Source organism: Perissodus microlepis, chromosome 11 (genome assembly GCF_051167445.1).
Source record: "Perissodus microlepis isolate ML-2025 ecotype Zambia chromosome 11, ASM5116744v1, whole genome shotgun sequence".
In the NCBI taxonomy this organism is placed as follows: Eukaryota; Metazoa; Chordata; class Actinopteri; order Cichliformes; family Cichlidae; genus Perissodus; species Perissodus microlepis.
Genome location: NC_140471.1, coordinates 34,504,436 through 34,575,895, shown reverse-complemented (window position 1 = coordinate 34,575,895; position 71,460 = coordinate 34,504,436). Strand labels below are relative to the sequence as shown.

Sequence of the window (71,460 nt, the reverse complement as noted above, 5' to 3'; positions counted from 1 at the left end):
GGCTTAGCTTAGACTGTTAGTTAGATGAACCTAACCCTCGATGTGAAAGGATGTTTGGGTCCAGAATTTCATTTTAATTTCATGCATTCTGTTCTGTCTTTCAGTCTACAGACAGGATGTCTGTCACTGTGTCTAAGGCTGATGGGGTCACTGTATTCACCTTGACCTTCATATTGCTGTCACTCATCATGCATGTAATCGCTTCAGGTGTTTATTTAGAAAAGCAACAAGGCAAAGTGGTCCACTGTACAGCATCACTGGACCACAGATGTTTATCACCAATACTGTCCTTCCTTTTTCACAGACTCTGCAGATTATGATTGGACTGCGCTGTTGGAAAGGTACTATGCAAGTAATCCCAGCGGAAGGGGTTACATAAAAAGGATGAGGGACCTGTGGAATCTTCAATATCAGGGATCCAGACTGACGGCAAAACAAGTAGTGGGGATGTACATCAGCTGAGAATGGGCCTGAAACATTTCTTATAAGACTAACAGAGTTGTAGCTGCCGAAAAATTACAAAGTCAGTTTTGTTGTGACAGAATGTGAAAAGGTAAAGTTGTATTGTATGTAGGTTATATTCAGAGATATTTTTTTCGGTTGTACATCAAGTGATATGTTTCCTATTTCAGGTCATCCTCACTGTGACTCTAAATGTTGCTGGAGTTGCTTTTGCGATCACAGCCATTGTGCTCTACAGCATCCATTTAGCAAACATATACCTGTGGTGGGGATCGTAGTGTGATAATGACTACAATCCATACTGGTAACGGATGCGTACAACAACCGCAGTTACTCCATCTCCTGAGGAGATGATCATTAAGGAAAGATGCTTAGAGGGACAAGCAGTGGTGAAGGTAAGTTTGAAAAAGACCAACAGTTAAATTAAAAGTTTTTTTTCCAACTGTTGGTTGGACAAAACAAGCAGGGAGACATTCGTTATAGCAAAGAAGATGAATTTGAATCTAATAACCAAATGAACCATTTGGTTGAACCAAATAAGCAAACAGAAAACGTGTAAATATGACATCTAAGAAGACAATTTAAATCATGAAGAACAAATTCTTCATTAAATCGATACAAAGATAAACTATTTTCAGAAGTTTTGAGGTAACATTGTTGTTTTGAAATGCAGCATTAATGTTTGTCCCACCAGATGCTCTTGAGAAGCATCAGTGTTGTGCTGATTGTCCTGTCAGTCCTCGAGCTCTGCATCACCATCAGCTCTTCCATCCTGGGGATCAAATCTCTGAGGAGGAAGGACAAGGGAAAAAATGAGGTACAAGATATACAGTATGAATAAACATCTTAATTAATCTGTAAATGTTGAGTAGACAGTAGTTTTATATGAGTTCTTAAAAGATTACTTTTAGGAATATGTCATAGTTTTGATTCTGTCTTCATGTAATGAGTAGTGGTGTCCAAACATTTGTCTGGTACCATAAAGGTTTTCTTTTCTTTTCTTTTTTTTCTTCTCAAATCGTCAATTTAAATCGCTCTCTCTTTTTTTTTCTTCAAAATGTTGTGTTTCCCCTTTGTGCTATATACATCCTACTGGATGTTCATATTAGACATGGTTTTAAAACAAATCTCATAATTTCAAACAGAGATTCATATAATGTTTGCTGTTGTTAAAGTAATCCCTGTTGGTCAATAGGTCTGCAAACGGCTCTAAACCTTTTGTTTCATACAGTTTATTTTTCAACTCTTGGCTATTTGTGATGTCATGGAGAGGATACCTTTAGTGACCTAAGTTGTCCCAGGAAAACAGCTTAGTCTAAGAACACTGGACCCACCCACATGCTGTTCAAATCATCTGCTTATAACAGGCATTCAATTGAATTTAACTTAACTGAGTTCAATTCACTCAATCAGATTCAATTAAATCAAATTAAATTTGTCTTTAATGATAAGAGGCTAAAACAGCCGGCTCAGACAGGGAATGAACTGAGGGACTGCACCGTGGCTCAGTATAACAGAAAGAAGGATTCTTTTGAACTTTTGTTGATGCAAAGTCTGACAGTGTTGAGGCTCATTATTTACCCGAAAAGAAAAGAGTGGTTACTGAAGCGCAGACTAAAACTCTCCGCACGAAGCACAAAAGCACAGTTCATTCAGTTTTGTGTAATCGTCAGCACATTTCACGTACTTTCCCATTTCTTTCTTCTTCTTGTAGAGCACTGATGACTCAGAGTTGACCAAACCACTGCTGGAGGAAGTCACTGCACAGGCTGTAGCCTAAATGTCTTTGTTCTATCAGTTACCAGGAATCATGTTCCTTTATGACCTACAACTAACTTGATGTATTGATGATTTATACTAATTAAGACTTTGTCTTCCTAAGTGCTTCTTGAAAGGAAGACATTATACCAAATTGAATCGATTGATAATTTCATTGTTGTGCTAATGATTAAAATTTAAGTTGAGAAAAGCGCCTTAAACTCAATTATGTTTGTTGGTAAAAATGTGTTTATTCTTGTGAAATATGGGGTTATTTTCTTTGCCATTCCACAATGTATGATGACAATATTAAAAAAGTTAGAAAAGAATATAAATAAAAATAAATACTGACACATACAGTTAAAACCAGATATTACACTTAAAAACAACAACAAAAAATTCTTACCATTAAACATCAAATCAGAGTAAACCTTTCTTTTAGATCAATAAATATTAACATATTTTTTGTAGGCTATTTGTGAAATGTCAGAATAAAGAGAGAACTGTTATGTATTTTTTATTGCTTTCATTAAAGTCAGAAGCATACATACACTTCCTTAGTATTTGGTAGAATTGCCCTGACACTGTTTCACTTGGGCCAAATGTTTCAGGTATCCTTCCACCAGCTTTCTACAATAGTTGATGGGCATCTTGGACCAGTCCTCTTGACAGAACTGGTGTACCTGGGTCAGGCTTGCAGGCCTTCTTGCTCCCACTCACCTTTTAGTGCCACCCACATGTTTTCTATGAGATTGAGATCAGGCCTTTGTGATTGAGATCACTCCAATACCTTGACTTTGTTGTATTTAAGCCACTTTGTAAATAATTTGGAGGAATGCTTGGGTCATTGTTCATTTGGAAGACCCATTTGGGCCCAAGCTTCAACTTCCTGGCTGATGCCTTCAGATGCTGCTTCAATATATCCACATAATTTTCTTTTCTCATGATGTCATCTATTTTGTGAAGTGCATCAGTCCCTCCTGCAGTAAAACAGCCCCACAACATGATGCTGCCACCCCCATACTTCACAGTTGGGATGGTGTTCTGAGGCTTCAAAGCTTCCACCTTTTTCCTCCAAATATACAGTTTATCATGGCCCAACAGTTCAGTTGTTTCGTCAGTCCACACGACATGTCTCCAGAAATAGAGATTTTTGTCCCCATGTGCAGTTGTAAACTGTAGTCCAGCTTTTTTTTTATTGTGGTTTTAAAGTAATGGCTTTCTCCTCCAGAGTACCCTGTGAGCTCATGGTGCTACAGGACTCATTTTTACTGTGAATAGTCACACTGTCTTACCAGTTTCAGCCAGCATCTTCACAAGATCTTATGCTGTTGTCCTCGTTGGTTGATTTACACATTTTACACCAAAAAACATTCCTCTCTGGGAACCCGTCTCCTTCCTGAGCGATATGATGGTTGCACATTCCCATGTTTTTTATACTTGCATATTGTTGTCTGAATGTGGGACCTTTAGGCATCTGGAAATTGCACCTAAGGATGAGCCACAGTTGTGTAGGTCCACAATTCTTTTCCTGATGCCTTCATTGATTTCTTTTGATTTTCTCATGATGTCAAAGAAAGAGGCCCTTCTTCTCCTTCTTCTTCTTTATATTGTTTATTGGCAGTTGGCAAACAACAAATTGGTGCATTACCGCCACCAACTAATGTGGAGTGTAGAAAGAGGCTCTGTGTTTGGGGTGTGCCTTTATTAGCATTCACAGGTGTGCCACCAATTAACTCAAATGGACTCAATTAACCTATCAGAAGCTTCTTAAGCTCAGAATAAAATCGTATGAAGGTTTCTTTTTGTTTAAAGACACAATAAACTTTCACAAATACAAAAAATATGTTAATATTTATTGATCTAAAACCAAAAAGTTTACTCTGATTTGATGTTTGACGGAAAAGAGAAAAAAAAGGTATTTGTGTCTTTTTGTATGTAAATATCTGGTTTTAACTGTATGTGTTTTATCGCACGTGTGTCTTCTTATGTATCTGTGTAGGCTACTTTAAATGTAGTTTATAACACTGAAACTCAGTTATGCTGATTTCAAAGCTAAAGATTTATTCACTGACCAAACACATTATAATAACATCTTAGTTGATGACTCAGTCTACTTTGTCTCCTCCCTGTTTTGGAACAGCCCAGGAGCGGCTGCACTTCCTCCAAGTCCTGAGGAAGAATAAACTGGACCAGAAGCTGCTGCTCCCACACCTCCAGACTCACAAACAGCTTCTTCCCCTGGGCCGTTCAGACAGCTCTGACGGTGGTGATGGCTGTAGCTCAGGAGGCAGAGCAGGTCGCTTACTTATCAGAAAGTTGGTGGTTCAATCTCTGGCTTTCACAGTCTGCATGCTAAATTTTCTTGGGCAAGTTGCATCCATCAGAGAATCAATTTGTGTGAATGTTTAAATAGAAAGCACTTAAGCAGCATAGAAGAAAATGAATGTAGTATGTTGTCTTAAGTGCCTTGAGTGCTTCAGGAGAGTAGAGAAGCACTATATAAGAATCAGTCCATTTGCTAATAAACACCATTTGTTTGTTTTGTATAAATTTCTCATTTTCTATATTTCCCTCTTGATTGTATAAACTTGTCCTGTTTGTCATTTATTCCTGCTGTCTACTGTTTATATTTTATTCCGGCAAGGTTGGTCATTGTACATGGAAAATGATAATAAATGGCTATTCTATTCTATTCAGTGATAACAGCAGATAATCAAAGATCCCAATCAGCCATTGATTACTGATTAGAGTTCTGGACAGCTGCATGTTACAAAGTGTTCTGCAGTGAATTAGCCCCACACTTTTTCCACAGATTTTACCACACAATTTTTAGTTCTCATTTACCTTTGAAAACATTTTTTAAAGGAACTCAAATGCTGATGAAATGTGCAACAGATTTCTTTATTTTTATGTATCATGGCCCAATATTGTCAAAAAAAAAAAAGAAAAAGAAAGAAAGAAAAGCAACAACAAAGCATACAAAGCATGTGGCATACTATCTGGAAGAAGGCACACTGAAGAGAAAAAGTAGAGATTTAGAAATATATTCAATTTGCAGTATATAAAAGTGCAAGAGAAGTGCATGATAATGTTGCAGTACAGGGTGAAAGCTATAAAGGCACATGGTTACAATGCCTCACAGCACAATTACATTCAGACTGCAGGCTTAGTGGTCCTCTAGAAGTGGTGTGTACAGCTCTGGGTCATCAGTGCTCTAAAAAAGAAAATATTGGTAAAGTAAAATGACGCTGAATAAATCTGTTTGGCTTTTGAGCAAGTCAGAAATATTCATAAACTTCCACATAAGAACTCACACAAAACAAAAACAAAAGAAAAAAACCCTAAACATATTCGGCCAACATTTTCTGCTTAAATAACAGTTTCACCTTGAAGCGATGCTAGTCTATTACCTTGGTTTGTCCCTTTTCTTTGCTCTTCAGACTCTTGATCCCCAAGACGACTGAGCTGATGGTGACGCAGAGCTCCAGGACTGACAGCACAATTAGCACAGCAATGATGCTTCTGTAGAGCATCTGTTGGGATACAAACAACAGTGCTCAATTTAATTGCAGTAATACCCCTAGGATCAGAGGCTCAGACCCTTTGACCGGAGAGTGGGCGGAGACTTCTGTACAGACGTGACTGTGATCGCAAGATCAAAAACCTATATACAGTGGTCCCTCGTTTATCATGGGAGTAACGTTCTAAAAGTGCTCTCAAAGTTCAAACCTTCGTAGAAAAATAATTTCAGCATTATAGAATGAAGCCAAAGATCAAACCCTGTTTTCAGGTCCAGAACATGAGAATAGAGAAGCTGCCAGAGAATCCAACATCAATGAATCAATGGTGTAGAAATAAAGGAAGCAAGAAGAAGTTGAGTAAAGTTTGACTTATCTGACTTTTTCTGTAAATTCTATGGTAGTGGTACCACCGTAGTGGTAATTAACTACGTTAACATCTACCTTCCCTTAGCATGTCCAGAAGTCTAAGTTTTTGTGCGATGGTTAGCATCTTCCTCTGCCTTTTGGGTGCTAGCGCAGGCGCCTTTGATGGTGCCAAACGTTTCATTGACATTGTTGTGTCAGTTGGGGAGAAAACTTACAAACCTACAGTACAGCACTTCAGAGTTACACTGCTAGCGATCAAAGATTTATGTAAATTTGACGTTCTGTACAGGAGTCAAAATTTTTTTCTAAAGAGCATGCGAAATTGCACAAAAAAAAAAAAATCTGCGGAAAAGTGAGACCACGAAAGGTGAACCGCATTTTAGCGAGGGACCACTGTACACTATTATCTGATCACCAGCTGCAAATCCATAGATTTCAGAAGCAAAAACCTGTGATTATATCTACAAAACAATTTAATAATTATTCGATTATAAACAATTATTTTCCACTTGTCAGTTAGGTAATTTAACTTGTATGTAAACTGCTGAACTAACGCTTACCTTAATTAAAGCTTTGGCCTCCAAGCATCTCTTCTGTAGTATCATCTGTTCAGGAGACGGACTTGGTGTTGTATGACGGCCATACCAGTAGTCGGGCTCCCCACAAATGTTCCACAAATATAGATTAGATACACTGATGCTATACAGCACAATGGCTGCAATGGCAAAAGCAACGCCAGTCAGATTCAGAATCACATTGACAATAACCTGAAATACAAGATGGGTCAGTTAATGTAAAATCAAATTTTCAACATTAGAAGGCTGGTTGGTTAACAGTTTTACAGTCAATCAATGCAGGAAAGCTTGCAATGGTTGGCATTAATCTTACATCTACATAGATGTGCATACATGAGACCTGGCACAAGTGTGTATATTGAAATATTATACGTCTACTTTTATATCTTCAACTTAGACAACAAAATTCAAGTCGTCCTTCTAGGATATATCTGGACTACTCACCAGACATGGACTTGGATACTTGTCAGACAAAATGCTGACGATTCCAAACATGATGAACTACACAAGACAAAAAAAAACCAAAGACAATAAAATTTAATTCCTTCCCATGTGTAATTTAACTGAATGAGGAGACACATGTGTTTAAGGTGACAATAAGAAACAGCAGCTTATCAATAAAACCACAGAAGTAAGGGATTAAGATTTCAATTGATAAAACACATTTGATTTCATAAGATTCTCCAGCTTTGTCTTAAGCACCAACTCTGATACTCTACATACTCTGAACTACAGGCTCAATTCTGAAGAGTTGAAATGTGTTTAAAATGTAAATGAAAACAGAATGCGATGATTGGTAAACTTCATATGCCCTTATGTATTTATTTATTTATTTTACAGTAAAACTGAGAAAATTTGCAATTACAAAAAAGAAAAGGAGAATTTTTTATCTGATGTTGACTACTGTGTAGCTCCCCTCTTTTAACAACAGCCCAAAACATTTGGGAACTGTAGAGAGCAGCCGATGGACTTTTGGAAGAGGGATGTTGTCCCTTTCTTTTCCGACTCAGAGGATTCTAGTTGAGGAAAAAGCTGCTTCGCTTGCTTACCAACCCTCCCATCCAAAAAGGGTAGCCGGTTTCACGTATGGTCCATAATCCAACATGTTGGCTTACAAGGATTGTTCCGAGTCCAACACTGAGAAGCCCAATCATAATCTGCAGAGTCTGAAAAAGAAGAAGCACAGAATTAACAACTTGTGATGTAGATGTTTAACACCAGTCATAGGATATGCTGTATACTGGAGCACTTTCTCTCAGGCTTTTTCTGTAGTGTGATAAGAAAACTCGTAAACCATCCATCCATTCTCTTCTGCTTATTTAAGGTCGCGGGGCCCTGGAGCCTATCCCAGCTGTCTTAGGGCGAGAGGCAGGTTACTCCCTAGACAGATCGCCAGTCTGTCACAGGGCTAACACATCGAGACAGACAAACATTCACAACCACATACACACCTTAGAGCGATTTTAGAGTTACCAATTAACCTGACCTAACCTAACCCCACTAACCGCATGCCTTTGGACTGTGGGAGGAAGCCGGAGAATCTGAAGAGGACATCGCTAACCATTGTGCTGCCCTGTTTTAAACCACAGTGGATAACTTTTTACTTTTCTTCACTTTTAAGTCCAATAAATTTGTCAGTGAGAGAGTTAGACTCACGTGAGAGTTAGACTCACGTGGGGTAAGGAAACATGACACTGATACAAAGCCGGTGGCATCCCTGACACATAAAATTTACCTTTACTCTGTCTTCTTGGAAGGCTTTCTGACATTAATAGGAGGCAACAATAGTTCTGACAGTGTTTTATCTCCTGAATGTTTAAAATGATTTGAATTACTCGACACACACACACGCGCACGCACGCACACACACACACACAACACGCGCGTAAAGGGGAGTACACAAACTATATTCTGTGTTATAAAAGCTATATATAACTATATATATTCAATTCGACTTATATAGCGCCAAATCACAACAACAGTCGCCTCAAGGCGCTTCATAATGTACAGTAGATCGTACAATAATAGATACAGAGAAAAGCCCAACAATCATATGACACCCTATGAGCAAGCACTTTGGCGACAGTGGGAAGGAAAAACTCCCTTTTAACAGGAAGAAACCTCCAGCAGAACCAGGCTCAGGGAGGGGCGGGGCCATCTGCTGCGACCGGTTGGGGTGAGAGAAGGAAGACAGGATAAAGACATGCTGTGGAAGAGAGAAAGAGATCAATAACAGGTATGATTCGATGCAGAGAGGTCTATTAACACATAGTGAGTGAGAAAGGTGAGAAAATGCTTTAGCAAAAAGGAAGGTTTTAAGCCTAATCTTAAAAGTAGTGATAGTGTCCGTCTCCCGAATCCAAACTGGAAGCTGGTTCCACAGAAAAGGGGACTGAAGACTGAAGGCTCTCCCTCCCATTCTACTTTTAAATACTCTAGGAACAACAAGTTTTCGAGACCGTCAAAGCGCTTTACAATTCCACTATTAATTCACACACTGGTGGAGGCAAGCTACAGTTGTAGCCACAGCTGCCCTGGGGCAGACTGACAGAAGCGAGGTATTTGAATCCTTAAAGGTTGTAGCTCACCCCCAGCACTGTCTGAGAAGTTCTGTTGAGGCTCCTCAGGTGCTGAGACACGGTGCAGCACACTGGGCTGTAGCAAAGGTTCTTGAGGATCTGGCACAGAGGAGGCCAAGAGCTATCAGGGTCAGAGGTCAAGGTGAACACAGTGACCCCATCAGCCTTGGACACAGTGACAGACATCCTGCCTGTAGATCCTGGAGACTGAAAGAGAGAAGAGTACATAAAAATGAACATAGTCTGAATCACATTAAGGCCCCAGCTGTGGAGAAATGCCTGAACTCATCGAAGTATTGAAACAAAATATTTATTTAACTTCTGCAACTAACAAAATTAGAAATACAAATCACTCGATACCTATTATCTTATATTAACTCTTACAACTCACCTTATAATGATGTCGAGCTCCATTAACAGTGACTTACACTGTCTGTTAATTACAATGAAATAAAAAAAAAAACTTGTATATAAATGAATAACTACATTAAGTGATGCAGTTGTGTTTGCAGTTATAACAAGATGCTATACATTTCAATATTAGATAAAGATGATGAGTAACTGAATAACAGTACTGAAGATAAACACTCACAGTCACTTTATTAACCATTAAACTACTTGTTAGTGGAAATATCTAATGAAAGCACTTTAAAGTATTTAAGCATGTAGACATTGAAAAGATAAAGTGAAGAACGGTGATTTAAATGACTCTGAATGGGGCGTGGTCTTTGGTGACAGATGGGCTGGTCTGAATATTACAGAAACTGATGATCTACTTAGAGAACTATCTCTAAGGTTTACAGAAAAATGTAATAAAAAATTCTGTGACCTGCAGAAAATGCCTTGTTGATTATAGAGGTCAGAGGAAAATGGCCAGACTGCTTTGACAATAAATGAAGCAAGACTAACTCCCATAATCACTCACCGCGACCAACGTATGCAGAGAATCGTCTCTGAACGCTCAACATGTCGAAGCTTCGTTGCAAATTTTGGACGCAGGTTAGAATTTAGTGTAAACAAAAGCCTGGCTGGACCCAATAAAGTGGCTTTGGATAGTTTTTCTGAAACCGAAACTGAGAAATCATGAAACGAATATAAACGAAGTAACAGAGTAAAGGTGGTGTATGAAAAATTCAGAACTTAACTCTCTTAGCTTTGTTGACATTTTTGCAATCCTCTAAACTTTTTTTGGGGTCCTCCGCATATTAGGAAAGTGCTGTAACCTACCAGAGAGAAAACTCGACGTACATGTGCTGCAAAGCGGACGAAATTCGACTTTACTCCTGTGAGTGAAAGTCCAAAAAAAATAAAGTGACGGCGCCACTACCAGCAGCAGGGAGCGAAACTGCGCCGACTGTTTCGGGAAATCGAGCCACGACCACAAAAACAAACATGTATGTAAAAAAGTCTTTGATCAAAGTCTTTGTTCTCGACAGTAATACGACGTAATTTAACAATTACAGTAATACAGCTCCACCCGTGACTGGCACCACGGAGGGCATTGCAGCTTTCCAAGTTAGTCCTACAGGCCCGCTTTGATCTGAGACCCCTGTTTACCAATGATTACGTCACATTAACCTGAATTACAATACAAAATCAATAAAACAAACAAACTTACTTGTCAGAGGAGAAGAAAAGCAACCAAAAGCCAAATTAATATCTGGTTGTGTGTTTGTTGCGCAGGTATTGCTGGATGAGATTTTCCTGTTGTTCCTCCGCCCATAAGGACGATATATAAAAATTAACCCTTTGCTCAACATCCAGTTACACACAAAGATAATTGAAAAAATCAAATGTGGAAGAATTACCCTCACTAGCAAAACGGAACAATACAGTGAAAAACGTTGGTGGACTAATTTAACTAAACTAATTCAGGACTAATAACCAGATTATAATAATAAACGCACTGATTTTGATCTATTTATTTAGGCATTAAGTGAATCAGCAAATTGTTGTAGAAATCCAGGTTAATGAATTTTGGATTTTGGTTGTTTCCTAAGTGGACAGTTTGCTTTCACTGGAAGTGTGATTGACTTGGGATTACTGTGTTAAGTCAGGGGTGGGGGAACTCCAGGCCTCGAGAGCTATGGCGTTATTTTTGTGCCACTATTCTGAGCGCACTTAAAAAGAATTTGAGCGCACATAAAAAAAGTTTGCAGGTGCAAGTGTTGCATTTTGAGGAGAAATTTATTTTGAGCGAAGAAAAGCTGAATTTGAGAGAACAAAATTCATTCCTGCGTGCAAAAAATGTATTTCAGTGTTTGCTATTATCCACACACACACACACCAGCAGCCCCTCCCGCTCAGTTTTTGCATTTGCGCTCGCTCGCAATGTGTTGCTCGCGCTCTCAACATTTCTGCCTGTGCGCGCTCAACTCTTTCTCTACACCGTTATATTTGTGCCACAAAACCAGCCAATCACAGACTTGGATGCAAAAAAATCTGATTGGCTGTTCTGGTCTCTAATCAGCTCGAAATGACGAAATGCAATATCCCAGAATCCATTTCGTCCAAAACTCAAAGGAGGCATCGGCGTAGGAACACAGAGTGGCAGAGTTTGAAATATTACTCTTTCTGGGTCACAAAATAAAATTTAAAGATATTTTCATGCGAGAATGGTGCTGTGTAAACTTCAAATACCTGCTCGATTTATCAAGACATCACATATTTGCAAAAGTGCTCTAACGTTTTCGGAGATGCCTGTTGTCAAAGGCTTTATGGCCGTTCCTATAAGACCTGGTGGGCCGGTCTCCAGCCAAAATGCCGGGTCGATTTTTTTTGTCCCAGTCCAGCACTGGTTCAGCCCTTAGCGCTTTTTTTTCTTGTTTTCAGTGGTAATGCCTATGATTGTGCCAGAGCACATTTCAATCAACCATGGGCATTTCACAGGGCTGGACAGGGACAAAAGAAATCGGCCCGGGCATAGACCGGCCCACCAGGTATTGAAGCCATAAAGCCTTTGAATGAAAACAAACGCTGCTGTGACAGTGACGTACACTGTCTTGTTGGTATATGTTGTGGATAGGCGTAGCTTTGGGTCACGTGGTGTCAGTAATAGTAATAGTGATTGCTATATCACCTGTTCACGGCCTGAGGGAATTTTTGTGAATGAGTGGGTGATGGGGGAAGTCGACTTTTGCTGACCGCTCAAGCTTAGAATGTTTTTGATCACTTTTTTCCTATGGATTCTAAGGATTTGATAACAAATAACGGAGTTTTTAACCTGGAACTTTGATTTACGTTTTGAACAGCGGGCCCGTCAACATTATTCCCATATTCAGCTGCTCGGAGACTCAAAGGCTTGACAGTCGCCAATAGTATATGTATGATTTCTATACATTTTACGTCAGATAAAAGCTTTGTTCGTAAGATTCAGATAATTATTTTTTAAAAGCAAGACATTTTAAATGAGAATAAGAAAGAAAAGTATTTCTTTGTGTCCCCCTTTCCCTGTTAATGCCCTACCTGGCCCCCTGGCAAAAGCTTTGCTAGATCCGCCCCTGCACAGTTACCAGCTGTCAGCTACATAGAAAAGGATCCTGGTGTTATTTGTCTCTCAGAAACAGTTCATAACTTCCCTTCAACTCATTCATGTCACCTAAAAGGTAAACCTGTTTCTCCATCACCTGTTCAGCTCTGATGATTAAGGATATCTCCTGGTTTCATCTTCATGTTTCCCTCTCACCACATATCCAAACTGACAGGCTCCAGCAAACATCAGCTGATACTAGAAATTACAATTAAATAAATTCTAACAACAGCTGATCAAGCTTAAACATGCTGCTGTTGTTTAACACGACATCCGCTGGTTTCCTCTTTGTGGCGCAAAGTGGGAGATAAACAAACAAGAGAGAAAAGCCGATCAGCTGATCATTGATCAGTTTCATGATTGAAGTAGGACAGGAAGGGGGGGGGGGGGGGGACGCAGAGAATAACAGAAGATGCAGCTGTGCAGCAAAGACACAGAATAACTCCAGCTTTGTGTCTTTTTTCCATTCTAGCTGAAGTCCGGGACAAACTGCGTCCCTTCTCAGCTCAATACGAAACACATAAAAGTAACCATTCCATTTTTTAAGGAGCCGTTGGCAACTCTATTAACTAACCTTATGAATAAAATAAAGTTCACTATCAGTAACATCATAGCACCCACCCAGCTGTATAGAAACTCATGCTAGCTAGTTATTGTAACTGATTATAAAAAGTTAGCACAACGAAAATAAACTCCACCTAAACTTGGTTTATATCTGACCCAGATAGACTGCAGGTCATAACTTCTTACCTGAAGTTCAGTTCACCTGACAGTCGGACCGGCGGCCGCCTCGGGTCTCTCCTCCTCCTGCCTCCCTTTCCCTCATCCACCTGCTGGCCTCTGTGGAAGCTCCGCCACAGCCACCACCAAACAACTGAGTTATTTTTACACATCGGCCAGCATCTGGCCAATCCACCACCTCTCATTGTTCATGCGTTACAAAAAAATAAATAAGTCATCCCCACCGGGCAAATGCCTGGTATGCCCGATGGCCAGTCCAGCTATGGCATTTCAGATTTCAACAGGTTGTTGGTCTCTGGAAATGAAATGTCTTGTAGCGGACAAATATGTTTTTTAATGGCACAAATAATTTGTGGGGCATCTTATTGTGACACCTGATTGTTCTTTCATTTTAGTTATAGTAGTGTTTTTAAATGGTTGCACAAAATGAAAAAAAAAACCAAAAACCCTCCAATGTAATGCCTGCATTTTTAAATATATATTTGTATATGTTTACAGAATTTGTGCATACGTTTTCAAAATTTACAGTTTATATTTGCATTTCAAGTTATGAAGTTTTTTTGTAAAAAAACCAAAAGAAAAAACCAAAAGAAAAAACTACTACTAGGATTTTGTGTTTTGTGTAATTTCAGATCAGTTGTGTTAATATGTCAATGAAAAAACAACCAAATTCAGACACGTGAGGTTAAGCTGAAAAAAATAAGTCCAAAATAGCCAATTATACTTTGGACTTTAGAGGGTTAACCCTCATGAAAACATGGGTTTAAATTTGTATTCACTGCAGGGCAGATTTCTGACATTTAGTTTTAACTTTAAGCAACAATTAGATTTTTTTTCTAACAGAAAAACAGTGTGAAACTTACGTTAGACTTGTGTTTGTAAATGAACCATTCATGTTATTTTCTGGATTTTGTATTTATTGAGCTACATATTTATTTATTTTATAGGCTATACAGTACAAAAAATCCAATTGTGCTTGTTTTATGTAACTGAAATGTTTAATTTTGTGGGCTACAGAAAATAATTAAGTTATAGACTATATGTATATGACAAGTGTGTAAACATACATAGAGTTAAAAGGATTCAAATGCAGTAACCACCTGCATGTGTTTGGAAAAAAGAAAAAGCTTTGATTTTCTTCCATTTGATTTTCATGCCACCCCAAGAATATTTCTCTAGATTCGCTCCTGGTTTGTCCTTGATGTGTGTGTGCTCATGTAAACTGTATTGAGAAAAAAAAGAGTTAATTTTGTAAATTATGGTTATTATAAAAGTGTTAAGTAGGATGATCCAAGGAATAATAATTGGCTAACAACCAGGCTTTCCTAGTGAGGGTGCAGTGTCACTTTACTGCTTTCATGTTCTATGGGCTAATAAAATGTATCAACTTCCACATTATCACTTCATGTGGATAGCCCCTTTGGTGCCAGCGGCGGTCTCAAGGCTAGAGCTGAACAACAACACCCTGATAACGACTGTGTTTATTCTGTTCCTTCCCATTCCATGCAAGGCCACCTGGGTTGGCTGGAAGACTGTTTACTTAGCCTGGCAGGGCGAAGGACACTGTCTCAGCTGAAGTCTGGACACGCACACACATACATATACACTGATATACACACACTTATCCCCCCTCCCTTTCCAAACGCCTTCGACGCTTATTCCCTTCCGATGCTGCACCCTTTACCCACCCCTGTTGCTTGTCATGTGTTTCTTTGGTGTATTAAGAGTTTTTCATGTGCAGAGGTGTTTTTTTCTGTTCTCAAACTGATCTCCCTGTTGGAGCTCAGTCTGGGGGGAGTTATTTTTTCTCCTTATCTTTCCTCATGTGGTGCATTTTCCATTGTTATACCTCTCTGACCTGTCTTCCCCATGTGATGTTTTGTGTAATGTATGTATGGTCGGAGGGTAAGATGGCGCCGCCATTGCGTGCAATAGGTCGGCAGCCTTATGAAATTTTCCCTTGTGGGACTAATAAAGGTATATCAAATCAATTTCATGTATCCTTGTATGATAACTGTTGAGAGTATCTTCTCCAGTGAAATTCTTTGGATTTTCCAGGACAGGTGTTGGGTCACAGGTTTTAAAGCCAACATGATAACTTTATCTAGCCAATGGTTTGGAGATCCAACTTTTTAAATCCAATGAAAATCAAATTACTCAAAAAAAAATCCTCTGGAAAGAAGTAGCAGGCATTCTTGAAACACAATTTAATAAGCAGACTCATATGAACAGCAAGATAGTACATTAAGACAGAATAGAAAAACAACAGATAGAAAAGAAGCAAAGCAAACCCTGGGGTGTAGAGCCATAAGCACAGACTGCAGAGTCTCACCAAGAGAGACAGAAAAGAGCCTGGTGGACCGCTGACCCATCTTTTATAGGGGTCAGGAATCACTCCTGCTACTGGGTAACTTTCCACTCGTCCTCCAGCCAAAAACAGCAGATGCAGGATCAGGTGCAGGTCAGGGGTGTGGCCAGGAGCCATCTTCAGATGGATCACGTTTAATGAATACATTTGAATGCTAACCAATAAATAAAAAAAAGAAACCATTGTTGTGCTTTGTCACAATAGGCCATAACATGTCAAATGTTACACATTAATCCTGATTATTAAATCTCAAAACAAGCAGTATGCATAAACTTATGATGTGGATAATACTTGGCCTAAATATATTGGTTACATACAATTTATATATATAGGTTAAATGCTTAAAATGCTAATTCTAATATATATAAACACTTCAGTGTAGGTAAAGTGTGCATATATATGATTATATAGTACTGTTATGATCCTTAAGGTGATTTAATTGTGATCTGTTCACTATTTTTGCTGCACTCGTTCTGTTTTTTTAAGAGACATGTTTTGGTTGTAATGCATTAGAGCAAAACGTCTGGTGACGTTCAGTGCAGATATATAGGTATCCATTCATCCATCCATCCATCCATCCATCCATTTTCTTACGCTTATCCAGGGCTGAGTCGCGGGGGCAGCAGCCCAAGCAGAGAAGCCAGACCTCCCTCTTCCCAGCCACCTCCTCTAGCTTGTCCGGGGGAACACCCAGGCCAGCAGAGAGATATAATCTCTCCAGCGTGTCCTGGGTCTGCCCTGGAGCCTCCTCCCGGTGGGACATGCCCGGGACACTTCATCCAGGAGGCAGCCCCTGCCGAATGGCCGAACGTCTCACCTTATCTCTAAGGGAGAGGCCAGCCACCCTACGGAGGAAGCCCATTTCTGCTGCTTGTATCCGCGATCTCGTTCTTTCGGTCACTACCCACAGCTCTTGACCATAGGTGAGGGTAAGGACATAGGTCGAACGGTAAATTGAGAGCTTTGCTTTTACACTCAGCTCTCTCTTCACCACAACAGACCAGTACTGCGGCCGCTTCACCAATCCGTCTGTCGATCTCCCGCTCCCTTCTTCCGTCACTTGTGAACAAGACCCTGAGATACTTAAACTCCTCCACTTGGGGTATAGATATACATGTCATCCAAAAATCCACAGCACGGGAAGTTGTCAAAACCATTCAAAAAGGTTCTAGTATCTGTCCAAACTGCCCTGCAGAGCGTCCTCAGTCCAGTCATACTAGCACTAATAAAGGAGACGAAATTTGAAAACTCTCGAGTCATTTCAAAACACTACGATGACGAAAACACTCAGCCCACAGCTTCACAAAAAGACTTCATAACCCATCTCTTGACATCATGGATCTATATACAATATATGCATGATCTCATAAGCTTAGAGATGGCTTCAAATTAGATATCATTACAAAATTTTAAATAAGTTTATTCTAATAATAACTATGCTTAAAAATGTGATAACCTTTTTAAGCATAGTTATAATGTTAGAAGTGATTGCTTTCGCCACTAAAACACATTGCATCCATGATGGTCACAACTAAAATAATAACATCACTGCCAAAAGTATATAGACAGTGTTGCCTCAGTGCCTCAGCTTCAATGACTAAAGACCTACAGCCCTCACGTCTGTAGTCAAATGCTGATGAAATGTGCAACAGATTCCGTTATTTTTATGTAACATGGACCAATATAGTCGTAGTACAGAGTCAAAGCTATGAAGGCACATGCTTACAATTCCTCACAGCACAATTACATTCAGACTGTAGGCTTAGTGGTAACTTCCTCGAAAAGTGGTTTGTAGAGCTCTGGGTCATCAGTGCTCTAAAAAAGAAAATATTGGTGAAGTAAAATGACACTAAATCTTTTTGGCTTTTGAGCAAGTCACCAAATATTCACAAACTTCCACACAAGAACTCAAAACAAAGACAAAAGAAAAAAAAACCCTCCACATTTTCAGCCAACATTTTCTGCGATGCTAGTCTATTACCCTGGTTTGTCCCTTTTCTTTGCTCTTCAGACTCTTGATCCCCAAGACGACTGAGCTGATGGTGACGCAGAGCTCCAGGACTGACAGCACAATTAGCACAGCAATGATGCTTCTGTAGAGCATCTGTTGGGATACAAACAACAGTGCTCAATTTTATTGCAGTAATACCCCTAGGATCAGAGGCTCAGACCCTTTGAACGGAGAGTGGGCGGAGACTTCTGTACAGACGTGACTGTGATCGCAACATCCTCCTACAGTCAAAAACCTACATATACTATTATCTGATTACCAGCTGCAAATCCACAGATTTCGGAAGCAGAAACCTGTGATTATATCTACAAAACAATTAAAACCGTATATTTTCCACTTGTCAGTTAGGTATTTGAACCTGAACTAACCTTAACTACACTTACCATAATTACTGTTTTGCCGCCGTAGCATTCTTAACACATTTCCGGCCAATATAGATTAGATACACTGATGCTATACAGCACAATAGCTGCAATGGCAAAAGCAACGCCAGTCAGATTCAGAATCACATTGACGATAACCTGAAATACAAGATGGGTCAGTTAGTGTAAAATAAAATTTTAGACATTAGAAGGCTGGTCGGTTAAAAGTTTTACAGTCAGTCAGTGCAGGAAAGCTTGCAGTGGTTGGTATTAAAGCTCTGCAGCTCCATCCTACATAAATACATATACATAGATGTGCATACATGAGACCTGGCGTAAACTTGTATATTGAAATAGAATATTATACTTCTACTTTCATATCTTCAACTTAAACAGGAAAAAGAAGAGACAACGAAATTCAAGTTGTCCTTCTAAGGTACATCTGAACTACTCACCAGACATGGACTTGGATACTTGTCAGACAAAATGCTGACGATTCCAAACATGATGAACTACACAAGACAAAAAAGCAAAGACATTAAAGTTACATTCCTCCAACTGAACGAGGAGACACATCATGTGTCTAAGGTGACAACAAGAAACTGCAATATATCAATAAAACCACAGAAGTAAGGGATTAAGATTTCCAGTAATAAAACACATTTGATTTCATAAGATCCTCCTGATTTGTCTTAAGTACCAAGTCTGATACTCTACATACTCTGAACCCCGGTTTCTCAACCACTGTGCCGTGGCACACAGATGTGCTGTGAGAAATGGTCAGGTGTGCCGTGGGAGATAATCTGGTTCCACCTAATTCGTACTCTAAGGAATTGGCATGAGTAACGGGCAGAACAATTACATTCTCTTCCACTAGAAGACAATACAACTACCTGCTCTAATTAAATGGGTTGCCAACTGCCAGTAAAATAGAAGAAGACGAAGGAGATATTACATAATAGTCATGCAGTGAGACGATGCAGCAAGTAATACCAATAGATAAATATTTGAAAAGAACCTGACCTGGGTTCTGGAGAAAATTCCTACCCAGGAAGTAGCATGAGTAGTGGTCATGATCTCTGTCATTCCAGGAAAGGAGCAGATACTGAGGAACAAAGTTGTAATTGACTTTGTTTTGTTTGATAAACAATTAGATGTTTCTGAGGATAAATATTAAATTGACATTTATTTTTGTTTGGCAATCACTTAACAGCTATAGCATTAACTGGTATTTGTTTTTGCAGTTTGACCTTTCAATTCCAGTCAAAGTAAACTTTATTGTCACCTCTGCTATATACAGTTCAGTATATAGAGAGATGAGACGAAGAGGCTCCAGTTCTATACAGTGCAAAAGAACAACAATAAATACAGGAAGAGTGAGAATGAGAAGAATAAATATATGTACAATTTGAGACCGAGGTAAGAGGAGTAAAATATACACTTTGAGGTAAAAATGGTTAATAACAGTCTAAAAATTTACAATTGAAATTTTGAACTGACTTTGAAGCGGTTTAAAATGACCAACGTAGCAGCTTTACAGTTTACAGTGTGAAACACTTGATCTGTCATTAGTTGTTATCAGTAAACTGCTGTAGAGTTAACTGCTATTTGTTTTTGCATCTGAACTTTGTATCTTCATCATTTAATTGAGTTATCAGTTAACACTCTTAGAGTAACTGCTGTTTGTTTCTGATCCTTGCATTTGATCTTGGGATTAATTTCTGTCATCAGTTGATGACAAGTAAATAGTCTTGGGGCCATTTGTTTTGTTTTTGCATTTGATCTTATAATGGATTTTTGTCAGGTATGATTTTCTTTGATTGATTCATATATACAGTTAATTGCGTGAGTCAATTTCTAAATTAATTTTCATTTTTGTTTGTTTTGATTCTGAAGACAATTACTCTTAAGTCGATTGCTAAATTGACTTTTATTTTTGTTTGATTAATTTCTAATCAAGTATTGATACAGATTCTTTTTTAGTTAATTCTTACATTGATTTTTGACATTGTTGATTTCATCTTTTATTAGTTTAGTACAGTGTGTTTGTTTTTGAATTTTTTACCAGCTGGGTTGCACTGCTCTGATTTTCCTTGCGTTAAATTAGAATGATTGCATTTGCAGTTTTATTTCAGTATTACTTTCTTTACAGTTGAAGTTTGCAGTTTTGTGAAAAGAGAAAAACATTGCATTGTCATCATTTTCAAATAGAGGACTAATTCTTAGCAATTGATGAAGAAATTTCAAAGAATAACGGAGAAAAAACATAACAGAAAAGTAAAGGAAATAAATAATAATTAGACCTGCAAGTAAGCGAGTCCTTATTCCTAGATATAGCATCTTGTCTTGGGTGGGGGCAATAGCCAGGAGTGCAACCATATTCTAAATAGAGAAGCAAGCTAATGAAGAATATGAGCAGGCAGAATGGACGAAAAAAGGGATACAATCAGGAGGAAGGAAACCAAGAGGAAGGAAATGGACAAGAAGCGAGAGCACGTGATGACAACCTTAGATATGTGCTAAAGTGGTGTGTCAATCGTGAACGAAACGGCTCTTAGAGACGGATCTTTGAAGTGAACGGGTGTTTTTTTCTTTCTTTCTCTCACCCTCTCTCTCGCACTTTTTTCCGCTTCACTCCGCAGGTGAGCCTTGTGCTTTGCGCTGGGCAGAGGGGGGAGGGGCGGTAGTTACACTCGCTGTAGCACAAGAACAGAGCGGGAGGGAGAGAGAGAGAAAGAGAGCCAGGGACAACAACGTCACATTAGAAAGGTATAGTAATCATCCACAACTACTTTCAGTTGCGAATGATAAAGGATTCATAAAGTTTATTCATGCAGGCCCATATGACAGAGAATATGCATGTTCTTTTTGTTTTCATATTATAATTTATATTTAATTTTGTTGTGGTTTGCAGTGTTTGTGTTGTTTCACTTTAAATTTGTTTAAAAGGAAAAAGCTGAAAATTTAAATAGTTAAAAGTTGAAATGTAAAAAGTTGGTTTTTGTATTATATGATTTATTTATTACATTTTATGTGGAGTGAATAAATAAAAGTATATTTACGGTGGCCCCTAGAGACAAAGCACGTACAAAATCCAAAACACGTACAAGAGACAACAGAAGTGCTCCAGGATGCTGGGCGCAGTGTTGAGCTTTTGTTACCTAGTGGCTACACAAGCCTGGAAGTACCAACGACCGGATTTGGTGTGTGGTAGTAACAGGTAAATGAACTTTTTTTTAAAAAATTATTTGAATATACATGAGTGCTTGTGTATAAATACACAAACAATACACATATGCTTTCAATTGTGTAATTTAAATGATCTAGGTAGTTCTGTTTTGGAAGTTCAGTTAACGCTAGAAATGTGTTTTGGAGTTTGTACGTGCTTTGTCTCTAGGGACCACCGTATATATTTAGATATAAATATATATAAATAAAACCATTTTTTACATTAGTAATTCCTTTGTGCATAATTTTATATTGTTGTTAATAATAATTAAATTAATTAAAGCAACAAAACAACCTGAAGAGCCGGCTGGGAGCCGAAAAAGCCGGCTCTTTTTAGTGAGCCGAGCCGAAAGAGCCGGTTCGCTAAAAAGAGCCAGAAATCCCATCACTAATGTGCTATTGGATGCTAAGAGGAAAAGAAAGACAAGTAAGAATCCAAGATCCAGACCACAAATTACAAGTTGAAGCCCAAAAATTACAAACGTCATCACAAAGAACCGGGGCATAAACTACAACACCTGGAGCTTCTACCTGACTTTTTGAGTTTGCCTAGATCTGACAGCACACCTGGGAACACCGGTTATCCAGTGAAGTGAAAGGTGCTAACCGCTAGGCTAACTGGCAACAAGATGCCTCCCTTCTCCACAGATGACTACCACAGCCTCCTGCAGAAGATTGCAGTACTGGAGACAAAAATTCATCGCTTAGAAGTAAACGTGGAGGTAAATGCACTGTGTAGAAATGAAACAACCTTGCCATTGATTCAAAACAATGGCAATGAGCAAGCTAGTATACAGCTAAGGAGCACAGATAATGTGACCCAGAAATAAAACTCTGACATAAACATGACATAAACATGTCTCCTGGAAGGGGGAGGACATATCACAAGCAGGGCACGGCCAGCTGAAATCTCTGAAACCGACTTGCCTTCACTTCAGCTGAACTTCATTCAACCATGGCCTGCAAAGACTCCGCCAAATTCTTCACAGACAAAATCCAAAAGATTAGACAAGCAATTGGAACATCAACAGCAGATTCAGGATATGTACCTTGTCCATGGAAAAACAGTTTAAACACCATGAAACAGTTTCACCCTATTAACAGCAAGGACCTGGAGGACATCTTAGGTCAACTGAACTCCTCCTCTTGCTGTTTAGATGTCCTGCCAACAAGTTTTTTCAAAAAGGTCTCAAAGACTTTAGAGTCAGACCTGTTACAGATCGTCAACTTTTCTTATCAGGCGAGTTTCCAGAACCACTAAAAACTGCTGTAATTAAACCTATACTGAAAAAGGACAATCTTGACAAGACACAAAGAACAACTAAAATGATTAAATAAAGCTGTTTTTTGATATTTTTATATACATATCACATGTACTCATAAACTTGTTGGCGCTCTGTGTTTTTGAGGGTCGGGAGCCTCTGTCAGAGCCATGTCTGGACTGAAATATTGAGAATTGGCATAAAGCGCAGAGGGTCTTTGTTGCTAGATGCTCACACATCACACCAAATAACAGTCAGGATGATATTTTCTGGGCCAAGGGAGTCCGAACAGAATGTCCCAAACTTAGATAATAAATTAGAATCGGTATCAGGATAATATCAAAGCAAGGCAGGGAGGATTTTTTTTTGTCTGCGTCATTCCAGGAAAGGAGCAGATAATGAGGGATGTGAACAGACGTGAGCGGGGGAAGGAGACTCAAAGGGTGACAACAGGACTGCCACGTCAGTTCCAGAAGAAGAAAGTCATAATAATAATGTGTTATTGTTGGGATATAAAACTGTATTGCCCGATTCAGGGTCATGCTTTTTGTCGAGTCACATGGCTGCTTTCACAGAGAGGTCCAACGCTGCCGAAGCAAATGAAATCTTTTCAAAAGACAGATATTTCTCCTGTACTTCCTTCGAAGAAATTGAAAATGACAGATGTCCATGTTTTGGGATATTATTTCCACATTTTGATTCGTCTGACCACAGTTATACACTTTGCTTCTGTTACCAGTGAACCTAATACGCTGCAAAAAGTTTCTCCGGCAGCTCCTTTGAGTAGTATTTACTTATGTGGATCCAATCTTAGTTCAAAAAAATGAGGAAAAAGCTGCTTAGCTTGCTTACCAACCCTCCCATCCAACAAGGATAGCCGATATAACTCATGGTCCATGATCCATCATGTTGGCTTATAAGGATTGATCCGAGGACAACATTGAGAAGCCCAATCATAATCTGCAGAGTCTGAGAAAGAAGTCGCACAGAATGAACAACATGTGATGATGTGGTGTTCAACGCCAGTCATAGGATATGCTGTATACTGGAGCACTTTCTCTCAGGCTTTTTCTGTAGTGTGATGAGGAAACTCTTAAACCATCCATCCATTCTCTTCTGCTTATCCTTTTACAAGGTCGCGGGAGGCCTGGAGCCTATCCCAGCTGTCTTAGGACGAGAGGCAGAGTACACCCTGGACAGACTCGACACGGAAAGACCCCAGCCTGATGGTGGAAGTGAAGTCAGGAGGAGGCAACATCGCTAACCATCGTGCTGCCCTCTTTTAAACCACAGTGGATAAAAGCTTCTCACTTTTAAGTCCAATAAATTTGTCAGTGAGAGAGTTAGACTCACGTGGAGTAAGGAAACATGACACTGATACAAAGCCGGTGGCATCCCTGACACATATAAAATTTACCTTTACTCTGTCTTCTTGGAAGGCTTTCTGACATTAATAGGAGGCAACAATAGTTCTGACAGTGTTTTATCTCCTGAATGTTTAAATGTAAGCCTTTAAAGGAGTATGTGGTGGAAGCAAAGAAGAAGCTCATTAAAAGAATATTAACTAAACGTGTATCAGACTAAGTTAGCAGTTCATTTGCATTTTTAATACATAGGCTAACTGGCATGTATTAATCTGGAGGCTTATCTGAAGCTTTAAAGGTTGTAGCTCACCCCCAGCACTATCTCAGAAGGTCTTTTGAGGCGCCTCAGGTGTTGAGACACTTTGCAGCACACTGGACTGCTGCAAAGGGTCTTGAGGATCTGGCACAGAGGTGGCCAAGGGCTATTAGGGTCAGAGGTCAAGGTGAGTATAGTGACTCCATCAGCCTTGGACACAGTGACAGACATCCTGCCTGTAGATCCTGGAGACTGAAAGAGAGAAGAGTAGAAAAAAATGAACATAGTCTGAATCACATTAAGGCCCCAGCTGTGGAGAAATGGCTGAACTCATTGAAGTGTTAAGACAAAACATTTATTTAACTTGTGCAAATAACAAAATAAAAAATAAAGTAACCCAACGGATTTGACACAACGGTGGCACTTCGTTCATCTTGCAATACTTCACACAGAACCACATAGACCTAACTATGGGGCTACACCAAGCATTGTGCGACTCTTCTACTATTCCCAGCTTTAACATTTCTGCCAATTCCTTGTGCACAATTTGTCTTTCGTGCTCAGGTAACATGTAGTGGTGCGAACACACCATCACACCAGCCTGCGTTTCAAAGTGATGCTTCATGAGATTTGTATGGCAGAACATAACTGCAAAACACTCTCAAAACAGTGCTGCAGCGCCATGCAGCCTCCTGAACGCCAAGGGCCAGTCCTCCCATCCCATCTGGAAGGGGCGCCGATGGTCCTCAGGGCCCCAGTCAGTCCACGATGGCTCTCCTAACGCCAGAAAGGACACGTACACTGTTGTGAGAAGGCTCAGCGCCGCCACCTGGGCTTCCACTAGTATGTGACCGTGGTTGCCTGGAACACCTCCAGAATTGCTTGGGGGTCATCTGGGGAGCTTGGGTTTCAGCACCACTGTAACCCAAAGGACCCGACATGATGCAGAAACGTGCGTTTTGCCTTTGTTTATTTGCTACAATATCACTTTTTGCACTTTCCAGCGCACACTTCTTCGGCTCCAGATCTGCACCAGTGCTCTGCTCCAGCAGCTCTTCTCCTCTCCGGCCCGGCCACTACTGAAATAGGGAAGGCATGATTAGATGATGCTTGTCGACTGTAAACACCAGCCTTCCCTGACACCACACCCTGAACCCACTGCTTCACTCCTCCTCTGCAGCTGAGCTACCAACCACACCCTGTCACACTATTGTCTTATATTAATTCTTATAAAATCACCTTATAATGAAGGTGAGCTCCATTAACAGTAACTTATACTGAATGGCTGTTAATTATAATTAAATAAAATAACTTGTATATAAATAAATTACTACATAAAGTGATGCAGTTATGTTTACATTTGCTGTCCATGTGCTATACATTTAAATATTAGATAAAGATGATGATTAACTGAATAACAGTACTAAAGAAAAACACTCACAGTCACTTTATTAACCATTAAACTGCTTGTTAGTGAAATATCTAATGAAAGCACTTTAAAGTATTTAAACATGCAGATATTGGAAAGATGACCTGCTGAGGTTAAAGTGAAGAAAGGTGATTTAAGTGGTCTTCGGTAAGAGATGAGCTGGTCTGAATATTACAGAAACTGATGATCTACTTAGACAATGATCTCTAAGGTTTACAGAAAAATGTCCATAATGACAAATTCAGTGAGGTCTATGAGAGAAAAATACCTTGTTTATTATAGAGGTCAGAGAAGAATGGCCAGACTGCTTTGAGCTTTAACAAAGGTGTTTGGAATAAAATGATTAAATAAGTTGTTTTTATGTGTTTTTTTATACACATTCCAGTTGTGCTCATTAAGAGTTGGCACTCTGTATAATAAAGGTCAAAAGCATCAATTCAGTGCTATGATTGAATTGAATTATTGAGGCTGACGTGCTGAGTTGCAGAAGGATTTGCAAACATGCTTACACATCATAACTAATTAAAATCAGGGTGACATTTCTCTGGGGCAAGGCAGTCTGAATAGAACGTCTGAATAAGTAGAAGCAACAGGTTGATCAGCGTATCTGTGCCAGGCAGAATTAAACCAGCTCTGAAGGCAAAAGGGCTCCTATTAGCAGCATGCACGCAATAAAGTGGCATTGGAGAGTATTTCTGAAACCGAGACTGAGAAATCATGAAACAAATATCAGACAGATTGTACTGTAATTCCATCTTCCTCTGAAATTAAGTAACAGCGTAAAGCTGCATGAAAAATTCAGAACTTAATTCTCTTTTAATTAGCTTTGTTGATATTTTTGAAATCGTCTGGACTTTTTTTTTTTTTATCCTCCTCATATTAGGAAAGTGCTGTTACCTACCAGAGAGAAAACTCGACGTTGATCTGCTGTAAAGCGGAGGAAGCTCGACTTTACTCCTGTAAATGTTTGAAAGTCCAAAGTGACTGCGCTGCTACCAGCGGCAGGGAGCGAAACTGCGTCGACTGTTCCGGAAAATCGAGCTATGATTTTGGTCAGCCTTTTTTCTGGACACTATAATATGACGCAGTATGACGTAATTCAACTATTACAGTAATACAGCTCCACCCGTGACTGGCACCACGGAGCGCATTGCAGCTTTCCAAGTTAGTCCTACAGGCCCCGCTTTGATCTCCAGCCCCTGTTTACCAATAATTACGTCACATTAACCTAAATTACAATACAAAATAAAACAAAAACCAATTTACTTGTCAGAGCAGAAGAAAAGCAAGCAAGATCCAAATTAATATCTGCTTGTATGTTTGTTGCGCAGCTATTGTTGGGTGCGAAATTTTGCCCGTTGTTCTTCCGCCCACAAGGAAGATATAAACAAATTAACCCTTAACTCAACGTCCAGTTAAACACACTGATAATTGAAAATAATCCAATATAGAAGAATGACCCTCACTAGCAAAAAGGAACAACACAGTGAAAAACGTTGGTGGACTAATTTAGCAATATTTTAAATGAACTCCGGTTATAACTATATATTATAAATATTTATATAAACATCTGCAAACCCTTTTTATATTACTTTGACATTGTGTTGTTTTTTTTCAATTTTTATAAAAAGTTTAGCTAAAATGATGATAATTTATGACAAAAATTTAGCAAATAAACTTTTTTATGAGGCTTCATCAAATTTGGGACTATTGAAAAGAATTACGGTGCTCTCTGGTGGACACATATGAAAGCAGACGTGTCACTACATTAACCTAAGGATAAGGAAACATTATAATAATCAAAGCGCCGATTTTTATCTATTTATTTAGGCATTAAGTGAAACAGCAAATTGTTGTAGAAATAATGACTGTTCGTAGGATTTTAGTGGACGCACAGAAAACCTCCAAGAAGTGTGTTATATTATAACATAATTATAATTAATTTTGGATGGCATTTACGTATTAAATAACTACTATTGTTATTAAGCTTGAAACAGCGTTATTGCTAAAATTTTAAGAAACAGGTGAACGTGACAGAAAATCGCAACTGCGCCAATCCTCCAAAAGTTTACAAGAAAATGAATCACTGACGGGATTTGTGCTGCGTGTTTTGGTGGTGATTGCAGAGGTGGGAAGTAACGAAGTACACATACTTTGTCGCTGTACTTAAGTAGAATTTTCAGGTATCTGAAGTTTACTTGAGTGTTTCTTTATTTATTTATTTTTAGTGGGGGGCGGGCGGGGGGTTGTTATTGTTCTTTTGGTCTGTAGGCTACATGTGACATTATATTTCTTCAGATTGTGAAAGGTGCTGCAAATCAAACTGAGTCAGACTACCTGTGTCATTTATAGGCTGCTTAAAAATGCTCTGCAGGTTACTGCAGGATGAACAGGTTAGTTTGCTGTACTGTGATGGATTTAGATCAAAAAGCCTGTACTACTACTCAGTCTACTGGAACTGTTAAAAAACATGTACAAAACTCCACACTGTTAGAATGATTAGAATGATTTCAGGTAGAACTGCTACATTTTATTAAACAGAAGCTGTCAACTCTGCTCTCTTGAGGAACCATGAGGAAACAGTTCCTTTTAAGTTGTAGATTCAACCTGCTTCATATTTTTGGCCACCAGATGCTACCAAAGAAGGTTATGTTGAAAGACTTTGAGTAATGAACCCTTTATGGATACAAGTTTCGATGCTTCAGAAAGCTTCATTTGTCTGTCACTACCACTAAGCTGACACATTGACGACGATGTAACAAAGAGCAGTGGCAGAAACAGACAATATATACACAATAGGAAAGTAACACATGCACACTGAGACTCAGACATGTAAGCTTGACACTGGGAGCGAAGAAAAACAGAAAGACTGGAAAAACAAAAAGATGAAACACAGAGAGGAGAATGTGGGACCAGGAAAGGGAGAAACACAGGATGCAGGACTACAGATATAATAACAACACAAGAGAGGGAACACAGAGAAACCAGACAAACACAAGGACACAACCAGGGAGACAGGAATCACAAAAGGAAACTAACAGCTAAGGAACATATACATAATCCAAGTAACCATGACAACATTCAAGTTATCTTTTTTATTAGCTGCAACAGAAGAAATGTCACATTTTGACCTTTTCCCCATGTCCCACTTGAAGCCACCATTACATCATACAGCACTTAATAATATATACATATCACAGGTGAATGGAAGATTAAAAAAGCAGATGTATTTAATAAAAATATGTATTATTAAAGAATAAGACAGAAAAGACAGAAACACAACATGCTTTACTTTGTCCTCTGTTGCATATTTTACAGTTACTAAATAAATAATGGCAGGCAAAGGACACAAGCATTATCTCACTGCCTTAGAGCACACCCACAGCTTTAATACACCTGCATGTTTGGATTTGATAGGTTTGTTGACTGATAATTGTAACTCTGTTTGCTTTAAGCATTGAGAATTTGGCACATTCAAATGTGGGTCCTCTGCAAATACCCACCCCTCACATGCACACATGAACCAAAAATGAGAGACCAACTGCGTGAGCTCCAACCACTAGTCAGTAGCAAGACGACACATGTCTTAGGTGGGAGGCACATTCCCACTGCTGAACAAAAGGACAGAAACGTCTTTCAAGTTTTAGGTGTCGGTCCATCATCAAAAAAAGGAAGCTGACAAATAGCGAGAAGATGCTTCCATCAGTGTGTCACATCCTGAAGTTTCTTTGCTGCAGTCCAAAGATTTGCTGCTGTTTGCATCTGCTGCAGGTCTTTGATGCTGCAGCTATTGGGGTGAGAATGTAAAAGAAATGTATCATCCAGCTGTTAAAAGATCATTTTAAGCTTTTACAGTAATCGTTCTGAATCCTTTACAGACTATACAGATCTTAGTGGGCCTGTTTAACATTGGACTTGGGCCGGGACGAACAAGCACACATCCTGGGGACCTCACCAGCCTGGGAGCTGCTTACTGGCTGGGTGCTGTGGTAAAATAATCTTCTTTTTCCTCTTATTGTTGCGTATTTAGCATTTTTTTGTGGTAGAAGAGTTTTGTATTTTGACCTGCAGGAAAAAAGGCCTTTTTTTAAATTAACGTGTCTTTTATGCACATGTTAGTTATCCTATCACTTGTAGGTCCAAATATTTAATGTTGGGAGTCATTCTTCAACCTACAACTGTACACTTCGTGGCAGCTGTCAATCGGACTTCACAATAGTTCAGATCAATTACCTCATAACTCATGCTGGGCTTGGTGTTGTAGCTCCTCTCCCTATGTGTCAACTTTCTGCTGGTTGATTTTACAGCAGTGAGGTGGGGCTGTTTGCCTGACATGACCAAAGCTGTCCCTTTGTCACAAGGGTCATCAAAGCAGGTAGCTCTGGTGGAGTTTTACACCAGATCTCCTTCCTGATACAATGAAAAGAATTTATGTTTCCAGCTGGAACTCACCTGCTAAGCAAAGGTGTAAAATCACCCGAAACTAAAGTCTATAACTTTTCGATAAATACATTAACAATTTGTTAAATGGTCTATTACCTTTAAAAAAAAAAAAAATTTTCTTGAATTTATGATCACCTCTAACATCACGTCTACTGACCTCTCACCAGTTCATTGTTAGTGGAATTGTGTCCATTTTGGCTGGACAACTCCGTTCATCCTGTTTGGTAAGAAAACTCATGAAGGACTTAAGACTGTGCTGTAAATAAGATTGTCCATAAAAAATGTGTTAAACAACTTGTTTCTAAGTTTTAATTTTCTAAATGTCTCCTCTCAGATGGGCTTCTCTGTTTTCATGAATATTGCTGGTGGGATCTTTGCCATTACTGCCATTGTGCTGTATGGCAGAGACCTGAGAGACACCTCTCTCCTCTGGATTTGTGACCGCAGCAGCGATGATGCTGTTCTTGATGAAGACAACTGCAGAAATGTAGCGCTTTTTGCCCAAGTAATCCAGCCTAAACACACATTTACAGTGTACAATAACTGCAGCAAAGTTGTCATGTGAGTTGCTCTGTACAGTGCTATATGACAATTTTTGAGGTAAATTGTGTTTTTTCTTTATTTTACTGTGTTCTAAAATCATCAGAAATTACTGAAATCCTTGGACATCACACTGATCACCCTGGCTCTTCTTCAGCTGGCTGTCAATATTCGTTATGCTATTTGGGGCATCAGAGCTCTGTGTCCACAGGGTGACAAAGATGTCGAGGAACAGTTGCCACAAGTCATGGAAGAGATCATCCCGATCCATCCCAGAAATGAAAACTGACCTCGTGAACACATGAATGCATGAGCTGCACATTTACTTCTGTTTCTCTGAACTCCAGCAGAAAGTATTGACAATAATCCCGCCCAGTATCTCTCTGTAAATCCTCATCTGCTTGTAGATGATTTCTTTGATGCTTGAATAAAAAAAAAGTAGTAAAACTATTTGTTTTGTTCTTCAGTTTCATAGGATTTCTGGCTTTTTCCACCATTGGGAAGTACTTGAAATATTTCTTTATGCTAATTTTCTGATGTCATTGTGTAAACAAATGAGAAGACTCCTCTGTTCTATACGTACAATAAATGATAAGAATGCACCTGCGCAGATATAAAATTGACAACTCACAGAACAAAAATAACTCATCAGTAAATCATGATGTAATGTTCTTGAAGTGCACTGTGTTTTGTGTCTGCAGGGTGGCAAAGATACTGAGATTTCCCAGCCAATTTTGAAGGAAGTCCTCATGATGAGTCCCGGTGCTGAAAAAGGATTCACTCTAATGTTTGGATCCTTGAAATAAATCCTCAAGATCTACTAGCAGAATCAAATCAAAACTGCATCACAACAGTAATAATGTTTAATGACTGCAACTGGAAAGCTGTTTCTTAACTCAATTAATTCATTCTAATCATTTTCTAACATGCAGATTTTCTATTCTACAAACATATAATAGTAATTAAATGACACGGTTGCACATTAGCAAAGCACATCAATGCACAGTATGGAAGTACTAGTTTGTCTGTTCTTTCTCGTATTTTTAGCTCTTTTAATAAACTGTAACTTCCCTGAGTGAATGGAGCAAACTGCAAAATGATAATTTCAATTGATAAATATTTTCACTTATTTTCCCCATTTTTGTTTGTTTGTTTTGAAAAAGGGCCAAATGTTGTTTTAGCTTTTGGCTGCATATGACAACAGAAAGAATACACAGTGAATTAGAAATGAAACTGTAAAATGAACCAACCTATTAAAAAAATCAAATAATGAGCTTTATGTATTGTTCTTACTCTTTTAATTAAAAAGCATAATGAAAACAATGATGACTCTTCAGTTACAGCACTTATCATTTTTATTTTTATAATTATGATAAATTTGTGTATGTGTAGATTTTACATTTAATATTAAAACGATAGAAGAAGAGGAAAACAAAACACTAGAACATATTTTTTTCTGGAATACCTTCATCAGGTGACAATTTTATTATTTAAAAAAATCTAAAAACCTTAGTCACATGTATTTTTATTCATAGACCATATTATATATATATATATATTTTAGATGTGTCACTGCTCTTTTGTTAACTAATGTTAAGAGTTCTGCACATAATATTTTTCATGTGCAGAAAATCGTCCCCTTATATAAAAGACAAAGAATTGTCTCTGTGTTAAACAAACTTTACTTTACCATTGTGTATCGAATCAGCAGGATCAAAATAAAGAGAGCTGGGAATAATTACTTACAGAGTACCAGGTGGCATCACTGTATTATGTTCCAGAAATGCTGAACTTTAACCTGGTCATAGATTTTGCACATTCAGTTTTAAATGGCTTTTATTTTGAAGAAAAGTGTGACACAGGAAGTTCCACTTTTGTTTTTACCTGAGTTTGTCACCGGCGCACGAAACTGTTGGCGTTACAGGGATTGAGGCAGCTCGCCAGGTAAGTCATCTGCACGAAACTCACACTTGCAGTCATTTACAATACTTAACGTGAAGCCGCAGACTGTATGATACGGATTTTTCTCAATGTTTTCACTGCTTGCAAAAGAAATGAATAGACAAGGAATAATTTAAACTTAAACTTTGAATACATTAATTTATTTATTGTGTAGCGTATTCATTTTGTTCTATTTTGTTTTATTTTAGCTGTTTTGGGTTAATAATTGATTTTCAAGGTCACTTTCAATTACCCTGATTTCTTATTTGAGTACATATCTTTGCTATAATATAAGAGGCTGAAGGAAGTGCAAAGTTTTCTGAGAACTTCATCTGCTGAGAGACAAAACCCGTTCGTAAGCATTCAATCTCAGTTACTCTTTCAAATACCAAGCAGCGCTTCCTGTTTTGAAATTACGCATGTCAATCACATTAAATTCCAGCGTTTGTAGCTGTGAGGTGTAATATGATAGTGAAAAGGACCACTAACACTTCCCACGGAGCAAACTGACGTCTTCTTCTCTTCAACCAACAATCCAAGCGTTCCTACACTCACCGTGCCATAAACAAAGGAAACAAGTTATAATTTGACAGTTCGGGGACTTTGAGTAGTTATGATAACAACCGACAATCAAAAGAAAAACCTACATTAAGGCGATCCAGTGCTTATTATTTTGTTAAAAGAAAAAAAAAAAAGATTTTAAAAAATACACATATTTGGTCATTTAAAAATGTGATATTCCAATATGTCGACTAATATATATATTTTTTTTCTTTAGAAAAATGAGAACAATTTTCCCTTTATTCCCGTTTATTTATTTGTTTGTGCTCTAAGGTTGCTGGTTATTCACTTTGTGGCATTCCAACAGCAGCAAACAGCGAAGTTGCAGAGCGCCCTCTGGTGGACAGTCATAGCATGATTGAAGAGTGTTTTTTCCCATCTCTTCTTTACTTTTTAAATTTTTACTTATAGAGAAGCAATAAAATTGATGATGACATCCATGCATTTTCTTTTTTAATTTTATTTTGAGAACAGTTATTTAAAAACAACAATAACAAACAAAAACAAAAAACAAACTACCTTTACCAATGCATCCACCTTCTCTCAGATGCACTTCTGTCCATAATCATGTTATCAGCCAACCTTTTGCCAATGAATCTAATTAGCAGGGTTTCAGTGATTTAGAAATCATTATATGTTTATTGTTATTATTTACATCTCTTCTCAATTTCTTTGGAAACAGGTGTTTATAACATAGTTATATATTCCTTTAAAGCGCTTTGGGGTCCTTAGGGACTAGTAAAGAACTATACAAATACAGGCCATTTACCATTTATATGTCACACGTGCAAATGCTTAAGTGTATAGAGACAAGTTATCTGTGAAATATCATTATGTAAAATTATATGACACAGCAGGATTACATTATGCAGCATGTCACTACACACTCTCACTGCATATATTTGAGTTATAGTGACATGTCAGTCTTGTGTTGTTTGAGTTGCGATTTACTGTTTTGGCTTCATAATGGGATTTATAATTTCAGTGTGTCTGTTGAACCATGCCTCCTAAAATCTCTTTTCCACTTTGCAGATGTGAGAGTTATCCATAGTCACTGTGATGACCACAAAAAAGATTTCCACCACTGCATCAAACCCTCAAGACTTTCTCCAGCTGTCCAGTGTTCAGGGGGGCGATGCCTAATGGGGCATTTGCAGTTCTTGGGGTGAGGGGAACTCAAACTCATTTAAAAAAATCATTTTCATTGGTATGACTGTGTGATTTATTCTTTTACAGACCATACAGATCATGGTGGGGCTGTTTAACATTGGGCTTGGTCCCGGACGCACAAGCACACATCCTGGAGATTTGACCAGCTTGGGAGCTCCTTACTGGCTGGGTGCAGTGGTAAAAAAAATAAAACTGTTGATTTAAGAATAAAAACAAAATAAGAAATGATGCATTTAGTATTTCTGACTTTAATGAGTTGTTTAATGAGTCGTTGATCCCCGTTCAGTGCATCGCAGCTGGAATCCTTTCCGTTATCATCGGCCAGTGCCCCTGCTTATGCTTTGTAAGTAAAGACTAAAGTTAAAAGGAAACCTACATTGTTATGGAGCACAGTGAGGTAAATGATTGAATCTCTCCTCACAGACATGGTATGCTGTGTTTATGAACATAGCTGGCTGCATCTTTGCCATCACTGGTATTGTGCTGTATGCTATAGACCTGGCAGAAGCCTCTGTTGTCTGGATGTGTGACTTGAACTGGTCCACTGCTCAATACAACGATAACTGCAAATATGTGGCGTTCTTTGCTCAGGTAAATATGCTTTTAAAACATACAGAATAGCATATTTTTGTCATTAATCGTGCACATTGATTGCATTTTGTTAATTATTCCTTTATTTCAGAGTTTGCTGACAGCCATGGACATTACTTTGATCGTGCTCACTGTTCTCCAGCTGTGCGTCTGCATTAGTGCCACGGTTCTGGGAATCAGGGCTCTGGGTAACAGGATGAAGAAAAAAGTATGAACTAAGACAAGCGCGCGCGCACGCACACACACACACACACACACACACACACACACACACACACACACACACACACACACACACACACACACACACACACACTCTTTATGGTATAATGCATGGAATTAGCTTGTGTTGATGGTGTATTTGTAAGACTGTAATTGGCTAAAGTAACGACCTATCAGGTATCAGTTGCTCTGGGCTGCTGGATGTGCTGATATAGCTTGACTAAAAACTACATGAAGAAAAATAGATACGGCCTGTACAATTATCTGTAATTGACTTTTTACTCTGCTTTGTCTCAGCAGGATCTCAGACATGCTGAGATTTACAAGCCAGTGTTGAAGGAAGTCCTCATGACGTGTCCTGGTGCCTGAAATATGACTTCTTCTTTGCATAATAGACCATTAATCTGCATTTATGGAGGTCATTGTGAGTTGTGTCCACAGACAGTGATTTGTGAAAGTGTTTCTGAGCCCATGCACGGATTCCATCAAAAATGATGCCTGTTTTTATTGGCTCTTGAGGAAGATCACAGGCATCTGGTGTTGATTTTTGGCCTTGTCGGTCGTGCAGAGTTTTTTTTGTTTTATTGCTGCCATCAAATTCAAAATAAGCTACTATTTTAAGTGAAACAGTAAAAATCTCTGAGTTTAAACATGTTTTTTGTTCTACTCGGAATAAAATGTGGGTTTATGAGATTTGCAAATCGTTGCATTCACTTTATTCACATTTAACACAGTGTCCCCATGTGTAACTATCATGTAATAGTTACACAATAAAGACAGTATTTACTCTGATACCCGTTTCAGTATATTTCAAAATGTTAAGTGTGTTTTCTGGCTGCAAATAATCTTTTACATTTATTGAATAAAACCTAAATAAATTGCAAAAGATGTGATATTACGCTGTGGGGTTTTTTCAGTAATAATATTCAGTCAGCTTTTCTGCAGGCGTCTCAGCGTGCATGCTGGACACGCTTTGTAAGAAATAAAATGTGAACCAGAGCTATCAGGTTAGCTCAAAGTGGAGCTGATCCTGAACAATTTGGTGAGAACACAGCTGTTATATCGCAAAGTCTTAACTCAGCAAAATGTCAGGAATGTTTGAATATGATTTGTGGAAAGCTGTGACACTGAAAAATGCCTTTAAATTTATTTTTTTTACAAGCAAGTATGCACAGCTGCTTGCTGTTTGACTTGTGATTAGCATTTACACATCTATTTTCTTCTGCTTATCTGGGGCCAGGCCACAGGTGTCAGCAGCCTAAACATACAAGCCCAGCTCTCCCTCTTCCCAGCCACCTACTATTTGAGGGAAGCATTCCCAGGCCAGCTAAGAGACACACCAAGGCCTCATACTGGTAGGATATGCCTGGTACACCTTACCCAGGAGGCCTCCTGGTCAGATATCCAAACGCTGCTTAACACTTGACTGCAACTGCTCGAGTGCGAGCTGGACTCTACCACCTGATGAAGACAGCAGAACCACATCATCCACAAAAAAAAGCAGAGATGGGATTCTGAGGCTACCAAAGTAAAAGCCTTCTGCACCTAGGCTCTGTCTAGAAGGGCGGGCCATTTTCTCCTGTCACTTACCATCACTAGAGGGCTACTGAAAGCCCATTTGAATAATCAGAATACGTATTCTCTGAATTGATTGATTGATTTACACTGTTCTCACATTTTAGATTATATGTCGTGTGCTGTGATGCCACCCACCAGGTGGCATCAGTGCATCGCTTTGGTTTGTAAATTCTGTGAAGACGCCTAATCCTCTCTAATCTTCCTCCGGACGCTAAGACCTCGATTTCTAAATTAAATGCAAAATTTGCTTTAATCTGAAAATCAGAACTCGTAGCAAAAAGCAGCAGTTCAGTTCTCTTACTCCTTAGCCCAGAAAAAAACTATTTCTATACTGGATTTCCGATTTTTGTGAGCCTTAATCATCGAAATGAAATGAAATACATGAAACGTTTCACTTTACAGGTAATGAATATTCAAAGATTCAAAGCGTTTATTGTCATGTGTACTAAGAAAAAGCATTTCTCTGTACAATGAAATTCTTTCTCTGCTGTCCATACACAGATGCCGGTTAATACGTACTAATTGATAAAATACAAATAGTATGAACAAATAAATGGAGACAAAAAAATTGAAGTATTAAATAGACTTAGTAGTGCTGCCGTACCGTGCAGTGATGCAGCTGGTCTGGGTGCTCTCCACAGTGTAGCTGCAGAACCTGCTGAGGATCTTGGCCAACATACCAAATTTCCTCACCCGCCTCAGGAAATACAGCTGCTGCTGAGCCTTCTTGGCCAACTGTATGGTGTTCAGTGTCCAGGTGAGGTCCTCAGACATGTAGACGTTCAGGTATCTAAAGCGGCTCACCCTCTCCCCTTCAAGGCCCCAGATAAACAGCGGCTGGTGAGGCCTCCTCTTCTTCCCAAATGACTAGTTGTTTTTTAATTAACTTTAATTAAAAATATATATATTTTTGAAGTACACAGTTTAAAAGTTGGACACTTGCTGTCTTTCTCATCAGGTTTAATCCACTTAAGTGATTAAATATAGAAGCTGGCCTTTTAGAAGTCTCCTGGCAGCCATAAGCATTCGTAGTACTAATACACAATCAAACTGTCACAAAAATGAAAAGAAAGAATTATTCTCTGCTATGATTCCTGCTACAATACTCTTAAACGTATTATTATCATTAAATCACATGTAGATTAAATTAACATACTATCTAGTGCACAGATGCAACTGTATAAAACAAAGGTAGTAATTTACACAGGCTTTCATCACAGGGTCAAATTTGCTTCAGAAGGTTTCTTAACTGACTAACGTCACATTGAAGTATCTGTATAGCAGTCATAATATGAGCTACTCAAATTTTCTGAGTAAGGACAAACAGTGTCTTTTCCAGTCCAAGCCATAACCTGCTGATATAGTTGGAAATTTTATAAACAACCCACAGCTGAATCACGAGTTACTGCTATGAACTATGACTGTTTAATTTGGCGTCATTCACAGAAGGCTTTAAGAAACGCAGGAGTTACGCTGGATCATCTTTACAGCTGGAAGATACATGTGATATATGTGATATATGACATTAGGTAGATATATGCACATATAATCTTGCTATAAGTTATCCCCGCCTACTTATGCTAACTGTAAGAATACTTGAAGCACAGGCAGAGGAGAACTGCCAATAACAACCTTTCCCTGAAGCTTAATAGTTGACCAGAGACATAATTTATAATTTCTTTAAAAGATGTAGTCTGAGCCTTTTACACTCAAGCTGGGGGAACATTTATTTGTCTGAGTTCTTATTTGATTTCTCAGACTTTTTAAATGTTAAGTGAGTGTTCAGGTCAGATAAAAATAATTATAGTGGTGCTTTTAACTTTAATGCAAAAGCCTAAAAAAGCAAAGTCAGTGCAGCATTTACTTTATTATTAGACACATTTGGTTTCTCTCAAATTGTAAATGAGTGGCAATGATGTTTAAGCAAATACCTTACAATATGACAAGGTGTTCTGTGGCTTGTCACCAGTCTGTTCAGTCATTGATTCGAGCAGGACTTCACCGATGGAGCATCTAAAATAGGACGTTTTCTGGTCCAGTTTAACTTTTACTTTGAAAGCCCGGCCCAGACGACAGCATGGGCCCTTTTTTCTCTGCTGACATGCGCTGAACTGTTGTTCTTGCTGTTGCTAACTTAGCCATTTAAATTTTTCTAAACTAACCTCAGATGTGCTGCTGGCACAGTACCGTAAGTATGACAGGTGATTTAATTCACTTCTAAAACATTTACTTCTAAATAATCAAAATTATACGGTCACCCAGTGACTAAAAACACTTAAAAGCATATCTAAGGCTGTCTTACTCGGCTGCACACACATCACTCAAATCCGCAAACACTTTACTCTTTATGTCCAACCTTTTTTAAGCAAGAACTAGAAAGTAATTATGAAAATTGTACAAAACTTAAATTACACTGTCTTCTTGCATTGTGGAGCTTACACTTGGCTTATCTTGAAGATCTCATAGTACCAAATCACCCCAAAGGAGCACGTCACTCTGAGGCTGCTGCTACTTGTCGTTCCTGGCGTATTTAAAAGTAGAATGGGAGGCAGAGCCTTCAGTTTTCAGGTCCCTCTTCTGTGGAACCAGCTTCCAGTTTGGATTCAGGGGACAGACACTATCTCTACTTTTAAGATTAGGCTTCAAATTTTCCTTTTAGGTAAAGCATATAGTTAGGGCTGGACCAGGTGACCCTGAACACACCCTCTGTTACATCTAGGCTGCTGGGGTTTTCCCATGATGCATTGGATGTTTATTCTTTACTCACCTCTTCTCACTCTGTGTTTATACAACACTCTGTATTTAATCATTAATTACTGTCTCTCATCCATAGTGTCTTTTGTCCTGCCTCCCTCCCTGAGTCTGGTTCAGCTATAGAGGTTTCTTTCGGTTAAAAATGAGGTTTTCTTTCCTACTGTCACAAAGTTCTTGCTTGTCAGGGGTTGCCTGATTGTTGGGATTTCTCTCTTATATTGTAGGGCATTTACCTTATAATAAAAAGCACCTTCAGGTAACTATATTTGAAATTGAATAAAACTGAATTGAATTGGTGTGCTGTATTAAAGGGCTTTTAAGTGTGTTTGCTTACAGAGCACATGGACGTGAGCTTGAAAGGAAGAAGCAGAGCAGGGCTCACCTCTGAGTGTTTAACAGTGCAGTTATCATCCCTATCGAGGTGTCTTTAGGAACAGAGAAAGAACAAGGTGCAGCTGAGGTTTTGAGGTGGAGTGGGAATTGGTGAAACTAGTGTCAGTTTACACACGCAGGGCGTGCATGTTACTTGAGAGTAAAAGTTCAGTTTACAGTACACACATGAATGAAGTCACTGTGGTCTTGTATATTATAGCCAACTGGCAAAACAATTGGAGTGCCTCAGGCTCTTGTGCTGGAGCTGTATGGACTGGAGCAGATTGATGGACAGACTATTTTGCCATCTGCAGTGATGCAGACACTGTATCTGACACTGTTTTAGTGAAGGAGAGCAGAATGTGACAGTAAAGCTGTCAATTTACCAGCTGACCTATGTTCCTACCCATTTTTATGAATACAAGGTGTAGGTAGTGACTGAAAGAATTAAATCATCGATGCAAGCAGCAGAAATGAGCTTTCTCCAAAGGATGTCTGGGCTCAGCCTTGATGATCGGGTGTGGAGTCTCAGTCACCTTTTGTTCTGTTTGTTAGCAGAGTTGGCACTCTGTGCTGGCTTGTTTAGCTGTTGTACCTGGTGATGTTGCTAATTTTAACCTTTTCACTTGGTGGGCATCCAGCTATTCAGGAATCTTCTGTAGGCTCCAATTAGAAGACTACTGATCGTCAGCAGGCCTCACCACTGAGAGTTTAACTGTGTACTTAATATACAAAGTAACTTTGGGGAGAGAGTGAGAAAAATGGGCAGCTGAAGTTTGGCTGAACTATAAATGGGGCGGGAGCTCCAGCTGACTAACAGTCCAACAGGGAGTATTTGTCATTGGTGGGTGGGCGCGAAACACAGAATTTACTTGAGGGAAGAGAAGGAAAAGGGCAAAATAAGTATAGGTAGTTGGAGTATGTGAAGACCAGCGTGATGGAGGAGCCAACAGAGTGCTGTGAACTAAACCTGTTGAAGGAACTGTTCAGATCATTTACCCTCTCCACACGGCCCACATTTCCACAGGTTCACAGTTAGGTCATGATGTACTCATGTTAGTTCTTCACAAGACCTCAAGGCTTTTTTTAAATTATTATTTAACAGTTCTTTCAGGTTACAATCGTTTCATAGAATTTGATATATTCTGCCATGCAGCTAAGTGTTAATGACCTTTACATGTGCTTCGTGAAGGAAGATTCAGTCTGTAGACCTAAAGAAGTTTTCTCGGCTTGCGGGGCGAGCCGTGTAGAAGGACCCAAGATGTAAATATTGCAGTGAAGTGAGAGGGCTTTATTGAGACTGAGTGATAATAAACCGAAGGTGAGGGCGGTGAGAAACAGAACTTAGAAATAATATGTACTGGAAAAACTAAAACCTAAACAACAAACCTGAACGCGAGGGAAAACACGAGTGGAGACACCGAGCAGGGAGAATTCACAGGATGACGGAGAGAAATGGCGCAGGTGAACCAGCAACGAGTACAAGATGACACACATCATAAATACACAGGCAGGCACAAGATTGGGGAAGACGAGACAATGAATCAAAACAGAATACACTCACATGAGACACGAACCTTCACAAGAAAACAGGAAATGCACAGAGACATGGAAAAGACACTAAACAGAGGGAACACAGAAACCAAACTAAGAATTAACAAAGGTACATCAGGAAATCAAAGATTAATAATACGAAACAGAACACACACCCAGGACCGTGTCAGAAGTCCTGCAGTGCCTCTTAAGCCTTATTTATCTGAAACCCATATTTTTCACAAAATACATGTTTTCCATAGACAATATTATTCAAAAACACTGTCTTTTGTCCCGACTCCCTCCCCTTACCCACTGCTGGTTCTGCTGGAGGTTTCTTCCTGTTATAAGGGAGTCTTTCTCTCCTACTGTTGCCAAGTACGTGCTAGGAGGGATGTCTGATTGTTAAGGGTTTTTTTTCTGTATTCAGCTGCTGAAGTCTCTTTCAAAAAATATAAAATACAAAATCTCAACAGGGCTTGAGTCAGGAATACAGGAGAGGAAGAGAGGACTCAGACAATAAATACAAACCAGGTAATGAGGAGTGAGGAAACAGGTGGGAGCTCAGCTGGGTCTAAATCACAGAAGATAAGACAAGAGAAGCAGAGCTAAATAAAAAGCACGAGAGACAGAAGACAAAATAAAAACAGGAAATAACTAATATTGAGATACAGACAAAAACATAAAGAATCACAGAGACAGAACAGGAAACGCACAACGGAAACATGAAGGGGAACTAACAAACCGAAAACAATCCTAAGCAAAGGGCCCAGGAGCAGATATACGATGCCCTGCACCGTAAATGGCAAATGGACTCGTTCTTATATAGCGCTGTTCTACTCTACTCGAGCAATCAAAGCACTTTCACACCTGTTCACACGAGCACTTTTCTCTATGTTTTTTCTATCCAAGTAGGAAAAGCACATGAGGAGGTTAAAAGGTTTTTTTTTCTAACCTAATGTTGCCCAGTGCTACTTAAAAGGGGGTGTTTGATTATTGGAGTTTTCTCTGTATTACTGCAGGGTCTTTACCTAACAATATAAAGAGTCTTGAGGTGACTGCAGTTGTAATTTGGCACTATATATATAAAAAATTGAACTGAACTGAATTAAGTGATTTCTATCCAACACTCTAACACACGGGGACTCTAGTAGCGAGAGCTCAAATGACCAACCTTCTGATCTACAGCCACCCCCTATATAACAATTTGATCACTGTATAGCTATGGAGATAAACCTTTTCTAAAAAAAAAGACTCTTGTTTGGAAAAGAAACCTGAGAGAGTTGTTAGAGGAGGAGGTTGAGAAAGGAAAAGGTTGTGAAACATACAACAAAAGAAGAAAATAACACACACGCACAAATGCACAAACGCACAGATAGTCAGTTTGATAAAACATGAACACACATGCGATGAGGATCAGCTTACACTCATTAACACGCCCTTTTCTCAAATTACTGTGAAACTACAAAACCTAACAGACACAGCTATTATTCAGCACATTAGTAAAAGCTGAGTTCATCCACTGCGCACAGATTTGCCACAACTACCTGTCAAGTTTCCAGGGACAACAGGTTAACTTTACAGTAGATACTGGCGCTAACCAGCTCAGTGGCTTGACTCCATAACCAAACTTAAGTAGATACATAAAATCTGTAGGAGAAGGAGGCTTTCTACTGAGTTAACATATCGAAGAAATTATACTTTAAATCCTGTTTCTCAAGGTTTGCTGTTAAGGTAAAGCTCACCAGCTGAGAGAGTGTGCCCGGGAAGGTTAAGTCGAGCCTGTACCATAACAAAGGCACAGCATTTATCGGGGGGCACAACATTCGGTGAAGGGTATGTTTTTTTTACATTTGGGTGTTAAACTGAGATAAATGTATGGCATCAAGAGTCTGGAAGACAACAGTGGGGTGACAAGATCAAAGACTAAGAGATAAACAGGCAACTGCCTTCTGTTTACAGGTATTGTAATCAGAAATAGCAGAATGTTAAAGGCAAAAGATTCAGAGTTTCAATATTCTTTATCAGCAACACAGACTGAACACACACTGAATATGGACACATCTTGATTAGAATGTGAATGAGCATAATATCACAGATGGATAAATATGAGCCAGATCTGCATCTGTATGCATGTAAGTGGAGATTCCAACAGTGCTCCCAGGGCAGCTGTGGCTACAATGTAGCTGCCATCACCAGTGTGTGAATGTGTGTGTGAATGTGTGGATGACTGAATGTAGTGTAAAGCGCTTTGGGGTCCTTAGGGACTAAGTAAAGCGCTATACATTTACAGGCCATTTACACGAATGATGACTCACTAAAAGAACTGCATTTGGGCGATTGGACGTATTTATCGACCATCGACAATAAGCTGAGCCTTTCATTGATCATTTTTGCAAGAGCGATATATTTATTAATTTATTTATTTGCCCATTAGTAAGTTTGCTAATATTGTTAATTGAAGCTAAGAGAAGCAGTCAACGGAAAAAATAATAGTGCTGTTTTAACCGCACCCTCTTCCAGCTGCGAGCAAATCTACCCTCTTCAGAGTGCACCCAAATGCAGTAATTTCATTTACTCATAACAGAGAGAAAGAAAGGCAGTAGCCTCTGTTCAGAAAACAAAACAAACCAAAAAAACCCATTTTATTTAAATTTCTCTTAAAAATTCTCTGACATAATGTTAAGTCTTTTCTGCGATTTGGCGCATCTCAAATAAATAAATAAATGAATAATCCAAAAAGTAGCTATATTAATACCGAAACAAACAAGAAAAGAAAGTAAGATATTCCCTCCACACAAAGCGTAAATGACATGGTCCTGGGTCTTTTGTCTTTTCTATTATTGTGATGTATTCTGGTTGTGGTTTTCTAGCCTTTTGGTTCTGTTCTTTGTCAGTTTAGTGCTTAGTCATTCCTGCCTGTGTGTTCCCTCTGTGTAAAGTCCGTGTTTCTTAGTCTTTGTCTTTGCATGTGTGAGTTCCTGTTTTATTTTGAAGGTCAGTGTCTCAGGTTATTGTATTCTGTTTTACTTCCCTCAGTCTCGTCAGCTCTGATTTCCCCACAGCTGTGTCTCTCTCCTGCCTCCCATTACCTGACTGGCCTGTGTGTATTTAAGCCCTGTGTTTTCTGGGGTGCGTTGCTGGTTCATCTGTGTGGTTCCCCTGCATCTGTCTCCCTGCAGCGCCGGTTGTGTCTCAAGGTTTCAGTTTTGTTTTATTCTTAGTTTTCCCAGTTTAGGTTTTGTCAGTTCTGTTCTTGCTACCCTCGCCTTCTGTTGTATGTCATCCTCCTCAATAAAGCTCACTCACCTCAGCATTGCCTACATCTTGGGTCCTTTAATAATTCCCACATGGCTTGCTTCACAAACTGTGACAGTAAATCAGTCTGTGCATGATTGCATTGCAACGCCCGTCAAAAAGTCACCTGTGCGAATATATCGCCTGTCGTCATTTATTAAGCTGATGAATGACGGTTGGAAAAGTTTTACATATCGCTGAACATTAAAGTGTTTGAGGTAGCTTAACTTGTCAGTTTTTGTTCCTCATGTGGGGTCAGCTTGGCTGCAATACACTGATGCTTTAATGATCTGTTGTCCTTCTAAGCAGGCCTCTGAGACCTACACAAGTGCTGTTGAAATGTCTTTCTGAGAACATCCACAAGGTAAGCCTCTCCCTATGTGGGACACATGATCATGTCAGAAGGTAAGTTCCTCTCCAGAGAGGATCGCAGTGAGTCAATCCACTCCAAAATCACAAAGAAATTTCATTAGCATATGGTCATGTTGCTGCCAATAGATCATATTTTACAAGAGGCTACACTGTCAGCAGTAATATAGGGGAGGGGAATGACTGCATAAACAATGGGCTAATGACGCAGACAAAGTTTTCGCTGACTTAAAACTGACAACACCAACTGCACCCAGTTTAGAATGACCAAATCCTGACTAAGGAACTGCGTGTGAATCTACAGATAGGACAATGACCCTTTCTCTAGTTTGTTGTTCTATAAAAAAAAAAACAACAACAACAAAAAAAAACAAGGCGTGTGTGTGACGTTTGTCGATATGTATACATTTATTTTTAACAATAGTGTAGCAGATGAGCTTTACAAAAGCACAACCAATGGCTTCCTTAATCAAATAACAATCTCTCATGAATGTACAACTCAATTTAAATAAACTTGTGAATCTATCTTTACAGTTTGGCACAATTAAAATGCCAACATCCAGCTTACAATTTTGTTAAATCTCTATTCTTTGCACTCTTTTTTTTTTTTTTTTTTTTTTTTTTTTTTTCAAATACCCTCCAGTGGAAATGCAGCCTAGGCAGCAGCTTGTATTGTATAGTACACCTGGAGCTCCTGTCTTCATACTGGGAGATTTTAACCACTGTAAAATTGAAGTAACCCTCCCAGGATCTTTTTGTGTAAAGTGTGGCACTCAAGAAAATAGGATTCTATACAAATGCTATGGACATATTAAAAAAAGCAGAAACAGCACAATCAAAGCCCCTTTTGTCAAATTGAGACCATAATAAGAACAGTAAAGCTCAGACTACGACAGTGATTGTCTGGCCATAGTATAGTACAGTAATCCTTAAGGCGCAGGCCCCTACACCACCATGTCTTTTCATGATGTGAGAACTGATGAGGCCAAAGGAACAATCACAGATTATATTGATGTGATTGCTTTGCTGAAGGACATTATACTGTATCCTAACAATGAGCCATACGTTATAGAAGGCATTAAGAAGAGCATTAATCATAAAAAGACCAATGACATATAAAGATATCTAAATAATTTAATCACAATGGACTCTAAAGCTGCTAAATCCATAAAAGCCACCAGCAAGATGATGACTAATATGAGGTGCATTGTAAACCGAGTAAAACAAATGAACTGAATGAGGTTTTTTTTTTTTTTTTTTTTCCTCCTCCTCAGGTTAGATACACAGGGCCTTAAAGTGTTGCAGACGATTACAACCACTGATCAGTGTTTAAGCCTTGATGCTGATTTACTTAAAATTCAGCCACTCAGTGATATTTGTGATAATATCTTCAGGCCCTCTAAACTTCTCTTGGAAAGAAGTTTACAGTAGAGCTCATTGTCCTATCTGCAGATTCACACGCAGTTCCTTAGAAAACAATCCACCGTATTTTAAATTCCAAGAGATCATGTCCTGATTATGATTATAGACCAGAGGCTATAACTATAACTGCTATGATTCCTGCTGTCATTAAATGTTTTGAATTTTATATAGTCTCTGTAAGGAAATCAGATCTAAATTTTATTAGATCCTCTGCAGCTTCCTTATAGGCAGGGGAGGTGCCCGGATGACACATTTGGCAGTATCGCTCACCTGATTCTTAAGCACCTGGAAAATCCCAAGGCCTATGCCCATATTTTGTTTATTGACTTTAGTTCTTTTAACATGTTGGAGCCTCCTCTGTTTTTACAGAAACTGAGTCAGATGTCTTTTCCTATCTTTGCTCTCAAACTATAAATCCATCAGCACTAGCGTACCTCAGGACTGTTACCTCACCACTCCTGTTTGTATTATAAAATAGATTGTACTAGCTGTAACCCCAGTAATCTGATTTTCAAATTTCTCAATGAAACTGCCATACTTAGCCTGCTATACGAAAACTCGGATCGCTCGCTGTACTTGACTGAGGTAAAGAGTTTTGTCTTTTATTGTGATGATCACCATCTAGTCATCGATACAAGAAAAACTAAGGAGATGCTGCCTGACCCTGAAGCGGTGACAGCTGACACCCCAGTGATTATTCATAATGAAGAAATCGTTTAGGTTAAATCCTATAGGTGTTTTGGTATTCACCTCCATTACCCCTGTAGCTGGAATGACCACACTGATAATCTATGTTCTCGCTTACAGCAAAAGCTTTGTTTTACAATTTAAAGGGAGGGGTGCTACTAAGTACTGACCATGTTGTGCAGCCTAACCTTTGCTCAATGCCTTGTTTACTTTTTCCTATTTTTGAAACTGTAAAAAGTGAAATAGAAAGTGGCTTGCCTTAAATAATTTAGCTCATGTTTTTACCTGTTTGGGTAATCAAAGTAGCAAAGATTGTATCCTGTGTGAAACCTCTGCATGGCACAGTTTAAAATAATCAAAAAATATCATAAATATCAGAAGTAGTGTTGAATGTTTAGTGAAAAAATACACCCTAAAGAAAAATCCCCAGATGATGACCTCACAGGAGTGAGAAACCCCCCCCTGAAAGAGGATGTTGAAAAAGGAAAATGAACTATACAGTTTTATTCTTCAGAGAAAAGAGACTTATCTTTGCTGATTAGTGAGTTTTACTGCAAATCGGTCCTGAAAATCTAAACCTGAAAGAATACTGCCAAGTCACGATGCAGTCATCAGTTACTGGCCCTCCCAGTTTCATCCCCAGTATTCCAACAACAGTGTTATTTATGGTCTGTTTTCACTGACTGCAGCAATGAGTTGTCTGGAAAATAATTTAACTGCAATGCATTTTCTTGTATTGCTGCTGCTGTGCACTGCTCCACTGACCTGGGGCTGCTGCTCAGGTCTGGTTATAGACAGCTGTGAAGAATTGAAATCCCACTACTCTGGGTTGAGCCCACAAACGGGACCATCTCCCTCCACTGTCACTACAGAGCAATGGCGCTACAGACTTGGAGAGGATGTTAAAGGTAAGTAGATAGGAGTAAAAGGGCGCCAGATCGAAGTTTTAGTACCTTCAGTGACTGAGGTATTAAATCTGCTGTGCAGATTAACCCATAACACTGCTGAGAGAGGTCATTTTTTTGTGCTAGGGACTCTCCACCATTTGTCCATTTGGCTACATTTTTCAAGCCCTTAAAACTTGTCCTGTGTCTCAGATCAACACTGAAAGAGTTAGAAGTAATAAGGCCAGAACTGTGTCGCAGTTTTGAAACAGACCGATCTCTACAGTGATACCTAGTCGCCACTTTTGCTACAGTTGCATCTAACTATAATCATATGAACACATTTATGCAACCATTCTACCCAAAAATGCGTGGGCCAGTCTGACCGAAACTTTGGATGGACAGTATTAGATCACTGTATGTGTGGCAAATGTTTTTGTTAAATTTATTTAAAAAAACAAATCACAAACCTTTTGGATTGTTGTATATATTACAAAGGTTCTCCATTTCCTTTTGTGTCATGTTAAACGATTACCGAAATTTGAATCCACCAGGCCTGGACTCTGACATAAAATCAGCCACTGGTCCAGGTGCGGTCAAAACAGCACAGACGGTCCAGTTAAATTTGTGCAATTCCTCAAGGCAATGTAAAGTTGAGGAACACAAGAAGAATAAGAACATAGAATAAAGTTTAAATAAATTTTACTTGAATCATTCACTCTCTTTAATCCTTATTACATCCCTCCAGATATTTGCTTCCCACGTTAATTACGCCTTTTCTCTTCCTCGCCGTCTGCTGTTTTACCTGCTGCACTGCAGAAGCTCCGCCACGCTCATCTTTTGCTTCACCTGTTTCTAGTTTCTTTATCTTTGTTCTTTCTTGCCTTTTTCGCTTTTATTTGTCAATCTTTATCAACTTGCATGAGCGCAATGGGAAGGTAGAGAAAGACCGAATGCGTTAAGAGATCTGATTGGGCAATCCAGTGTCAGTAATAAGAATGTACGAATGAGCGGCTGTCAGTAATTGTAGGGCAGGTGTTCAGGATCCCTTCGAGTCGGTGTTGTGCCGTTGCCTGTATACTGTCGGCCAAAATGATTGAGCCGTCACTACATAGGTAAGGAATAAAAAATTTAAAACGCATTCGCTCTGGCTCCTCCCCTGCTTAGAAGCAACAGGTAAGCCACCTTGGGGAAACTCCATGGTGACGTGGGTGTTTTGACCCACACTTTGAAGCAGAATTCCTGAAACATCTGCGCTTAAGCTCGACACACTGTCGAAACAGAAGTATCCCTATTCAACAGCTATTGCTTCTCCCAGATTCACCTGCAGTGCTCCACCCTATACATCAGTAGTACGTGGTACTCGTTGTTTTTCACTTACTGCACTAACGAGTTGCCTGGAAAATAATGGATCTTGTATTGCTGCTATTGTGCAGTGCTCCACTCATCCGAGGACACAGCTCAGGTCTGGTTATAGACAGTTGTGAAGAATTGAAATCCCATCAATCAGGGCTGAGCCCACAAACGGCACCATCGCCCTTCATAGTCACCACAGAGCAAAGGCGCTACAGAGTTGGAGAGGATGTCAAAGGTAAGAAGAGAGGAGTAAGAGGGTGCCAACTATACGGACTGGTGTTCTGGTACCTTCAGTATCGAACAAATAAATCCGATGTATAGATTAATGCATAGTGCTGTCGCGGGAGTTAACTGGTCGTGTGCTAAAGTCGGGAGTTCCTCCCAGCTGACAGTATTTCAGATTTGCTATTGTCGGTCAAACGGATAAAACGCTACGTCCTGATGATTTCACGATCGATCAGCTGTCCTCTCATTGCCATTGATATGTTTGTAATTTCAGCCATGCAACTAAATCAACAAAGAGCATTAAACCCCAAAGCAGCAGGATCTCAGCCTGTACATAGAGAAAAATCATAATACAAATGATGTATTATTATCTAAGAATGCCGTGTTTTTAAGGGCTAACCCCAAAATAGGGAAACACTTATAAAACAGAGATGCATCTTAAATTGCCTGAAAATATATATGTCAGACTCGGACATATCTGCTTGTAATACAGTAAAACTTTGTTTTCATCAAACACCGGTGCCGGTGTTGTGCCAAAAAGTGATTTCCAATGTTTCTGTGTAATATCTTTACGTATGTTGGTAAATAGACTTCGGTGAACAGGGTTTACAAAGGGCGTGTGTGTGTGTGTGTGTGTGTGTGTGTGTGTGTGTGTATGAGAATTAAAAAATTATGTTTTTCAAGTATCTTTAACTGTGTTATAACCAATCCGGTCCTTTATCCCCACTTAAAATATTTTTACTGAACTATTGTAATATTTGCTGCCATTTCTGCTGTTGTCTTGGCCAACTTACTCTTACAAAAGACATTTTTAATGTTAATGAGATTTTTTTTTTTCTTTTTTTTTAACTGCATAAATAAAGGTTATATAAAAGTCACTGGCACAAACTGATTGCGGCTTCTACCTTGTTACACGAATGTTGTTTGTGGCTCAAGATGACTTTATGTCATCCATGAGGGATGCATTTGACATATGTTTCACATATTATAGCCCAACAAGTTACTTATAGCGGTTTAAATACGAGCAATCAGTTTTTGGCAGACAATCACTTTTTGGCACAACACCCGGCTGGGGCAAGGAGGGGCAACACTCCCTTAAACAAACATCCTGCCCCCTTAAATCAAACTTTTAGAAGTTGAGAAAGAAAATAATAGATTACCCAAAAACTGAAAATGGGCATGATTTGCTACAGTAGCTGGAAAATCCGCTGGAAAAGGCACACATGAGATGATAGGTTTCACCTCTGGTTGGCTCTTTCCCTCCGTGCTGTTTGCGTGCAGGCTCGCACAGCCTAGGCAGATAACCCCCACTCACCCTCCCGCCAGCTGAACAGCCAGTCACTGTTTGCAATGAGCTGGTGTCAGGTTTCTCAGCAGGGCTGAGCAAAACGAAGCAACACATCTCTGTCGTCAAAATCATAGCGACTCTTAAGATAATTAACAGCTAAACATACATCTATCTTTCTACACTCAATGGGAGACTAGTCCATTGTTCTTCTCACAGTTTCAGTCCGGTAGAGAAGAGTTTCTTTCTGTGAGCCTGTCTGCTGCATAGAGCAGACTGGAGGATCTGTGTCTGTCAGACACCACATGTAACAAAAATGAACAAGCAGAGTTTCCTCGTTTCATATACTGATGTAATCACAGCGATTTTAGTAAAGCTTGTTCATTTTTGTTACATAAAAGAGGAATTTAGTGATTTTGGCCCATGAGAAGTCCATAAGAAATAACTTGGATATGAATCTATAAGAGTTTTTGGAAAGGGAAGCAGGAGACTGTTGTTACAGAGTGGATTGAGGAGAAAGGAGAGTGGAGCTGTTCAGTTCCTTGCAAAACAAACAAGCTTAAAACGAGACCAAAAAATTAAAATGTTCTGTTCTAAATCTGTTGTTCTACAAATTAGTTTGAGAATTGTAGGAAAAGACATGGTGAATTGTTGTTTTTTTTTTTTTTTTTTTTTTATTACTATGCCAACCCTTTTTAGTTTTGTAAATATTGGCTATATTGAGAGGTCTTATTTTATTCTTGCTTTATTTTGCAAATTTATTTGAGAATCAGGTCATTCAATTAAGATACATTCTATGTTGTTGGCTGTAAAGAGTTGGACGGATACTTAATTTTATTCTTTGTTTTAATTTTTATTCTATTTTTTGGTTTTATTTCTTAAGATTTGGTGAACTACCTTTTTTTTTTTTTTTTTTTTTTTTTATAAAAAAAAAAAAATTGGCCTACCCAATTAGTTTTGTTAATATTGGCAATTGTTATATTTAATAAAGGCCATCCAATTAAGGGAAATGTCATGTTTTTAGTTGCTATAATCTGATGAGGAAGATTTTATTTCAATTTTGGTTGTTTTATTCCTCAGTTTTTCCCCTTAGGGATTGCCACCTTAACGTGGTCAGGGGGTTTGCATGCCTCGGTGACCCTAAGAGCTAGACTAGCAGAAGCTTAGCGTTCAGGTGGGACACCAAAATTGGTCAGGTCTTAGGGAAGAAGTGCAATCCAATTACATGACAAAAATTGTTATCCAGACCCAGATCCAATCCACCACACCCCACCACTTTCCTGCCTCCGTTGCCACCATTTGCCCCCTTTACATTTCTGTCTGGCCCCTCATGTATGCCTGTTTAGAAGCGGCCCAGTTGAGAACTGTCCAACTGACTGAATAAAATGTTTTTCTGTGATTCCAAGTTGAGCTACAGGGTCCAGCCTCCGCACCATTCACAGGTTTCCTGTTGGAGGCTATAGAAGTGGGAAGTGAGACTCCTGTGGGTTCCTTTGCCATACCAGCAGGGGCTGCTAAAGTCCTCACCTGCAGCCAAAGACCTGTGAGTTTCCTTTCATGTTAATGTGAGCATCATGCATGATCATATGTTATACCTTAAGTCTACTGAAGGGCATATCAATCAATGAAGTAAAATGAAAACATTTGATGTAGTCAATACATTACTGAAAAAGACAGTCAGTTTTTTTTCTGATGTAAATACTAAAGAAAACAATGTGAACATGTGCAATAGAGCGAATCTTAGACCTACCTATTCTAAATACAAAGTTAATACATAGTTTTAGTGACAAGCTGCAAGGTGCATAATTAAAATTATATTGCAATATGTCATATTGTGTTTCACAGCACATCATTTGATTTGCTTTCCTTTGGTAACTTTCACTATGTATAACAGTGACTGTAACAGTATAAACATGTCAAATAACGAAAACAGATGATATACAGTACATTCAAACAACATAATGATGTCATAGTCTCTCTCGTGTGTGTGTGTCCAGAACTCGGCTGTGTCCCACACATCAGGCTTTAATAGCAGCTACATTCAGGTGACATGGAGCTCAGAACCATCAGGAGACATCAAAGCTGTTCAGTTCTGGTAAAGTTTATTCATTCTAGCAAAGCGCTTTGATAATGATTAAGTGTTTATACCCCAGTTCACACTGGTTTTGGTGTCGCTGCAGTGCATCCTTTGTGCAGAATTCTACAACATTTTGGGTTAATGTGACGAGCCCTGTCCTGACCTTCACTAATGGCAGAGCTGCCACATCTGCAGGTGCCATCACTGGGAGTGGCAGTACAGACCCTGCACCACTTGTTGTAAGTAACAATGTCTGTTTTGAACACAATATGAAATTCACTGCCAAACAAGCTGGTTGAATCATCGGCCAGTTTAACTGATTTGAAAGTATCCGTTGGTTTTGAGGCTGATGGTAGTCTACCATCTTTTATATTCTGTGACACATCTTATACTGGGGCTGACTGTGGATCAGGAGATAGGTGTGCACTGCTCTATCTAGCACAGACACACTAAATGGAAAGCAATAAATATTCTGGCCTGGATGGACAAATATGAAAGATGAAAAAGTCAGTCTAGCAAAACTGCTGTTTATGTAGTTTATGTGTAAACCTGAGTTTTTAGAAATCTGCATCAAGTTTGTCATACACTCTTAAATTTCTAGAGTTTTTCTTGAGAGCCCAGAGTTAGCATGGCCCATTGAGCTAGGGTGCTTTCATACAATAGGTGTTTTGTCAAAATCGGAATTTTCTTTTTTGTTTAAGATTTGACTGTCTTTATTAACTCTTAATATCTATCACGTTAGTGTTTGGTTTTTTCTCAACTGTGAGAGAGATTTTTCAAGTGAAGTCTCACACATGCATTTTGGTCTTGCACAAAATTTCCCATTTGGGAAAATAGGCAAAAACCTCAGAGGTTGATGTTAGGGCCAACATGGTGGTTAACGGTTAGTACTGTCATTGACCCAGGAGCTCTGCGTGTTCTAACTGTGGCTCTGTGGATGATATACTTGTTAGATTAGTTGGTGATTGTAAACAGTATGGATGTACTTATGTACTCAAGCCATTTATACCTAGTTTCTAAATAGCTTGTTAGCAGAACTATAGAACAGTAATGTGCAGTACTGAGCTCGGCTTAATGTTAATATACATGCAAACTGAGAAAAGAAAATGCTAAATGGTATATTCAAGTACAACATGACGATGTCATGGTTTCTTTCTCTCTCTTCCTCTGTGTATGTCCAGAAATCAGCTGCATCCATCTCTAGCGCTAACTGTGGCGTCACCAAAGTGTGCTTCAGTCAGCCTTCAAACTGTGACCCAGCAGTCAACGCTAGCTGTTATTTCATGTCAGCCATGATGTTAGCCGGTGGTACAGCTGTCCAGTATGAGATGACTGGTCCTTATGAAGGCTACATCGCTTTTGGATTCTCTGATGATCAGAAGATGGTAGTGTAATGAAAATGTTCTTGATTCTATGACTGTTACATTTTTTAAGAGATAACAATAATAAGGCTCTTGGCATACTTGTACATGAGCAGCACCTGTGGGTGAACAGCTGCTGTTTCAACTTCAGTTTGTTTTTGAAAGTTCACAATTTTTAGAAAACATCTGGTTGCCTTGTTTTCCCAAACAATATCAACAAGTTTGGATTTTTTCCCCCAAAAGAATTAATCATTAAATAATAGTTAAAAACTTTCATATGTGTTATAAGCATGCTAATTTGTCTTTCCTCAGGGAAACGATGATATTTATGTTTGTGGAATGAACAGTAATGGACAAGTTGGTGTGCAACATATGTATTCAACAGGACTAACAACTCCACAAGTTGTTCCTCTGGTACTAAAGTTTTTCTGATATCAGTGATTTATATAAGGCTAGAACGTTTAGATATAATGCTTTGTTTCTGCTCTTAAAAATTGTGAAATTTCTTATGTGTCCTACAGGGGAACGTTTATAATATAACAACGTCATTGCAGAACAATGTCATCAGTTGTTCCTTCACTACTACGGAGATAATTTCTATACAGGGGACTTCAGGTTTCAGCCAATCCTACTACTTCATGTTTGTCCACGGACCCAGCAGCAATGGTAACTACATGTGCCAGACTGTTTCTTACACCACAGCAGTGTAGTTTATCTAACTTAACCTATCATATCAGTAAATTGAAGATAGCATGCAATGAAGAAGACTATGGACTTCATAATATACTTAGAGAAAATAGCACATATGTCACAAGACATGCATGCAGGTGATTGGATGAAAAATATACCTACTAGATAAGGAGTGTCCAAACTCTTCATGTCAAGGAATTGCACATTACATGTGCAATCTACACACACACACACACACACACACACACACACACACATCTATACATATACAAACAGTTGTGTATAAGCTTTGTGATATCTTTCCTACAGGACAAATCCAATTCCATAAGCGCGACTTCGTCAGCACTACTAAGATGGCCATTTCTACTCCTGTGGTTGTCCGTAAAAGGGGATTTCCTGATATCATCAAAGCTCATGGTAAGATCCTGCACAGAGAGGTCTCTGTGTGAAAGAGTCACTATGTAAAGTCCATGGTCACTTACTTTGGCCAACCAGTTGACAGTTAGTACATTGTGTTAACCGGTGAATAGTCAGGATCCTCAGAGGATAAATGCTACGGGGAACATGGGAAGACACTGAATTTTTTCTTCCATTAAGATTAAACTATTTTATCTATAATACCAAGTAGACTTACATTTCTGTTGTATTTCACAGAGTTTAATGACTAGATTAGATTAGATGAAACTTTATTAATTCCTTGGGTTGGTTCCTCCGGGAAATTCAGTTTAATCCCTCGACATGACAAAATAGACCAAAAACGTGGATTGGGTTTTACAAGTTAGATGCATTTTTTTTGGCAGTAACTCTTGCCTCTTTCATGAGACAGTGACTTATCAAAACAATCATTTGTAACATATTGTACGAATGTACACCATCAAAATCGATTGTTTGTATACAGTTTGAAAGCTATAAAAATATTTATGTTGTACTCCTAATGGCTTGCCTCGGTTGGTTTAATTCTTTTTATAGTAAACTGATATATAGACTAAAGACATGTTGGGACCAGGGAAAGAAATTCATCTTAACTCATAAAACAAAGAGAAGTGGAGAGAACTCCAATTCTAAACTGTGTTTCAGGGTCACTGATGCTGATTGCCTGGATGACCACGGGAACACTGGGAATGATGGTTGCCCGATATCTGAAAAAAATGGCCAAGGGAACAACAATGTGCAACAAAGATCTCTGGTTTGTGGTGAGTCATCATAGAAAAAAAAACATACTAAGAAAATATTAAGTATTATATGTCAGATATTAGACTTTTAAGACAGTTGGTCCAAGCTTAATCTTATTTGGGAACTGTTGATTTTGTATATGTTTGGCTGGCTTAATATCATGTTGCATTCTTTATGTTCCTCCAGGTCCATGTTGGAGTAATGCTTCTGACGGTAGCAGCCACAATCATTGCTTTCATCCTCATTTTCGCTCATACTCGGGACTGGTCTGGGGTTGGTACACTAACTCTGCTAGTATCAGAATTATTACAGTTTTATATTTTTTAATTACAGATCAATCAAACAACAAAACTGGCTTTACCTTTGTAACACACTATTATTTGCCAGTAAATAACGATTTTTATGATATGAACTTGGTCCTAGTGTTGAAGTTCACAAAGGTTTTGGTTGTAATTACTGAATACAAATTATTGTTTATTTGATACATGAATCCAAATATCCTTCAGATTATATTGTACCACATTTGAGTCTCCTTTAATACCAGCTTTAAAATGTTCTGCAATTAGAAAATCTACGGGCAAGATACTGAGCCTTGAGGTGTGTGTGTGTGTGTGTGTGTGTGTGTGTGTTACAAAAGCACTTAGGCATAGATGAAAGTGCTAAATTAAGTGTGTTTGTACATGGATAACCAACGGTAGTACTAGGAAATGCTCAACCCAAGGATATATAAGACTGGCTATTAGGATTGATAAAGTTCAAAATAGCACTATTTTTGTGTACCCTCATGTAGGATCTATTCAATTCATTTCAACTGTATTTATATAGCGCCAAATCACAACAGTCACCTCAAGGCGCTTTATATTGTACAGTAGATCCTACAATAATAGATACAGAGAAAAACCAAACAAACATATCTCAGAATCTTCGTTCCACACTTGCTTGTGGAGTCTATCGGAAGCACTTTCCTTAGCAATGCTGTTGGATACCTCGATACTTAGTTAGCTTACAAAGTTTGGTTATGGAGTTAAAATTTCCAAGGGCCTTATTGTTGATCTTTATTTCAGGCATGCTTGCTGTTGACTATAGAACAGTAACCAGGATCGAGGAAGTCATGAAAAAGTGATCTAGTGACTTTTGTCTTTGCCTTTAGGCACTGAGCATTAATTTTACCCCCATCTGTCTTGTGTGTGATCTGGATGGCTATATTTAAGTCTTTGAAAGCAGAGAGAAGCAACATCTAAAATGGAAGCTGAAGAGTGTTGGAGCATCCTTGCTTGACTTGAGTGATGGGGAAACTCATTATCATCTCAGCCAATGACCAGTCTTGTGTTTATCTGATTACTTTTTCCATCTTGGGAGGGATTCCTGTTCAGAAGATAGCGTCATACCCAAGATTGTGGGCATGACGCTAATGTTGAACACCTTAACAAAGAGGATTTACAGATGCATATTTTGTTTCTTACATTTCTTTTGGATCTATCTTGCGGCGAGCATTATGTCAACTGTGCCTCTGCTCTGGGGGAAACTGCACTGGCTTTCTGGTAGTGTCCCTTCTGAAGATAGGTATTCAACCTTTTTAAAATCACCTTATAGAGGATCTTGCCTGCTTGATAGTTGACACAACAGGACTTTTCACCTTTGCCTTTGTGCAACTGCACTATTCTGGCATCTTTCAGATCTTGGGGTAAATAGCCATCCTCACACCACATAAAAGGAAGTGAGTAGGAAGGTGCTTTATAAGTACCGATCCATTTACCGTTTAAGACCCACAGACTAGTGTCCTTTGAGTTATCATGCAGTTTGTCACTGTGTTTTTAATTTCATTAAAAAATTTGCTTATCACTAAAAACTCCTTTGCAACAAGAGATAATTACACCTTGCAGTAATTTAAGCAATGTAAATTAAACATTAAACAATACTATACAACACAGATCAAAAGCACAGCCAACATACTGGAAGATAATATTAAGTAACTTCTTAATAGTAATGGTAATTATTAAAAACAGCATCTCTATAAAATCAAAGCATCATTTTAATTATTTATTTGTCTTGACATTCTTTAAACACTCTCTGTAGTTACATGTTTCCACTGTCAGACTGATATTTACATCATCATGATTTCCAGTGTTAATGCTTTTGGTTTCCAGGGAGCACATCCAGTGTTGGGTTGCCTGGTTATGATCCTCTCCTTCTTCCAGCCTATAGTGGCTATGCTGCGCTGCGGACCACAGCATCACCTGTATGTATCCATCTGTGTGTGTTTCTAATTTAACTCGTTTCAGTGTAGTTGATAACCTCTGATAGCTCTGTTCATATTTCTTCCATAAATATCATTACAATTTCAAATGTTTTCCATCTTTTCTCACTGGCACTTTACTGTTCAGTGTGTCGAATGTTTAGTTATTTCACTGAATGGCTGTAGCTTTGGAGGCCATGCTCCATGTTTAGCCCCAGTTAAGTGACTGTGAAGAAGGAGCCACCATCATGGATTGAACACTGAACAGTTCAGCCAATCTCCCAGTGTCACCAATATAACCATCCGCCCAAAATACTAAATAAGCATACATATCCATGAATGAAGTCATTTCTCCAAAGGGAAACAAAACTTTTTTCTCAATGGAAACACTCAGGCCATCTCATATCTACAAGACCTCGCAGTACCTTATTATCCTAACAGAACACTTTGCTGTCAGACTGGCTGTTTTTCCTAGAGTTTCAAAAGTAGTATAGGAGGTTGCTGCTTTCAGCCCCCTCTACCATGAAACCAGCTCTCAGTTTGGAAACAGCAACCCTCTCTACTTTTAATTTTAGGACTAAAATTTTCCGTTTTGTTATAGCTTTTAGTTGGGGCTTAATCAGGTGACCCAGAACCATCCGCTGGTTATGATGCAATAAGCTTAGGATGCTGGGTGATGCACTGAATCTTTCTTCTTCTCAGATCTCTTTTCACTGTGTGTTTGTCCACCACTGCTGCTTCTGTCAAGCAAATGATATGTGCTGTCCTTTCTTTCTTACACTGACTTCAGCAGTTTGTTTTCATATTTATTCTCTTTTGTTTGACAGGCGGTATCTATTCAACACATCACATTTTTTGAATGCAGTGATAATAAAATCTTTAGCCGGTAAGCCTTTGTTTTACTTCATGCTGTTCTGCACTCTTTAATAAATTCGAATTTATTTTCCAAAGCAGACACACCGTCACCCGTGCTGTTGGTCTTAAATGTCTGTTCCTTTGTGTTACACAGTGGGAGCCATATTTACAGGCCTGAACTTGATTGACAGCAGTGATGGATGGTTAATGAAAGTGATGGGTGGCTTTCTTGCCTGGGAAGCTCTCTTTTACATCATGTTGGAGGTTCATAATGGGAAATCTAAGGAGAAAGGTAAATCTTTGTTTTTCCTCATTATAAGTAATCATCACTTAGAAAAGTGCATGTAAAGGTTAACCCTTTAAGACCTACCATAGAACCAAGTCCGCCAGAGCTTATATTATATTTTTACATGCCGTGGAGCCATTTTTTGGAGCATTTCAAGTTGCTATACATCAATACAACCATTATAGCCCAAATGTTAATAATATGTCTGCATTAAGTGCATAGTAATTACATAAATTGCAAAAAAGTGCAATAAACTACAAAAAAATTTAAAATCGTTTTTGATTTTTTAACATATATTTCTAGTTAGAGAAATTTAAGAGGCTTATCCCTCAAAACTGTAAATACAAAAAAGTTGCACAAACTAGTTTCTCACCAAAGGAAATGTATTTTAAGTGTCTTCATAGTTTTATTTTTGAGATACACCAATTTTCATATACTGCAGGAAAAATGAAAAAATATATTATAGTGTATGTATAGTGTATGTATATATGCATCAAAATAAAATATTTCCAGCAGTGCAATATGAGTCCTCAGCATCCCAGAAATGACACAGAGTCATAAAGTCAAACATAACTTTTAAAAACACAAGTATAGGCTCATAAGGCCACGATGGTAAAAAACTACATTTCTGCAAAATGACGTCACTTCCGGTTCCGGGCAGGTCATGCCGGACATGTGATAGTTCACGTTGATGGACGTAGAAAGTGTTACAAACAGCTGTTTCTGGAATATTATGTTTTTGTTGCTGCAAGTGCTTTTTATGCAGTTTTTGCAAAGCTATATGTGGAAGGAAACTGTGACCTAGGACAAGCTGATGGCATAAGATGTAAGTACAACTCCTCCGGTTTCATATGCAAAAAAAATTATTGCGCTAGCTTACATAGTTGCAGTGCTACCGGGATTTAAAAATAGTTACGCAAAATGGAGCGTGTCCGCTCCGACCGGCTTTAAAGGGTTAAAGGTTTTTCTCTTCTCCTCATCTCATCATTCTAGTACAAAAAATCTTTTTTCTCTTTTTTTTTTTCAGAACTTTTCCTGAAAAGTTTTCTGACAAAGTCTAATCAACCTTACTGTTCTATAGTGTAACCACTCTGAAAACATGCTCCTCTGAGGGGCATTCATTCATTCTATGAGTTTTCCAGATTTGGCTCCTCTCTTAAGTTTTTTCCATTTTAGTTTTCAGTCCAATATTGGCCTCCCTCCCTTACAGTAATGTCTCTTTTTCAGTCATATAAAACTACACTTAAAAAGCTTCATTATTTCATGACATGAAAAGGGAACAGGCCTTTACTTGGCCATTGAACTGTTTGTTAGTCTAGTATAGGCCAAAAGAAACTGGGAGTGTGTATATGGCTAAATGGTTAATGTAATTGTTAATGCATTATTATTATTATTAAAAGAAATGTAATCACATATTTTATGATTTTAAACTGTTTAAATCATATGTAAATGAATATGTAAACAAATTTAAAATTAAATGAAAGCTGAAATCAAATAACTTAATCTACAGGTATAAATCAAATAATTAAAAACAAGCCAGAACTAATCTGAAGTAAACTGAAAAATAAGATTCAGATGAGGAAACACTCAGGGGGTTGGTTGTGCCCTTAACTGTTGTTTCTGCTCGGGATTTCAGACAGTGCTACTGTAGAACTGGAATCAGAATCGGTAAGTTGAAAGAAATATAAAAGCAAATAACAATTAATCACCATAACACTGCAATGATCTTTTAATCTAATTACATTGTTTTGTTAGGTAAAAATTGATGGTCTGCTGATCGGTCTGTTCTTTCTGGGAAACATTTGCTTTTTGGTGGCACTTTTGGTTGGAATTGGGGTGAAATAAGAGCCCCAAAAGAATTGTCTGAAGAATTTTTTTTTTTTTTTCTTTTGGTATTTTATCCAAATACACCTGATGGGATATTGTGCACTGAAAGTTTGGACCCATTGAGATTGTTTTCTCTTTCAGTACGGTCTTACTTGTGTTTTTTTTTTTTTTTTTTGTTCGATATTTTCCTTACGTTTAGCCATGAAACTGAAAGCTTAAGTTCAATTACTGAAGTAAATTGGCAATCAGCATTTAACCAAACTCCATTTGGTCAGAACTGATTGTCCATTATAGAGTGCAATGATGTTTTTCCACGAGCATTATAAAATTTTTAGTTGTTGATATTTAGGAATCCTAGTTCCTGTTAGAAAATAAGGTAAAGACCTTATATTTGATTCCATGTGAGCTGATTTCTGTCATCCAATGTTTTCTTGTATTGTGTTGTTAAGTCTTTGTTTCCTGTTATGTTGCTTCCTGTTTTATTTTGTGAGTCTCTTGTCTCTTATGTTTTGTCCTTGGTAAGTTTAAGGCATGCTTCATACACCCATGTGTTTCTAATGCATGTATAGTCTTAGATTCTCTTTGTCATTGTGTTGGCTTACTTACATGTGTTTCTGTGGTTTTTGGACTTTGACATGCTAATAAAAGGTCATTTTATGAGTTTTACCTTAAGCCTGTCTCTGACTGCTGCATTTAAGTCATGTGTCTTCCTCAGGCTTTAATAAATATAAAGTAAAGTAATGAATTTTTCTGCAGGCAAGCCAATTTAGCTACCCCCCCCCCCCCCCCCCCCAAAAAAAAGGCATTTGATTTAAAAAAAAAAAAAAAAAAAGAGAAGAAAAGAAAGAAAGAGGAGAAAAAAAAAAAAGTTATTTTACACAATGTGAAAGCTCAGAACTCCGAGAACAACAAAGGTTTGTTTTAAAAGGTTGGACATCAAAATGTTGTGAAAACAGACCAACGTGCTGCTAGAAAAAGAATAAAATGGGTGGGAGACAAAGAGCATGTCATCTGTCAGGATGCCTAAAAAAAAAAAAAAAAAAAAAAATTATTTACCATTCGTGGTGCCAAGAATTTAAATTATAGGTGATGGCAGTCAGCAATTTCATTTTTTAATAAAAGATGAGATGAAACCTGAAATATTTTTAAATTAAAAGATTAAAGCCTTCCTTTTAATTTTCAATTTTGTTTTCATTTTTTTCGATTAATGGTAAGTAATTTGTGGTTTTCCTTTTCTTTATGAAAATGGAATTGACCTTTTAAAAAAAAAAAAGATGATATTATTATTATTACTACTACTACTACTACTACTACTACAACAGTGTGGGATAATAATTATTTTATCCCCAAGCAAAACATCACTTATTGTTTGGTGGAGAAACCTTTGATGGGTATGTGCATGCACATGGTAAGCTTCTTAGTTTTATCTTTATATTATTATAACTGTTGTTGTTGTTTTCATAATTGTAATGGGTTTGAAATACGAATGGAAATTGTTATGAAATCCTCGAAATATTGGTTTCACTTTCATATGTTGAAATCTGTGTATGCAAATTACAGAGGATTTGAATAACATTCGCCATAAAGTCATATTTACTATTGTTCATAATGAATCCGTAAATGTCCTGTTTAATGATGGCTTCAATAGGAGAAGCCAGTCATGTACCTTATAGGTTCTACATACATACATTTGAAAAATAAGTGAGCAGAAGTTTCAGTCTGTTCAAAAAAGTCACTGCGAGGATACATGCCATTTAAAAATTTCAAGTGCATTTCTTTGGCTTTAGAAGTCATGAGGAAATGTAGTTATTTTGTACATATACCTGTTCAGAGATCTTTGGATCTAATTAAATTAAACATCATGGGAGACTGAGGGTAATGTGCATTTATCAAAATGCCTTTGATTAAGCATAAAAGAGATTCAGTTTGATGCAAAGTGATTGCTTAGTTTGGCCTACGTTATCTACACTGTAGCAGTCCTTGTCACAGTCTTTACTAATGTGCTAATTTCCACACAATGCATTTTGAGCAAACAAAAGACAATGCTGTTTCTGAAACATTTGAAAAACGTAGCTTTTATTCAAATACATTCTCTAACTTTTATCAAAGTAGAATTCTTTCGTTACATTCATGCCGCTGTATAGTAATAGCCTTGAAATTTAATATTGTTAACAAGAATATAATTTTTTACCCTTTCCACATGATCACGTAGAAGCCAGACATGTAAAAAGAAATATATTTCTTGGCCCTTAGAGGGCACCCACATGTCAGCTAGTCTACTCAAATGAAACTTCAGTGTATAACTATGACTGGGCAATAGATATCCTTTTTACTGAAGAACTCTATATGCTGAGGTAACCCTTTTGTGTGTGTTACGCCTGTCGATGCGTTGTGTTCTGGCATATAAATGAGAGGCAGGAGACAGCACTGGATCTCCTGTAAAATGCTGTGGTGTTTTTAGCACAGTCCAGTTTATTGTCAGTGTACTCCGAGGTATTTATAGTCATCCACAATGTCAACATTGGATTGAAACAGGGGTCAAGTGTTTCCTGGTCTTCCTGAAGTCCACAACCAATTTCTTGGTCTTTGCCACGTTAAGCTGCGGACAATTCTTCTCACACCATGTGACAAAGGAGTCGACCACAACCCGGTACTCTGTTTCATCATCCCTGCTGATGCATCCAACCACCGCAGAGCCATCAGAAAACTTCTGAAGATGGCAGGTCTCTGTGCAGTGGCTGAAGTCTGTGGTGTAGAGGGTGAAGAGGAAGGGGGAGAGGACGGTCCCCTGTGGTGCCCCTGTGTTGCTGATTACCTTGTCAGACACACAATGTGGAAGACGCACATATTGTGGTCTTCCTGTCATGTAATCAACAATCCAGGACACCAGAGAAGCATCCACCTGCATCGCTGTTAGCTTATCACCAAGCACTGGAAAAGTAAAAAAACATGACCCTCATAGTGCTCGCCGGCTGGTCCAGGTGGATGTAGACACGATTAAGCAGATAGATGATGGCGTCCTGTGAGACGGGGCTGGTAAGCAAATTGAATGGGATCCTGATGTGGTCTGACAATGGGTCGGAGCTGGTCCAGGATGAGCCTTTCCAGGGTCTTCATGATGTGGGAGGTCAGTGTCACAGGCCTGTAATCCTGGGGGCCACTGGGACGTGGCGTCTTTGGTACAGGGACGAGGCTTGATGTCTTCCACATCACTGGGACCCTCTTCAAACTCAGCATGAACAGTTTATGGAAGACTCCACAAAGCTGGGGGGCACAGGCCTCGTGGACGCGGGGACTCACTCCATCTGGTCCAGCAGACTTGCCTGAGTGGAGTTTCCTCATTTGCATCTGAACCTGGTAAGCATTTAACACTACTACACTGACATACATAGATTTTCAATTTAATGAAGTTAAAAAATTGTTGTCTTATTGTCAGTTGTTATTGACAGCAAGATTATTAGAAAAATGTATGAAAAAAATGTAACATCTTTACTGTCAGTGAACAATACATATATTTGAATTTGAACATTTTGTCTGTAATTGAGCACACCTGGCACACATTCTACAAGAACTGCACTCCTTTCCACTCTTTACTTGAAACAGCTAACACTAACTCTTCTGAGTTAGCCCAGTGAACATCTTTATCTTTAATTAATGCTTTGAAATAGAACCTTTGAATGAGAGAGGAGAGTTGGCAGGCAGATGAGGTTCCTGAGGTCAGGCTAACTGAACCTAGAACACAGGGATATCAAAGGTAAGCAGAAGGCAGTCTGCGTATAATATTACTGTAAATGTTTTGCTGAAAGTGAGTGGAAGAAGCAAAGAATAGAATAAACCTTTATTATACCACAAATGAGAAATGTGGGTGTTACACAGCTCTAATGGCAATGGGAATATAAATACAAAGGCAGGCATTGTTAAACATTAAACAGCTGTGGCAGCCTGGGAACAGGTATGTAGAGACGCCTCAAAGAAGATCTGACAAGCACAGAGAGCTTTAGACACACACTGACAAAAGAAAAAAACAACAGACTGAAAAATGAAATGGAAAATTAATATAGAAGTAAGCAATATATATTATAATATATAGCAATTTGTGGACTGAAATTGTTTTAGTGGGGTTACCTGACAAATTTGTAATGTGGGATGAAATGTTATTCACTTTGTTAATTACCCCATTTTTATTTAAATCTATGTGTTCTTTATTTATTTCAACTTCATATATTTGTTAAATAGTTTTCTCTCAAATTTCTGCTAAAATATATAAATCGGAGAGAAATAATTTAAAAGGATTTGCAGAAAGTAGCTATAATGCTGTAGCTATAGCTATAATATCTGTTGCATGTTTCCTTTATGAAGTCATTACTAGCTAAGGTTAAAGGAATACTCCCAGGGTTCTGAGTTTGTTAGCCAGGCAGTACAGTACTGACAAGAAACCTGAGGTTGTTCAGATTTTTTTCAATCAGTGAAGAATAAGTGGTCTGATTGGGGAGGGGGACAGAGAAATGTGACCGTGCAGTTCTAATAATTGAAAATAATACAGTTTTAAAATAGGAACACATAAGTGGCCGCAGAACCTGTGTGACACATTCAGTTCTATTTCGCTCTAAATTCAGGCAAATGTTAAAGAGATGCTTGTATGCCTGTTACACAATCTGTTCACAAACAGAGGCTTAAGGGAGAACCAGAGGTATGTCTTTGTTTTCATGTGATGTTAGTCCTGAATGCTGAGGGATAAGTCTATGTAAGTGGTACTTAAAGGTACAAAGCAAGTCTGAAGGTTGGTATCACTCACAATAATAATGTATACTTTATTGATCCCCATGGGGAAATTACTCTCTCTGGTTTTGAGTCATCGAGGCCATTGTAGTCTTGAGAGCTTAAAACAAGGCAACTGAGCTTTTTTAGGTTTTTATAGACATTTTGCCTCTCACTCAAGAGGCTTCATTTAAAAAAAAAACAAACAAAAAAAAACTGGTGGGGAGTCCCAGGTATTAAACCCCCAGTGAACGCTGTCCCCTTTCAAGTTGGTCCTGAGCATCGCCGACCCACTGTCGATTATGTCAGTCACTACATGAGCCGTCACACCAGGGCAGACAGCTGAAACCTCTGTGAGACATAGCCCCACCCCACCATGATGTGAGCTACTGATGTCTTTGTAATGGAAAATTTGTGTTTCAACTCATCCAACCTCTGTGCACTTTTGGTATGTAACTGTAACTTTCTGTCACAAAGGCTGAGTGTTCAAAGATGGGAAAACAATCTGAGCTGTGTTCACGATGGACTTTGTGTATTTTCATTAATAGGCTGGTGCCTACATGACCATGTCAAGAAAACTCAACCTACAAAGACTGTATTCACACAATGGGTATAAGGGAGTTGAGACACACACACACACACACACACACACACACACACACAATGACGAGGATGGGATTTCTCAAGATATTTCTTCTCTGTTTTCATGTCGAGCCAGGAAAACCTGCAGGTGAACTCAGTGAGTTTGAAAGAGCACTTTCCTTGGAGCAAATTATTGAAAAAATGTGTGGTTAACAATCGAGGGCAGTCAGAGCCACTGCTGAAATCTGAAATGGTAAAGAACTCAGAGTGGAGAACATAAAGAGAATGTCTTTAAAAGCGCTGATGAAAAGTTTGAGAAAAAGGGGGAGGTAGGAAACTGAAAAGTCATCTACAGATAGTCTATATTGGGCAAAAAATAATATGCAGTCTTACATATTTTTTACTGATGAACAAAACAAATTGTTTCTACAGTACATATTAATAATGGCATTCCAAATGTTCTATTTCAAAAGCTGAATTTGATGTTTAACAGTGCACATAAGCCCTGTCGAAGTATCTCACTGAGAACAGTCACAACATGAGCCTCTCCAAATTAGTCACCTATCTGGGACACTTGATCCTGTCAGATGGTAAATCACTCTCTTCTCAAAGAATTGCAGAAAATCAATCCACTTTAAAATCACAAAGACGTTTTCTTAGCATAACGTCATAATGCTGCAAGTAGATGCCTAACTATGCTGCACAAGCACCAAAATATATGTCTTAGAAATTCTGCTGAGTCATAAAGTAATCATGTTACTGGCCCTCCTAGTGTCACCTGGCAACAAGGAGGGCCTAACAATAGCGCTGTGTTATTCATTTATTATGACTTGTTATTAAATAATCAAATTTCCCACACAGACATTGATCGTATAATTCCAAATCCATTCAATAATGTGAATGTAAGCCTGGATAATGAAGCTTTGAAACAGTATGCTAAATATAAAGCAAATGACATTCTTACCATCAAGCACCAAGAGACAAATATCATTGAAAAGAATCCTTCTTTTCTTAAAATCTCTATTTAAGTCAAGTGGCTTTATTGTCATTCCGACCATGTGCAGTGGTACAGTGCACACTGAAATAAGACAACGTTCCTCCAAGACCATGGCGCTACATATGACATATAACAGACAGTCAACACAGGACTAGATAAGGTGCAAGTGTGCAAAAAATGCAAAAGCCTGAGCATTGTGCAAAAAGTAACTGTGTGTGTCTGTGTGTGTGTCTGTGTGTGTGTCTGTGTGTGTGTCTGTGTGTGTGTCTGTGTGTGTGTCTGTGTGTGTGTGTGTGTGTGTCAGTCCAGCTGCTGAGTGTTCAGGAGTCTGACGGCTTAGGGGAAGAAACTGTTTCTCAGTCTGGCATTGAGGGCCCGAATGCTTTTTGCCAGAAGAGCATGTGCGATGGGTGTGGGGGGTCCTCCACAATGCTGGTGAGTTTGTGGATGCAGCAGGTGCGATAGGTTTCTGTGATGGAGGGAAGAGAGGCTCCAAAGATCTTCTCAGCTGCTCTTACTATCAGTTGTAAGGTATTGCGATCTGATTCCGTGCCGTTACCTTACCAAACAGTGATGCAGCTGCTCAGGACGCTCTCGATAGTCCCTCTGTAGAAGGTCGTGAGAATGGATGGTGGGAGATGGGCTTTTCTCAGCTTCCACAGGAAGTAAAGACCCTGTTGGGCCTTCTTAGTTATGGAGTTAGTGTTGAGGCACCAGGAGAAGTTCTCTGCCAGGAGAACCATGTGGTGGTGATGGTGTCATCCAAAAAAGAGGGAAAGTAGTTACATATTTTTATACAATTTGTTGTGTAACTAGTTTTTAGAGGTGAGCCTCTCACATGTTTGCTTCTAATAGTATAAATCATGTTTTCTGTATTATCAGGTGTTCCTTCTGTAGTGCAGACACTGAGGTATTGTTTTTTAGCTGATCAGCACCAAAACCCAGTGGGTTCTCTCTCTGGTTAGAGTTCAGCTCTCTTAGAACTTGTTGCACAATCATATTTACAGTAAGATAAACAAACTTAATTAAATTCACTTCACTTATATTTGTATAAGAGTCACAATAGCAGTCACATCAAGGCACTTTATATTATAAGCTAAAGACCCTACAGTAATACAGAGAAAACTTCTGGCAGAACCGCACTCAGTACGGGGCAGCCATCTACTACAGGAGGGGGACAGGTCAGATGCCAGATGAGAGTGAAAAGAGATGGATGAAGAAGCATTCAGTGCATCATAGGAGGCTTCCAGTATTTTAGCCTAATAGATCTATGTTAAATGAAGTATCCTAATATCCAAATTCACTGTCAGTAGGATTTTCCTAGATGTGATCACAGAGCTAAATTTTTGTTTTTCTGTGATTCCAAGTTGAGCTACAGGGTCCGGCCTCCACACCATTCACAGGTTTCCTATTGATCATTATCTTCATTCATAAAACAAAGAGAACTGCAGACAATTCCAACATTAAACTGTGTTTCAGGTGCACTGATGCTGATTGCCTGGATGACCACGGGAGCATTGGGAATGATGGTTGCCCGATATCTGAAAAAAATGGCTAAAGGAACGAGAATGTGCAACAAAGATCTCTGGTTTGTGGTGAGACATCATGGACAAAACAATGTATTATTATGTCCTCTCTGCATGAAACCAAAGCTTTTGCAAACCAAATTATAAACACTTAGTCATATGAAATGTACATTCTAGATGCAAACACACTCACAAATAACAAGTTTTATTGTAGATTCTTTTTCCAAACACACTAAGATATGAGATATAAGAAATAGTAAGTATTATATCTCAGATGTGTTAGACTTGTAAGGCAGTTGGTCCAGTACTAACCCTTTTTGGGAGCAGCTGATTTTGTATATGTTTGGTTGGCTTAATATCATGTTGTATTCTTTGTGTTCATCCAGGTCCATGTTGGGATAATGTGTCTGACAGTAGCTGCCACAATCATTGCTTTCATTCTCGCTTGCTAAGCACTGGTCTGGGGTTAGTACACTGATTTGTTGTGTTTTTCATTACAGGCCAATCAAATGACAAAAATAGGTTTACCTGTGTAACACACTATTATTTTCCAGTAAATAATGATTTTTATGATATGCACTTGGCCCAAGTATTGAAGTTTACAATAGTTTTGGTTGTAATCACTAAATACAAATGATTGTTTATTTGAAATATGAATGCAAATACCCTTCAGATTATATTTTGCCACCAGTTTTAATACCAGTTTTTAAATGCAACATGTAAGTAAAGTAAGTGAAAACTGATTTATGTTGCACCTTTTAAGACAAATATCACAAATATGATCAAATGTAATGATAGATACAATGGGGTTATACCTGTGTATTATGTAATTTATAGGAGTTGTTTTTATGATATGAATTTGATCCTAGTGATGAAGTTCACACAGGCTTTGGCTGTAATCATTAAAAAGAGAAAACACATTTTGTTACTCAATATAAGAATGCAGTTACTCTCCTAATTATGTTGTGAGACATTTACATGTCTTTTTTATAGTGTATAGTTTTTAAATCCTAAATATAAGTAAAGTAACTGTTAAACATTGTAATATAATACAAGCTAGAGGCAGATATTATATACTGGATGTTATTATTGAGTGACTCTTATTAATATTAATGGTAATTATTAAATAATTATTAAAAATTGCCAGGCAACATTTTCTTGGGTTTACAGCCAAATGTTGCACCTCTTTAAAATCAAACTATGATTTTAATGTTTTATTTCTCCTAATATTACTTAAACATTCTCTTCAGTTACATTTTTCATCCATCATGATCACCAGTGTTAATGTGATTTGTTTCCAGGGAGCACATCCGGTGTTGGGCTGCCTGGTGATGATCCTCTCCGTCTTCCAGCCAATTGGTGCTTTGCTGCGCTGCGGACCACAACATCACCTATATGTATCAATCTGCGTGTGGTTCTAGAAAACTCTGTTCAATTATTATTTTAAACACATTCATAGTCTACAAACACAATTATTATATTTAACAAATTAAAAACACCATCACACAAATGGATGGGGTAGACCTGCTGAATGACTAAATGCATGGCTCACTCTGCAAAGTAGCATTTCTATTCACACTTCTTCTCACAACTTTTCAATAGTGATTTATTCCATACTGTAACCTACACATTCTTTATCAGAGTACATTTTCTCTCGAATGACCTGCAAATTATATCATTAGTGTTCAATTACTGCATCACTACTGCCTCATCAGCACGCTTGTGTTCAGACTGTCAAATGTTTAGTAATTCCTTAACCTCTTTTAGTGCTAATGGTACTTGCAGTAAATATAGCATGGTTGGAGCTTTGAAAGCTACTTGGAATAGGAGTATTTCAAACTCCACACTGTTTGAAATACAGTCGTTGTGATCTTTCTTGTTCCTGTGGGCAAACTCCACTCACACAGAAGGGACACTCAGCGGGAAAGCACCAAAATATATAAAGATTCTCTGAAACGAGTGATATATCCTCTTTGGACCATGATCTCATGACCATGATAGAAGCCCTAAATATTGATAGAAATTGTTAGTCATTGAGATGGTGATGA

The 71,460-nt window shown here is 38.6% G+C and overlaps 4 protein-coding genes and 1 long non-coding RNA gene across 6 annotated transcripts in view; 3 read left to right on the top strand and 2 right to left on the bottom strand.

Moving 5' to 3' along the window:
• Nucleotides 1–5,047, top strand: part of LOC146378354 (uncharacterized) — an 8,312-nt gene extending 3,265 nt beyond the window's left edge. The window contains exons 2-6 of one of the 2 annotated variants that reach the window (XR_014801683.1): nt 105–207; nt 305–553; nt 633–857; nt 1,157–1,279; nt 2,177–5,047. This is a non-coding gene — a long non-coding RNA (uncharacterized LOC146378354). The remainder of the gene's footprint in view (nt 1–104; nt 208–304; nt 554–632; nt 858–1,156; nt 1,280–2,176) is intronic. The other variant, XR_014801684.1, reaches the window with a different exon arrangement.
• A 58-nt stretch (nt 5,048–5,105) lies between these two features.
• Nucleotides 5,106–11,014, bottom strand: LOC146378353 (transmembrane protein 176A-like). Its single transcript, XM_084944377.1, has 7 exons — nt 10,883–11,014; nt 9,274–9,471; nt 7,735–7,851; nt 7,130–7,186; nt 6,671–6,877; nt 5,634–5,756; nt 5,106–5,437 (listed from the first exon to the last, which is right to left on the bottom strand). Exons 2-7 carry the CDS (start codon nt 9,448–9,450, stop codon nt 5,390–5,392), a joined length of 729 nt encoding a protein of 242 aa, XP_084800503.1. The 5' UTR covers nt 9,451–9,471; nt 10,883–11,014; the 3' UTR covers nt 5,106–5,389.
• A 4,220-nt stretch (nt 11,015–15,234) lies between these two features.
• On the bottom strand, nt 15,235–26,852 carry LOC146378352 (membrane-spanning 4-domains subfamily A member 15-like). Its single transcript, XM_084942658.1, has 7 exons — nt 26,716–26,852; nt 24,440–25,464; nt 23,618–23,734; nt 18,731–18,787; nt 18,334–18,434; nt 17,884–18,031; nt 15,235–17,717 (listed from the first exon to the last, which is right to left on the bottom strand). The coding sequence occupies exons 2-7, from the start codon at nt 24,668–24,670 to the stop codon at nt 17,652–17,654; spliced, it is 720 nt and encodes a 239-aa protein (XP_084798784.1). The 5' UTR covers nt 24,671–25,464; nt 26,716–26,852; the 3' UTR covers nt 15,235–17,651.
• A 2,655-nt stretch (nt 26,853–29,507) lies between these two features.
• On the top strand, nt 29,508–35,651 carry LOC146378351 (uncharacterized). Its single transcript, XM_084942657.1, has 11 exons — nt 29,508–29,609; nt 29,693–29,803; nt 30,425–30,481; nt 30,592–30,762; nt 30,904–31,041; nt 34,363–34,464; nt 34,536–34,646; nt 34,756–34,812; nt 34,893–35,060; nt 35,152–35,268; nt 35,583–35,651. Exons 1-11 carry the CDS (start codon nt 29,508–29,510, stop codon nt 35,649–35,651), a joined length of 1,203 nt encoding a protein of 400 aa, XP_084798783.1.
• Nucleotides 35,652–49,585: 13,934 nt separating this feature from the next.
• LOC146378350 (ferric reductase 1) lies at nt 49,586–61,677 on the top strand. The gene is made up of 15 exons (XM_084944563.1): nt 49,586–49,769; nt 52,451–52,587; nt 53,042–53,139; nt 53,225–53,360; nt 54,303–54,506; nt 54,795–54,896; nt 55,004–55,148; nt 55,482–55,589; nt 56,250–56,365; nt 56,532–56,618; nt 58,493–58,584; nt 59,409–59,467; nt 59,591–59,728; nt 61,359–61,390; nt 61,478–61,677. Exons 1-15 carry the CDS (start codon nt 49,586–49,588, stop codon nt 61,565–61,567), a joined length of 1,728 nt encoding a protein of 575 aa, XP_084800689.1. The 3' UTR covers nt 61,568–61,677.
• The last annotated feature ends 9,783 nt before the right edge of the window (nt 61,678–71,460 follow it).

What these genes read in the sequence shown, in the direction of transcription:
- LOC146378351 (XM_084942657.1), top strand. Translation starts at nt 29,508, where the DNA reads ATGCTTCCATCAGTGTGTCACATCCTGAAGTTTCTTTGCTGCAGTCCA. An exon ending in AACTCCGTTCATCCTGTTTG is followed by an intron (nt 30,482 to 30,591) that starts GTAAGAAAACTC and finishes GTCTCCTCTCAG; the next exon opens with ATGGGCTTCTCTGTTTTCAT. An exon ending in AGTGCCCCTGCTTATGCTTT is followed by an intron (nt 34,813 to 34,892) that starts GTAAGTAAAGAC and finishes CTCTCCTCACAG; the next exon opens with ACATGGTATGCTGTGTTTAT.
- LOC146378350 (XM_084944563.1), top strand. Translation starts at nt 49,586, where the DNA reads ATGGATCTTGTATTGCTGCTATTGTGCAGTGCTCCACTCATCCGAGGA. An exon ending in CCACGGACCCAGCAGCAATG is followed by an intron (nt 55,149 to 55,481) that starts GTAACTACATGT and finishes TCTTTCCTACAG; the next exon opens with GACAAATCCAATTCCATAAG. An exon ending in ATACTCGGGACTGGTCTGGG is followed by an intron (nt 56,619 to 58,492) that starts GTTGGTACACTA and finishes TTTGGTTTCCAG; the next exon opens with GGAGCACATCCAGTGTTGGG.
- LOC146378352 (XM_084942658.1), bottom strand. Translation starts at nt 24,670, where the DNA reads ATGTTCATTTTTTTCTACTCTTCTCTCTTTCAGTCTCCAGGATCTACA. An exon ending in CTTCTGAGATAGTGCTGGGG is followed by an intron (nt 23,735 to 24,439) that starts GTGAGCTACAAC and finishes CTTCTTTCTCAG; the next exon opens with ACTCTGCAGATTATGATTGG. An exon ending in AGTATCCAAGTCCATGTCTG is followed by an intron (nt 18,435 to 18,730) that starts GTGAGTAGTTCA and finishes CTTGTATTTCAG; the next exon opens with GTTATCGTCAATGTGATTCT.
- LOC146378353 (XM_084944377.1), bottom strand. Translation starts at nt 9,450, where the DNA reads ATGTCTGTCACTGTGTCCAAGGCTGATGGGGTCACTGTGTTCACCTTG. An exon ending in CTTCTCAGACAGTGCTGGGG is followed by an intron (nt 7,852 to 9,273) that starts GTGAGCTACAAC and finishes CTTCTTTTTCAG; the next exon opens with ACTCTGCAGATTATGATTGG. An exon ending in CTTTTTGGATGGGAGGGTTG is followed by an intron (nt 7,187 to 7,734) that starts GTAAGCAAGCGA and finishes TGTCTTGTGTAG; the next exon opens with TTCATCATGTTTGGAATCGT.